This window comes from Chenopodium album, chromosome 9 (assembly GCF_948465745.1).
Source record: "Chenopodium album chromosome 9, dcCheAlbu1.1, whole genome shotgun sequence".
NCBI classification, from domain to species: domain Eukaryota; kingdom Viridiplantae; phylum Streptophyta; class Magnoliopsida; order Caryophyllales; family Amaranthaceae; genus Chenopodium; species Chenopodium album.
The window spans coordinates 10014698-10086786 of record NC_137842.1 but is presented as its reverse complement, the minus strand read 5'-3'; the positions used below and the strand labels follow the sequence as shown (position 1 = coordinate 10086786).

At 37.2% G+C, this 72089-nt stretch overlaps 1 protein-coding gene and 1 long non-coding RNA gene across 2 annotated transcripts; both read right to left on the bottom strand.

Moving 5' to 3' along the window:
• Positions 1-20843: 20843 nt before the first annotated feature.
• Positions 20844-34731, bottom strand: LOC145559539 (uncharacterized). Its single transcript, XR_014092754.1, has 2 exons — positions 34455-34731; positions 20844-21247 (listed from the first exon to the last, which is right to left on the bottom strand). It is a non-coding gene; the product is annotated as an uncharacterized LOC145559539 (long non-coding RNA).
• Positions 34732-57293: 22562 nt separating this feature from the next.
• Positions 57294-58034, bottom strand: LOC145558381 (large ribosomal subunit protein uL11z). The gene has a single exon (XM_081619607.1). The coding sequence runs from the start codon at positions 58023-58025 to the stop codon at positions 57525-57527; it is 501 nt and encodes a 166-aa protein (XP_081475733.1). The 5' UTR covers positions 58026-58034; the 3' UTR covers positions 57294-57524.
• Positions 58035-72089: the final 14055 nt, after the last annotated feature.

Here is a 72089-nt window from a genome sequence, read left to right as displayed (position 1 = left end):
GATGTTTTTGCGTTTGAAGTTAGTGAAATGCCAGGAATAATCCCTAACCTGGCCGTGATCAAGCTAGCTGTGAACCCAGCCATTAAACATGTCCGCCAGAAGAAGCGAACTCATGGAGAAGAGAGGAATTAGGTGGCCGCAGCTGAGCTAAAAAAGCTGCTGGACACCGGTTTCATTCGGGAATGTTATTACCCTGATTGGGTGGCTAACATGGTACTTGTAAAGAAGCCGAATGGAACTTGGAGAATGTGCATGGACTATACTGATTTGAACAAGGCGTGCCCTAAGGATAGCTTTCCCTTGCCAAAGATTGACCGTTTGGTTGATTCTACGGTCGGGCATGCCCTCATGAGCTTTATGGACGCATACTCCGGTTTCCATCATATTCCCCTATGGGAAGAAGATCAAGAGAAAACCGCATTTGTGACTGAGCAGGGGCTTTATTGCTACAAGGTAATGTCGTTCAGACTCAAAAATGCCCCTGCAACATTTCAGCAACTTATTAACACGGTCTTTAGAGATCAGCTCGGCCGAAACATGGAAGCGTACATTGACGACATGATTGTCAAGTCAAAGGAGCCGGCTGACCATCTAAAAGATCTACGAGAAACATTTACCGAACTTAGGCGGCACAAGAAGATGCTAAACCCGAAGAAATGTGTTTTCAGTGTTGAGTCCGGTAAATTTCTCGGATTTTTAATTGATCAGCGTGGAATTGAGGCCAACCCTGAAAAAATTCAAGTTGTCTTGGACATGAAGTCTCTAAGAACGATTAAAGAAGTACAAAGACTGACCGGCTGTTTGGCAGCACTCGGTCGGTTTTTGTCAAGATCAGGGGACAAGTGCCGATACTTTTTTCAAACCATAAAAAAGAAAGCTATGTTTGAGTGGATGGAGGAGGCAGAGGAGGCATTCGTACGGTTAAAAAGTCATCTACATAGTCCACTCAAGGATGAGAAGTTGTACATCTACCTTGCTATCTCAGAGCATTCTTTAAGTGTCGTCCTGCTTGTTGAAAGGGACGGCCACCTGATCCCATTCTACTTTATTAGCCATGTGCTACATAATGCCAAGCTAAGGTACCCCCCTATTGAAAAATTTAGACTGGCGCTGTACATGGCATCTAAAAAGCTGCGGCAGTATTTCCTAGCGCACTAGATAGTGATATACACTGATCAACCACTTAAAAAGCCGTTTGCAACCTTAGAAGCTAGTGCTGCATGCTTAAGTGGGCATTAGAGTTAAGGGGTTTGGACATTGCGTTCGAACTCAGAAAAGCCATAAAAAGGCAGGCCTTTGCTGATTTTTTGGCTGAGATGACTCGGCCGGATTTACACCCGGCCGGAGACCAGATCTGGAAGGTATTTGTAGATGGTAGTGCAACGGCAACTGGTTGTGGTGCTGGAGTCATTTGTCAATCACCCGAAGGGGATAAGTTTGAATATGCTTTGGTTTCAGTTCCAAGCCTCTAATAACGAGGCCGAGTATGAAGCTCTCCTGGCTGGCCTTAGAATGTGTAAGGCGGCAGGAGTAACAAAAGTGGATGTAAGCTCGGACTCCCTACTTGTAGTCGACCAGGTGAATTGAGATTTTGAGGCGAGGGATCCGGCTATGATGAAATACTTGAAGATTGTCAAAGAGGAGGCCAAGGGTATAGACCATTTTACTCTGTAACAAGTTCCTCGTTCGTCTAATCATCAGGCGGACGCCCTCTCTAAATTAGCATCCTCAGCATCATGTGATACTTCCAGATCGGTATTTTGGGAAGTGAACGAAAGAAGGATTATTGATGCCGAGCCAGTACAAATTATTGATAGAAGCTCCACTTGGATGGATGGGATCATTTCTTACTTAAGGGATGGATTACTTCCGGCCGATCCTAAAGAGAGCTGGCTGATGAAGAAGAGAGCGGTCTGGTCCGAAATGAAGCAGGGAGAGTTGTTCAAAAAGGCATTTGTGAAGCCGTACCTGAAATGTATTACCCTTGAGAAGGGGCACTATGTCTTGGACGACCTCCACCAGGGGAAGTGCGGCTTCCATATTGGAGGGCGACCCTTGGCTGAAAAGGCTACCCATCTGGGGTACTACTGGCCGAGCTTAAAGTCAGACGCCATGAAAATGGTGAAAACTGTGACAAGTGCCAGAGATTTGCAACCTTGATCCATCGCCCTGCTAACAGTTTATCGGCCATAAGTAGTCCGCACCCCTTTGCCAAATGGGGGATGGATATCTTAGGTCCGTACACGCCAGCATCTGGCCAGAGGCGTGTGTTTGTAGCAGTAGACTACTTCACCAAATAGGTAGAAGCCGAGGCTGTCCGGGGCATCAAGTGGACGGATGTTTCAGCCTTCATATGGAAGAGTATCATTACACGTTTTGGTGTACCTCAGTCTATGGTGTTCGACAATGGACCCCAGTTCGAAACACCTCAACTCAAGGAATGGTTGGGAGACTAGGGCATAGCTCATTGCTTTACTTCGGTCGGCCGACCACAAGCCAATGGCCAGGTAGAAGCATACAACAATTTGATCTCCAATGGTATCAAGCGCAAGCTTAAAAAGGCAGGCGGCCTATGGGCTGATGAGTTGGTCAATGTATTATGGTCCATACGAACAACGGCCAAGAGCTCCACAGGGGAAACCCAATTCTTTTTGGTCTACGGCGCTGAGGTTGTTCTCCCAACTGAGATGTATGAACCTACTCTTAGAGTGATGTTATATGATGAAGCGGCCAATTGGGAGGCCATGAAGACCACCCTAGACTTCCTTCCAGAAGCTAAGGGCAATGCGGCGCATAGGCACGAAATTTATCGCCTAAGGATGACAAGGGCATATAATCGCCGAGTGTCAAAGCGTCCGCTAATGGGAGATCTGGTCCTAAGGAAAATGGAGGTTGTAGGCCGGGCAAATGAAGATGGAAAGCTGACCCCAAACTGGGAGGGACCGTATAGAGTTAGTGAAGAAGTCCGAGATGGTACTTACCGTCTCGAAGCCATGAACGGATGTCCGATTCCGCGTACATGGAACACTGACAATCTGAGAAATATTATGTTTAAGTCTTCTCTTAGTACTTAGCCAAAAAGTTGTGTATACAGCTAGGTCCTTTGACCGAGCAATGTAATTAAAGTCGTACGGCCACAACAATGTAATTTTGACAAATTAATGAAAAGTCAAACATTGTTATATTATTTTTTCCATTCTACTTATGCTTATTTGCACTTTCATAGTCTAAGCTGAAATGCCGCGTGAAACCTGTAACTAGGTAGCTTGCAACACAGCAACCCGGTCGCAAAAAAAAAAAAAAAAAAAAAAAAAAAAAAAAAACTTGACTTTAAGTCACGGATATACGTCCGTCCCTCATTTGAACGGACGGTAGAAGCAAGGTATCCCAAGTTAGCCAAACGCAATTAACCCCTTTAATGGGGCAAGGGCATACCTAGGCATTCTAGCCCAGCCAAACTTAGAAATTTTAAGTTTAGATAATACTTGAACTTTATTGAGTATGTGCGAGCGATAGTTTCCACGGACAACTAGCATAAAGCCAATCAAACGCCCGTATAATCTGTTGATTCGGCGTATCACCTAGTCCAAGGGCAATCATTAATATGATTTGATTAACTTGCTAGTAGTCATACCCTTTAAGGTATAAACCCTACCAAGTCAATCAAACCATTCAAAATATGGACTAGGCAAACGCCGAATAAAGGGGCATACCCCTCATCGTACGAAGCGATAACGCGTACGAAAACGCAAAAACATGCAAAAAGTACGCATACGAAAATGCAAAAACATGCAAAAAGTATGTAAAATTTGCTAAGTACGAAATAAATGAAAAGAAGAGCTTGAATTAATTAAAAACCGCTCAAAGGGCGGCAAAATATCTTACAGAAACTGCTCAAAAAAGGCGGCACTTAAAGTAAAAAAGAAATTGTTCAATAAAGGCAGAAAAAACAAAAGGCCAAAAACAAGGAACGGTCGGGGCTCTAATTAGCTGGGTCATGGCCTTGGATGGGCTCTTCAGAGGCAGGAAGGGACGCGTCGTCGGCAGGCGTTTCTTTGCTCTCCTCCTCGCCTTCAACGCCGTCCGCCACCACTTCATTCCCCTCATCTTCTGAGGTAGGTGGCGTGATGTCCAGCTCAGGAGAAGGCTGCCCGGCCTTCTTAGCCTCTTCCCTGAGGCAAACAAAGTTAAGGCGTTTGGTGAAGCGCTCCTAATAAAAGGCGGCCTCACCCTCGTCCACCATGAGCTTGAACGCCTCGAAGAAGTGGCTCTTCAATCTATCCTTAGCATTTTGTTCAATGCGAATGACATCATCTGCGCTAGGGGCCCGAGCTCGAACGCCTCAACGAACTTCTTTAGAGTTTCCACCTCGGCCCGAAGAACGTCCGCCTCATCCAAGGCCTCTTTTAAGTGCTTTTTGCTAAGGCCACCTCGCTCTTAAGTTTTTCGGAGGCCTCAAATCCTTCCCTCCAGCGTTGGCCGTCCAGGATGGCTTGATCCCTTTCTTGTCTTATGGCGTCCCTAGCCACGGACTCTTGCTCAAGGGCTTGGCCTAGTTTCACCAGATCTTCAGCTTGCTGCGCTGCCTTATCGGACAACGCGTTGATTTGGGTTTCAAAGTATCGAGGTTGGACGGCCGTTTCCCCGGTAATGGCATCCTGGGTCTTTTGAATCTTATCCCAAGCATGCTTCAGTTTTTCGTTCTCCTTGTCCTTCCATTCAAGGAAGGCAGTCAACCGCAGGAAGAGCTGCGTACAAGAGAAAACAAGTTAGCAAAATAAGAGTGAAAAATTAACTAAGTGTGAACGTTGAAAAAACTACCTCAGCACTGCAATTGATCATTGGGCCGAGGAAACCCTCACAAATTCCCCGCAGCTTGTCTCGCTGCTCAGCGGGGACGGCCCTCGCCATGGCTTCCCTCATGGCCTTCCTATCCGCGCCAATAAGGGACTGGCCAGGCAACTTCATGTTTAGCTCCTCTGCAATATCTGCACGCGGGCGCGAAGAGTTTAGTTTTAGCTCAAGCGAACTTAAAAGGAAAAAGGGCAAAGTTACTTAAATTGACCGTCAAAGAAGCTTGGAGCATTAAGAGGATTGAAGCTAAATGAAGGAGGCGGTGCAGGCTCGTCACCTTCCTCACCCGTGCGGCCAGACTGGTCGCCGGCCGACTGAAAGGCCTCAAGCCAATCAGATTCTTGGACTCTTTGTACAAGCGGAGTCACTTCTGGCCTGGTCGGTTTTGCCGGGGTCGACTTACCCCTATCGTCCGATTTCTCGAACTTATCATAGACCGGCGTGGCGGCCGGATCCATGGACTTGGAGGCCCCACTATCACCCAGCCGGGGTTATTCTCCTTTGGACTGCTTGGAAACAGTCCGCGACGTAGTCTTTGCCGCAGAGGTGGAAGTGGTCTTAGATGTGACCATCTTCCTTTACTTGGACGTCTTCCCGTCCTTGTCCGTTTTAGAAGCAGGGGACGACTGCTTTCGTTTGGCTCTTGGGGTTGGAGTCGACAGCTGAAAAGAGGAAAAAGTTAGTGAAAAATAAGCAGAATAACACATTAGCGTCCGTGTTGAGCTGGGAAAGAGGTCCTTTCCATCATGCCAACACGGACGCAACGTTACGTCCGTGAGAACCCAAGAAGGAGGACCTTCCCAGCATTCCAACATGGACGAAAGGGAGAAATGGAGGAGGAAAGACGTTCTTACCCCCTTAGTTAGCTCGTACAACTTTTGACGAGCCTTGTAGCGGGCTTAGTCGATTTCCGACATGTTCACCTCCCCCTTTTGTTCTGAGTCCAACATCTTGAAAGCCTCGGCTGTAAAAGAAAAAGAAGAAAGTGTTAGAAAATTTTTCAATTTCAAAAAACCTATGTACGTATAAAAATTATATATATGTCCAAGCGTCCACCTTGGGGCAAGTTCTTGTACAGGCCGTAGGCCAATATGAACATAGGGTCTCGGAGCCAACTGGATAGAGGTACCCAGTTACTCGGAACGCGTTCAGTTTTGTCGTCCCTCTTCACCCTCTTAACTTTGAAGCATTCAAGCTGATGCTCTTAGCTGGGGTGGACAGGTGGCTTATCAGGCTAGAGATCCCCGCGTCCAAGCTGAATCGGCTCGGCGTTAAACCGATTCATCCGCAAATTGAACTCAACATCCTTAGTTTTGATGCGGTAGAATTGGTGCTTCCAATCACGCTATTTGGATACGCGGTCGACTACCACCATGTAGTCCCTGTTGGAACTCAGAACGAGCCAGCCGTCCGTGTCAGCATCCAGCTTGGTCAGCGAGTGCATCTCGCAGAAAACCGCAAAGTCTGGCTTGAAGCCTTTGCAGATGCACACCCAAATATTTTCAACCAACCGTTTGGCATCAGCTGGAAGAGAGCGATGTCATACTCGTCAAAAATAGTACGGACGAAAGGGTGGAGAGGGAAGCGTAGTCCAACGTCCAAACCTGCCCTATAGACGCTGAAGGCCCTTTGGCACGGCCTCTCAGCCTCCCTGGCGGTCATAGCATGTGACTTCCTTGGAGGCTGGATCTCGAATCCCTCCCCATGTTGGAGGAATGCCTTGTATGTTTCAAATTTGTCATTTAGGTAGCCCAAGGCCGTGCTACCTACCGTACAGGCGTACGGATCTTTGAAGTTATCAATATTGGCTACGACCTCCTCAGCCGCCGCCTCGCCCTCGGCCGTCTCACCCTTGGCCGCCTTCTCAACTTCTTCCTCTCCCTCTTGGTTAGGAGCACTCCCAAACTCAGAGGATAGCACTCTGTCCTGATCTGCTGCCTAGGCCGAGCTGCGGCTCCTAGAGCTACGGCCGCCTCTGGCGGAGGGAAAGACCTCAGGGATTAAGGGGCTCTTTCCCTTGTCTTTAGAAGTGGCCGCCTGATTTCTAGAAGGAGGGGTACCACGAGGAGGCAGGTCGGACGATTCATTAATCGCAACCCCAGTCCTTGGTGTGTCCGACCTGCTATATCGGAGATAGAGTTTAGAGGGAGTTGGGATGGACAGATCAACGTTCGGTTTGATAGAGCTTAAATCTTCCGGGCTAGCCGCATACATAGAACACGTACTATTGTGGAAAAATAGGTGACTGATAACTTGTTATTTGGTATGGTTTTAGGGTACTTTTGAAACTTGTTTTTGTGATTATTCGACATCAAAGTTCATTATTTATCCTATTTTTATACAAATTTTGCACCATCCATGCTTCACGGGTTTGTTTGTGTTTTTGATGTAATGTAGCTATTTTTAGCACTATATATGGACGTGATCAAGCATGAGTGAACAAGGAGAAGTGAAATCTTGGTTAAAGAGCAATGGAGGAAGAATGATGAGTGCCTTAAAGAGAAATGAAAAGCTTTTGAAAAGTTTTGGAAGGATTTTTGCACTAAGGTCAACTTCAACAGACCATAACTTTTGTTCCACTCAACATTTTGAAGTGATTCAAATTGGAGATTAAAGTTCATCTTAAGAGCTTTCCAACTACTGGTCACATGCCTTATTCCGATGAGTAATTAAGAAGTTATGACCTTCCGAAAATAAGTTGTTTCGCCAGAAAAGGTCTGCACGTCCGTGCCAATAAGTGGCACGTCCGTGCAAGTCACTGCACGTCCGTGCCAAATGAAGCACGTCCGTGCAAGGTCAGGAAGTAGCTATTGTTAGTATTTTAACAGGTCTGCACGTCCGTGCAACCTTTGGCACGTCCGTGCCGACCTGTAGACGAGCCCGACTCTTGTTTTATCAGTCCTTTTTATTTAGGGGGTCATATAAATACTCTTCTTAGCTCATTTTGTACGGTGGATCCAAGTTTTTAGTGCTTCCTCTTAGTTTGCAATTGTAGAAACACAAATATTCTCAAATCATTAGTTATATTATAATTATTAGCTTGGAAATTTCATTCTCAATCATTGTAGAAGACAAGTTCCACCCTTGATATTCAAGTTGAAGCTTCTAGTAACATTTTCGCACTCTTCTCTTCCATTTTAATTGCTTTGATTGTTAATTATCTTGCTTAATTCTTGTATGCTTAGATTGTTATTTAGCTTAATCTTTAGTTAATTCTTGTTCATGAGTTATTTGAAATCCTTAATTGCTTTAATCTCCATGGATTGTGAGTAGTCTAATTTTCTAGGGTTTGGGTAAAACCCTCAATGTAGTCACTAATTACTTGTTGCGTGTGTTAATTTGGTAATTGTTGGGTGTTAATTAGTTGAGATTAAGTGGTTTAATTGCTTAGTTCTTGTATATGGCCATTGCTAGAACTATTATCTAAGCTTTCTCAACGAAGGATCGAGAGATGAACTTGAGTTAGCTCCCTTATGCTTAATTGACTTGAAATGCCATGAGAATAGGAATTCCCAGTCAAGGGAATGTTTTTGTCATCGTGATTATGCTTTAATAATTGTTTTCTGCTTTGTAACCACGAGAGTAGGTTGTATTCATAATTCGAGTAATCCCTCTAGCTTGAGAGAGTAGTTGGGTGCTTTAGATGACTTCCCCTATATTATCCCCTCAAATTACCATTGTTTGCTGCTTGCTAATTGTGATTTGTGACAAAATTGAGTGGCATATCCCAAGCCTTAGAACTCTCTAAATATTGTTAATCTCCCCCTAGCTTTAGTTGACTTGAACTAGTACTTGTTACATAAAACCAAACCAATTTCGACTTCATTTAGCTTATTTATGCGGTAGTATTTCAGTGGTTGATTCAACGCCTCTCTTGGGTTCGACCCTTTCTTACCCTTGCTATTAGCTAGTGAGACCAAGATAGGACTTTATCTTTGGTAGGCTCGACGACGGCCTATCAAATTTTGGCGCCTTCTTCTTTTCAATCTAGGACCTTTTTTAGATCTTTTCATTTCTATTTTAGGAAACTTTTTAGATTAATGTATATCCTTTTCTTCTTCTTATTAAATTTTCTTCTTATTTTTTTGGTTTTAATTTATGAAATGTGTTCAAGTGCATATGATAAGCTCCTTAGGAGTTTGTGAAATTACTTACTAGCTAAGGTCTAGCCAAAGACCGAAAAGAAAGGTAAATTTTCTTCCCTTTTTTTATTTGTTTATTTTTGAATAATGATGTGCATGGATTTTAATTGTATGATGATTTGAACTACGAGCTTTATGAAAATGATTCTCAATTAGGTACTCTCTATGATCTCTCCACTCCAAATTACATCTCATAGTTTCAAATTCACAAGAATTTTGGAGTTTTTGCTATATTGGAAAGACACAACATACTCTACCAAGTTTTGAAAAATTTATGAAGAAATTTACATCAAATTGTGTAATATCTCTTTCTCTCTTCATCCCTTCTCAAGCTAATGATTTTATAATTATTTTTGCCATTCATTGGTTGCTTGTTAAAGAGTTTGGCTTGGGGCTAGATTTTATTTTATGTTGTGGTTTTTCGTTGTAGTTATGGATGTTGTATTAGATGTACTTGTTGAGATTGATTGTGTTCCCTTCCCTCCCTCCCCCTTGATTATCTCTTCAAAGCATTGAGGACAATACTTCGTCTAAGCTTGGGGGGGGGGGTAGTTTCACGCTTTCATGAAGGGGGATTGATTGTTAGTTTGATGCTTAAATTTGTTCATAGTTGTACAGTTGGATATTCATGCTTTTTATTTTTTATTTTTTTCCCTTTCTTTATTATAACTTATAAAAAATTGAAAAAATAAAAAAAAAATTGAAAAATGCCCTTGGATGAGACTCAAATGACAATGTTATATGTTTTGCTTGCTTGACTCTTTAGTGATGAATAAAAGTTCTTTTAGAAGGGTGTGTGCAAGAGTTGGGGTCATTTAGAGGCTTATTAATCTTTATTGCATTAAAGTGTATGAGATGAAAACCGATGAATGCTCAATTGCACGTCTAGCATAGGATATTGTCAAATTTGCCCAAAGTAGGATATGTTTGAATCGAATTGCGGTCCCTTGTGCCCTTGATGTTCCTCCCCTCCTCCCCAAAATGAAACTCTATTAGGGAATTGGTTCTATTTGTATCTTGTGTAATAAGTGGCATAATAAGCCAAATGTATCGAATAAAAGAACGAGTCGCTCACAGTTAAAAGAGGCGAGGGCAATGAATGTTTAAAAAAAAAAAAAAAAAAAAAAAAAAAAAAGAGAGAGAGAGAAATCATAAGAAAAAAAATATAGAAAAACAGGGAGATAAAAAACTCCTCCAAAATTCTCAAAATTTTCACTTTTTCTTATTTAAAGGTCAACTTGTGGACGCCTCCCACACATTGTCTATTTTGATGTTTCTTGTGTAAATTCCCGAGTTAGAGTGTAGTTAAAGGGGATTAGGAGTGCATTTTGGGAGGTGGACTTGCATTTTGAGATTTTATAACCGAAAGAGGGCTCGTTGCAACTTTGGAATATCTAGATGTGCTCTAATGAACTAGTAAAAGGTCTAAAGAAGTATCCTAGTGCAACCTTTCTTAGTTTTCCTCTTTACCCCCAACTCATGTGTACATTTGTATGATTGGTAATTCTTGAAAGTTGCTCACTTGTCTTGCTTGTGTCTCATATCCCGACGAGTTGGCTTGGGCGGACAAAAAAAAACATTGAAATTGTATGCATGATTTTTTTATGATGTGTTGTGGTTTGTGTGAGTTGTGGGTTAAGCTCAATGGAAACCCTCACGAGATAAAAACTCGTCCTCTTAGGCGACTTAGGGGTTTAAATTGCTTTTCACTTGTGCTAAAAGAGCTTATGGTTATTACCATGCGGATTTGTGTTTTTGTGTTTCCTCTTTATTACCACTCCTTGGTTTGATCATTAGCAAGTTATCTTCCATCTTGATTTGACATGTTTGTTTTGCTCGAGGACTAGAAAAAGCTTATCTTGGGGGGATTTGATAACTTGTTATTTGGTATGGTTTTAGGGTACTTTTGAACCTTGTTTTCGTAATTATTCGACATCAAAGTTCATTATTTATCCTATTTTTATACAAATTTTGCACCATCCATGCTTCACGGGTTGTTTGTGTTTTTGATGTAATGTAGCTATTTTTAGCACTATATATGGACGTGATCAAGCATGAGCGAACAAGGAGAAAGGAAAGCTTGGTTAAAGAGCAATGGAGGAAGAATGATGAGTGCCTTAAAGAGAAATGAAAAGCTTTTGAAAAGTTTTGGAAGGATTTTTACACTAAGGTCAACTTCAACTGACCATAACTTTTGTTCCACTCAACATTTTGAAGTGATTCAAATTGGAGATTAAAGTTCATTTCAAGAGCTTTCCAACTACTGGTCACATGCCTTATTCCGATGAGTAATGAAGAAGTTATGACCTTCCGAAAATAAGTGATTTCGCCATAAAAGGTCTGCACGTCCGTGCCAATAAGTGGCACGTCCGTGCAAGTCACTGCACGTCCGTGCCAAATGAAGCACGTCTGTGCAAGGTCAGGCAGTAGCTATTGTTCGTATTTTAACAGGTCTGCACGTCCGTGCAACCTTTGGCACGTCCGTGCCGACCTGTAGACGAGCCCGACTCATGTTTTCTCCGTCCTTTTTATTTGGAGGTCATATAAATACTCTTCTTAGCTCATTTTGTACGGTGGATCCAAGTTTTTAGTGCTTCCTCTTAGTTTGCAATTGTAGAAATACAAATATTCTCAAATCATTAGTTAGATTATAATTATTAGCTTAGAAATTTCATTCTCAATCATTGTAGAAGACAAGTTCCACCATTGATATTCAAGTTGAAGCTTCTAGTAACATTTTCTCACTCTTCTCTTCCATTTTAATTGCTTTGATTGTTAATTATCTTGCTTAATTCTTGTGTGCTTAGATTGTTATTTAGCTTAATCTTTAGTTAATTCTTGTTCATGAGTTATTTGAAATCCTTAATTGCTTTAATCTCCATGGATTGTGAATAGTCTAATTTTCTAAGGTTTGGGTAAAACCCTCAATGTAGTCACTAATTACTTGTTGCGTGTGTTAATTTGGTAATTGTTGGGTGTTAATTAGTTGAGATTAAGTGGTTTAATTGCTTAGTTCTTGTATATGACCATTGCTAGAACTATTATCTAAGCTTTCTCAACGAAGGATCGAGAGATGAACTTGAGTTAGCTCCCTTATGCTTAATTGACTTGAAATGCCATGAGAATAGGAATTTCCAGTCAAGGGAATGTTTTTGTCATCGTGATTATGCTTTAATACTTGTTTTATGCTTTTTAACCACGAGAGTAGGTTGTATTCATAATTCGAGTAATCCCTTTAGCTTGAGAGAGTAGTTGGGTGCTTTAGATGACTTCCCCTATATTATCCCCTCACATTACCATTGTTCGCTGCTTGCTAATTGTGATTTGTGACGAAATTGAGTGGTATATCCCAAGCCCTAGAACTCTCTAAATATTGTTAATCTCCCCCTAGCTTTAGTTGACTTGAACTAGTATTTGTTACATAAAACCAAACCAATTTCAACTTCATTTAGCTTATTTATGCGGTAGTATTTCGGTGGTTGATTCAACTCCTCTCTTGGGTTCGACCCTTTCTTACCCTTGCTATTAGCTAGTGAGACCAAAATAGATCTTTATCTTTGGTAGGCTCGACGACGGCCTATCAGTGACCTTAAATTGCATATTGTTTAGGGTAAAAATACCCCATATACGTGGACCAATCCCGTAGCGACACGTGGCCCTGTGAGAGGGTGACACGTGTCACTATGGGAAGGTGCCACGCATTCAAGATAAAAGCACTCAAGAGCACGGGCCAATCCTATAGCGACACGTGGACCAATGAGAGGGTGACACGTGTCACTACAGGAAGATGCCACATGTTTAGGGCATATAAAACCCCTTAAATCAGCACAAAAAGGGGCCTCATTACATCATGGCCCAAATCCCGAGAGATATCCCTAAAATCCGCAAAACGGCGCCCCCATGTTACACGTTGCATCGTATGATTGCGCAACCAATCACGTCACGTAATTTTAGGGTACAAACCCTAAAAACGGCACAAGTCCCCACCTCTATAAATACCCCAATCATTTATGATGGGAGGGGTTGATTACGACATTACCAGAAAAAGAGCATTAAATAGCTCCAACTTCTCTCTACTTTCTCTCTCTAGCCTTTCCCGTTTCCGATCACTAACTTGATCGTCGAAGGCGAATATTCCATTAAAGGAATATTCGTTGTTTTGTAGGTGTCTCAATCTCGTTGTCAGGAGAACGTGACCAGTATCCAAGGAAATCCAAAAAACACCCAACACACATATGCATATGTGACAATGCTAATTAAATCGCATAAATAAAATTCAAGAATCTTTCAAGTCCCATCCACTCATCTCAATTAAATATCGATCACTCAAATCGATAAATAACAAAAAATCCTCCCCAGTGGAGTTGCCAAATTGTAAGCGTCGTTTGAAGTGCACCTACGTTAACATGATGTGTGAATATTCTTGGCACTTTTAGGAAATGGGAATTAACATATACGACTAGGGACAAAGATTAGGGAAAAGGAAAGTAGGAAGCCGCCAACAAGTTTTAAGGAACTTGCAAACTGTTCAAGGATCATTTAAGGCAACCATGATAAGGGAGAACGAAAGGCAACAACAATTGACCCGTGAAGATTACACCCCATTCATAATCCATGAGATTACTAACTCCATAGGGTTTGGAACCACGAAAGGAGGATCGGGGATGATGGTACGAAGTGAGTCATGGAGTCACATTCGTACGTATTGGCCTCTACTCGATTCTTGTAGTGAAAGTGATTCCTGCGATCTTAAGGGCATGCAAACAAAGATTCAATTTTCTCCAAACTATTATTTGGCGAAATTGGTTGAGTATTAATGCAACATATAATTCTAAAATATCGTGATCACTTGACTAAATAGCAAGATATAAAAGGAACCTAAACTGGTCGTCCAAATTATCTTATTAGGTGTGATTTTCAATTGCATATTCCCTTTGAACATGCAATATAGTGATCAACAAATATAGTAAAAATAAACATTAATATTGGGAGAAATTCAAAAATAATATCGTTAGTCAAATCATATTATAATAAACCTAATCATGATACTAGCAACAAGAATAAAAATAATAGTAATTAAGTGATTAATTACTCACTTTTCGCTTTTCCTTGAATTACTACATCATGAATAAATTGTTAGTAACTGCAATAAATATATAAATCAAATTGAAACAATTAAATTAAATAAAAACTAGAGTTGATTTGGTCCAAACCCTTAGTTAATTATACCTTTCACGCCTTGGTTTAAATATAGAACTTCGGGTGTTGTATGGACTCCTTTGAGTGCTTAAGGGAAGTATTATGGAATAATAAGGAAGGTAGTGTTTAGGCTAAAGAGGGAGAAGAGAATGATTTTGTGATCAAGCTTGTTGATGATTGAAAAAGGGGTCATATGTCCTCTATTTATAATAAATAAAAAAAAAAAAAAAAAAAAAAAAAGGTCGAAGAATCAAGAAAAGATCGAATTCTAACGGAATAAAACTATTTCGATAGTTTGCCATTTTTGCAGTTTTTGTTTTTATCATATCTTTTGATCCAAAAATCGGAATAAGATAAATAATATGTCGTTGGAAAGCTCTTGAAATCAATTTTTTACCCAATTAAAATCAGATTAAAAAATTTTGTAGGATAAAAGATATGGCCTAAATAGTCAGACGGTGTCAATTTTGGATAGAGTTTGATATTTCATTCATATCTTTTTCGTTATAGCTCGGAATTAGTACTATAACATATCATTGGAAAGATAAATTCAAGAGATATCCAACCATCTAACATTTGGATAAAAACTACACAAATGTTTAATTTCGGTGGGATTACACTAATTTAATGAATGGCAGAAGCTTTAGAAAGCAATAACCGTCCAAATTAGTGTCTCACACGTGCGCATTTATTATTGCCAAAATAAAGAAAACAGTTTCTCTCTCTTCCTCATTCATTCACGACTTTCTCTCTCTTCGTTATTTCTGAATTGCGATTTCTCTCTCCATAACCGGCGATTTCGAGCTTTTTCTCTCTCTTCAATCGGCGATTTTCGAGCTTTTTCTCTCTTCTCTTTCACTTGGGAAGTTGTTATTTACTAAATTCAGGTTCGTTTACTTTTTTTTTTTTTTGAGATTTTTGTTAGTTTAAGTTATTTTGATTCTTTGATTTCAGGTTTTTGATTTTTTTTTTTCTTTTTGATTTCGTTTTTTGTAGAGGTTGATTATGCAATGGTGAAGAAGAGAATTCCAAAGAAGTCATCAGATGATGCTGAAGGTGTGTTTTCTTAATTTTTTTTTTTATTTTTTCAAAATTTTCAACTCAATTTTGAAAAATATACTATGTGCATGTTTTTTTCAGTGTTTGAACTTGTTTTTTTTGCTTATTTTTTGTGTATATTATGATAATTGGAATTGAATTTTTAGGTTCATGTGTTTAATTTAGTTTTAATTTTTTTGTACATTGTATTTAATTTGTTAAATATTGCTTATACTTTTGTTATTATCGTGTTTTATGTGTTAAACAACTTTTGCATGATATTTTTGCGAATTTGTGCTTAGATTTTTTGCTTTTTTTAAACGGAAATTATGATAATTTGATTTAATAATTGTATTTACTTGCTTAAATTTATAATATGTTGTTATATGTCCATTATCTAGTGCTTTTTTTTTCAGAATTTGCTTTTTGTGATTTTTCTATGCTTAGATTTTAGGTAGAGTGTGCTAATTGGAATTGATCTTGGTTTTAGGTAGTGTATGCTATTAGGCATATGTGCAATGTGTTTGTGCATTTGTGTTTGAGTAACAGGCATATGTGCGTTGTGTTTGTGCATTTGTGCATTGTGTTTAAGTAATAGGCATATGTGTCATTTATATGCACAACAAAGGTCACTTCATGCTGTTAAAAGGGTCACTTTATGCTTTTACAAGGGTCACTTTATGCAGTTTAAAGGGTCACTTTATGCATTTAAAAGTGTCATTATGCATATATCCTTAATTTTCCCATGAGAAATTTGTGAATTTGTAATTTATGGTTATTTCTCTATATTAATTAGTTATAGGTGGTTCTATAGGTGGATATCGTTATAAATTGTCTTCAAAGGGAAAAGCAATGCCTAAAGAGCCTACTAAGGCCAAAGCAGTACCTAAAAAGACCAAGACAGTTCCTGAGAAGGCCATAATATAGTTCCTAAGAAGGCCAAACCAGAGTTTGAGAAGGCCAAAACAGTTCTAAGAAGGCAAAAATTGTACCTAAGAAGGCTAAAACAGTTCCCAATTCTAAATTGGAATTGCTTTCTGATTCTATGACTTTAGTGTAAGCATACATGTTTTCTGAATTGCATTTTTTAATTATATTTTGTTTTTAGTTTATAGTGTTTAAGTTACTTTTTTTTATTATTATTATTATTTAGGGACAAAAGACGCTTGATTGCACGGTGTAGACCACATATGTTGGAAAGTTTTTTGCAAAAGTTTAGTTCTAACCAAAAACAAGTTGTTGAAGAAATTGGTTTTGGTGGTTTATTACATTTTAAATTGAAAAATCTTAATCCTCAAATGCTACCTTGGCTTGTTGAAAACTTCAATGGTGGTAGTTGCATGTTTACCATCGCTAGTTGTAAAGAATTTGTAGTTACTAGAAATGATATATGTGATGTGTTTTACTTACCTATGAGTGATATTGTTGTTCCTGAACATAAGAAAAATGTTGAAGATGGAAGTTTAGATAAATGTATCATTCAGGCATGGAGATCTGATTATGGCCTTTTTGATAAGCAAGGTCTTCATTTGTCAAAATTGGAGTCTCGGATGATTGATTTGGTTGATGGAGGGGATGAATTTAAGAGGTGTTTTGTTCTTCATCCTATGTGTAGCTTTTTAGCTCCTACAACAAATAGAACTGTTTCATTGAAGTTGCTAAAGGCTGTTGAAGAAGTTGATGAAATCAAAACTTTTGATTGGTGTTCATATGTTTTGAAGAAGTTAAAGAAGGTTGTTGATAAGTATAACAATGATGAGACTGTTCAAAATGTTAGTGGTTGTTTGCTGGCTTTGCAAATTCTGTATTTTCATCGTCTAAATTTTTAAGGAGAAAAGGAAAGTAGTACCCTTCCTTTGATTCAACATTGGACAGATGCTAAGAGTAAGAAGTAGGTTAATTTAGAGATCAAAGCCGGTGGTTATGGGCAGGGACCATTGGATACTTCTACATATCTTGTGTCACAACCTGATATTAGGAAAACTATTGTTAAGCAACCTCGTACTTTAGGATATGATCAGGGTGCTTCTACAAGTGATACAACAAGCCGCTTTGTTCAATTTGAGCTTCCGGAAGGTGTGATGACTAATGATGAAATAAAAGAAATTTCAACTTATGTAAGTGTTCTGTTTTTTTCTATGTTTAGTTATTATCCCTTTATGTTCACTAAATTTACCCTTTATGTACAATAAAGTTACACTAAATATTCAGTTAAGAGGGTCACTTTTTGCATTTAAAAGGGTCACTTTATTCATTTAAAAGGGTAACTTTATGCATTTAAAAGGGTCACTTTATGCATATATCCTGAATTTTCATTTTTTTTTTATTATTTTTATTTGTCACATTTGTTTATTTTCTTCTTTGTTAATATGTTTGTAAGAGGTTCATGAATCATTTCTTTTGCTTAAAAGAAATATGGATGTTTTATTATTGGTTCAGTCAAATGGCTTTAAAACCTTGAGTGATATGGTTTCTTCTGGAAGAACTATATCATTATCTTCTGATGATGATGTTGCAGTTTCTCAAACTCAGCAGCTACTTTTTGATCCTCATTACCTGAAGCTTTTAGATGGTTTAATTGATGAGTGTATTAAGATGAAGTATGTACCTGAGATGTTTCGTGGTTTTTATGAACCTGAACAAGGTTATAAAGAAGATGAACCTGGTCAAGGTTTCAATAAAGATATTACTATGGATGATGAAAATGGTAATGAAAAAGGTGTTAATGAAGATGTTCCAATTAATAATGACAATAAAGCTGCTGATGAAGGTGTTATTGGTGCTGGACCTTCTGGAATTATTCCTGGTCCTACTGGAAATGTTCCTACTGGACATACTGAAATTATTACTAGTCCTACTGAAAATGCTGTTGCATCTACTGAATTGTTCTTGGACGTATTATCAGAGCCGATAAATATGTATGCTTACTGGACTGTGGGTCAGAAGGTGAGGATGTGCCTTTTGTGACTCTTTTTTTAGGGGTAATGCTCGGATTTTCAGAAGTTTGCCTCAGTTACACTTGGAAGTTCTCAATTATTGTTTGCTGAAGGATTATTCTATGCATAGGAAGTTAAGTGTCTTTTTTTATGATGATTAATTTTTTATGTGTTTTTTCTTCCTTTCTTTTTTTTTTAATGCTGATGTTACTTTTTATTGTTGCAGTGAGAAACTTGTTACTTTTGGAATGAATTTTTTAATTCCAAGAGAAGATATGGTGTCACTTGCTACTCCACTTAGGATTCGTTGGTGTGTTATTGATTGGTATTCTCTGTATTTGAATGAGAAAGCATGTTTTGAGTCTTCTGGTCCTCGAAGATTCTTTTTTGGTGTGAGGAAAAGTGTAAGTAATTTGATTTATTTTATATATAAACACATTTACTTTATATTTATATATAAACACGATCTTATACTTTAATAGTTTGCATTGGTGTATGTTTATGATAACACTGGCAAAGGTGACATTTCTAGCGATGTTAAGGATTTGCACAATATATAGGAAGGTTAGGTGAGCTATGAGAATCTTGAATGTGATATAATGGATGTTGAGCTGGCAACTAATAGCATACCTTTGAAAGAGTTATGTTTGTGATATGCTCTGTCTAAATCATCTTTAATCTTGCTGTTTCAGATCTATATTCCTAATTTTGTTGAGAATCACTGCATTTTGTTTGTTGTTGATCATACAAAAGAGTTGGTATATTATCTTGACAACATTATCTAGCATGATTCTAGTCTTGACTATTTTAAAGATTTCTCTTCACAAATTATATGTTTCTGTTGATTTATTGATTCATTTTAACCTTTTTTTGTATTTAATGTATTCTAAACTTTTATATTTTATGTCAAATTGGGTGCTTTTCTTGGCAAAAAAATCATCCAAAGAGTTCTCAGCTCCCTTCTTATGAATTTCAAATTGTTCAGTTGGAATGGAGAAAAGATAAAGTTGACAACTTGGACTGTGGGGTGTTTTTCATGCATCACATGCTCCAATTTTTTGGCGAATCGTTCAAATAAAATGAACTCAAAACAGTAATTATTCATCTATTTTGTCTGTAGTTTTTCCCTTTCTAATTTTTTATTAATTACATATTGATAACTTTTTTTCTGTTGTGAGGTTGTTGGAAGAAAATTTCTATGAGAACAGATATGTACCACACTTGTACTGTGTGATTTGAATGAATCTAGGAATGATGTGTTGTCAAAATTAGCCAAGTTCAATGAGAAGAAGAAAGATGCTGCTTACGTCCAAGAAATTGAATTAAGAAGAAAGGATGTTATTGCTGAGAAGAAGAAGAAAGAAAATGATGAAAGAAGAAAAGCAGCAGAAGCAACAGCAAAGGCAGAGGCAGAAGCAGAAAAGCCCAAAGAAAAAAGGGCAAAAAAGCAGACAAAAAAGTACACTTCTTCTAAAGAGTGAAATGACTGTTGGTTATTAGGTCTAGGAGTATTTTTTGAACAATGAAAAAACTTAATGTATGTGCATATACATCGAGTTCAATGATGTAAATAAACTTATTGTATAGTTTTTGGTTGGTTTTTTGAAATACTGATGTATGTGCATAAATAAAGTAATTTGAAATGTTATTTTGTATGTTTTTTATGGGGTCACTTTTGTGCATAAAATGGTGAACTTTGTAGCATAAAAAGGGTTACTTTTGTGGGTAGAAAGAATAAGTTTATACACGAACCGGGATACTTTTGTTAGTAGATAGGGTAACTTTTATGCATGAAAAAGGTAACTTTTATTGATAGAAAGGGTAACTTTTATACATGAAAAGAATACATTTAGTGGGTAGAAAAGGTAACTTTATGTATGAAAAGGGTAACTTTTATGGATAGAAAGGGTAACTTGATGTATGAAAAGGGTAACTTTTATGCATGAAAAGGTTAACTTTTGTCCATAAAAAGGGTAACTTTTATGGATAATAAGTGTAACATAAGTTCATGTTTCCACAAATTAAACGTGTGCTAATAATAGTATCAATCAAATTTTAATCAAACTAGTCATAGGGTAAAAAAAATAGTATAACAATACAAAGTATATTAATTTTGAAAAAAAAAAATGTTCTAAAAAAGTTCCTAAAAGAGTTGCAAGTTAGATGTCTTAGATCCAAATTCTGAATGTGGAGGTGGTAGTGCTGGTTTTCTTTTTCTCTTGCTTTTTTCAAGACCTCCTTTTGCTCTCTTGCTTCTTCCTTTTGTTACAGCCCTTTTAGGATCAAGTATTGTTGGTACACTTGTGCTTGTACTCGATGCTGAAGAAACATCATTATTGCTTTGAGTGTTGTATGCCACATCAGGAATGTTAGAAGCAGCTTTTGCACTTTCTCTCTGAGCATCACTAGCAAGTAAGTCTTCTGCCATTTTAAGGCTGTATCTGAAGCTTTCTTCCATAAATGCTCTCGTTTCTTCATTTTATTGACTTTTTAAGATTAGATTGTAGTATTTCCTTATCATTGTTTGCCTCCATGGAATATATTGCTGTGTAGGATCCTGATTCTTCAACCTATCCCATGCCTCTGATTTTGCAAACTTAGTCTATCTTTTTGACACATACTTGTCTGGTATTCTTGTTACTAGATGCAAATGTAGAATTCTGATGCAATGGTATATCCTTTATATATCCTTTATTCCATTAAAAAAGTAATCTTATCAATGTTAAAAGGATCCTTTAGAAGGTCCAGATCTAGCTCGAGATTATAGCACCTAATTAAGTAACATAATAAAATCATACAAAAACTCATACATAAAGATATTCTAACTAAATACAGAAATTATAATCAAAATACAAACCCAAGTAGTAAGAACCTCTTAAACTGGTTTTATCATGGTCTTTCGGGTTCACAAAATCAGTCACACAAAAATTCTTGACGACAGGGCAGCTGCAGCAGCAACCTTGGCAGGACAGCAGAAGCTGCAACATTGCCAAGTTAGCTTCACTAGTCCCTCATTCCAAGTAGAATTCCATTATACAACCTACATTTGAAATTGAATGTAGAATTCCATTATGCAGCCTACATAACCAATCACAATCAAAACCAAGAAAATCATGAAAAAAGAGAGCTTAATAATGATTTAGGAAGACAAAAACAATAAAAATAATGACCTAAAAATTCGAATGATTCGTGTATATAAACTCAATGCAAAAAAAAAAAAAAAAAAAAAAAAAAAAAAAAAAAAGGGTATCACATACAAGCAATACAGATCCAAAATCAGCAAAAAGATTGAGTGAAATTCAGCTAGACATTTTATCGAACAATTAGAAGATATGCCTAAAAAAAACAGGGAAATACAAATAGCAGCCTGTACGTAATTGAATACATGTGTAAAAATTTACCTACTGATTTAGAATATATTGATGCATGTGTAAAAAATTTGCAAATTAAATTAATTAAATGCATGAGCCGAACCTGTGAGCATAATCAAAATCGAAATTAACCGTCTGCAACACAACCAATCCAAACAAATAAACAAAATTGAAATTAACCTTTGATATGTCTATTTTATATAGTATTTTACCCCCGTCCCTTGGTCATAATTAGTAGTGTTTTTGGCCCTATAGGGCCACTTTTATTACTAATATGTGTTTTCTAGTGTTTTCGTAGTTTTGGTTAAGTTTTGCAGGGAATTTCACCTTTGGAGCATTTTCCCGGGATTTTTATGAAGCGACTACGAGCATTGGAGGAACACGACCATTTTTAGAGCCCAAGGCCGGCTAGAGCCATCGAGTCGGTGATTAAGGGCTCGGTTATTTGGATCACGAGGTAATTGGACCACGTATTCGAGACCCGAGAGGAAATATGGATTGGGCCGAGAAATCTAGCCCAAATCGAAGTCCAAACCTTGAAGATGAAGCCGGGCCCGATCGGGCAAGCATACGCCCAATCGGGCGAGCTGCGCGCATGCCACCTATCAAGATGAAGGCGCGCCCGATCGGGTGAGCGTAGGCTCGATCGGGCGCAGCACTGAAGGATGGGCATAGGAAAAAAGGTGGGCCCGATCGGGCGCCCCCTTCGCCCGATCGGGCGCGTGTTTTGTTAGAACCTGATTAAGCTTTGTTTAATTCGTGTTTTAGGAGAGATATTTATATTCGTTTTGTACGGATAATTAATGACTTCCTTCTCTTAGATTTTCTCTCTCTACTTAGTATTTTTCTCCCTCTAGAATTCTCTATAAACTCTTGTTCTTAATTCCTTCATTAATTCCAGATTTGTTTTGGTACAATTTCTTCCCTCTTTAATTTCAGCTATTTTAATTATTTTCTTGTTATTTGATTAGATTAGTTATGATGATTAGTGAGTAGTTTAATTCTAGGGTTTATGGGGATCCATAATTAATATGAAGGGATAGTTTGTTATTATTGATTGTTGATATTGCATGATAATTTCCTATTGAATTGTTTTAATTCTTTGCAATTAGATTATGAATCGAGCAGATGTAATTTGATTGTGAATGTTTAGCAATATTGAATTGATGAATCGAGCAGATGTTGATTTAATATTAAAGGCTATTTTTAATAGGAACTTAGGTCTAATAAATTGCAAGAGCCTGTTAGATCCATGTTGGTTAATAAATTGCGAGAGCCTGTTAATCATGTTATTGATGCATTGTTAATTATTAATTGCTTCGTTCTATCCCGGAATATTAATTATTGGTGAACCTGTGACCCTAGGTTTCCTTATTATTGATTCTTTTCTCCCTAAACTCATCCTTCGTAGTATAGAATTCATATTTAAAATATTGGTTACTTAGATAATTTATATTATAACAATTAATTAGAATTAAAAAGACTTGTTTCCCTGTGGAGTTCGACCCTACTTCCCTATCTATTGTATTTAGTGATTTAGGTAATTATTTTTGATTAGGGGATACGACTTTACCCTGTCAAAATTTGGTGCCGTTGCCGGGGAAACGGTTTTATTTTTATTTTCTAATTATATTTTTGTAGTCTAGATTATCCCCTTTTTTTTGCCTCAGAGAACATTAGTTCTTTGAGGCAAATCTCATTTTTGTCTCTAGTTCTTTGTTTATGCCCAGGTGTTCTAGATCAGGTGATATCCCTTTTGATCTTGAGATCGAGCGTTCTTTTCATAGGCAAAGGAGACTCTATAGACAAATTCTGGCGGGTTCTGAGGAGGATAACGATCGAAGAGATTCTCCCCCTGATTCTAGTGATACAGATATTCCTTCAGATTCAGAATCAGAGATGACGGCCCAGAAGAAACTCAGTGATTATTCGCAACCGAAGCTCGCAGACTTCCCGCACCTTACTCCTACTCCGGCCCTAGATGGAGTTCAATTTGAGATCAAGCCCCAATTTATCACTATGATAGAGAGGAAGCAGTTCAGCGGAGCTAAGGGTGAAGATCCTAATCTTCACATCGCAGATTTCTGCCAATATTGTAACACCATTAGACAAGCCGGGGTTACGCAGGACCAAATCAGGGAGATTCTTTTTCCCTTTTCATTATGTGGCAAAGCAAAATTATGGTTTAATGGTTTGAATAGAATTGCACTTGGTATTACTGACTGGGAAACTCTCGCTTTGAATTTCTATAATAAATATTATCCTGCAGAGAGAACAGCGGTGCTAAGAAGTGCTATTCAGAACTTCGCTCAAGAGGCCGACGAATCATTATATGAGGCTTAGGAGAGGTTCAAGGATCTACAGAGAGAGTGCCCCCACCACAATCTAGCACAATGGCAATTGATCCAAGAATTCTATAATGGACTTGGAAATTCTTCTAGATCAGTACTAGATTCGGCAGCTAGTGGGAGGTTTATGAATTTAAATTGGATGATGCAGGACAGGTTATCGAAGACATGGTAATACACAATTCCCAATATGGGAATCCGAGGGGGTTTGCAACTAAGGGAAAACATAATGTCGATTCCGTATCCTTTTTGCAAGCTCAATTAACATCTATTTGCCAAAAATTAGATAATCTTACTGCTGCTCCTAACTCTGTAGCTAATGTTTTTGCTGTTGCTAACCACGAAGCTTTCTGTGAAAATTGTGGAATTGTAGGTCATTGGGAGCAAGATTGTAGGAGCTTTATGGAACAAGTTAATGCCTTCCAAACCTATAGGCAAAATAACCCCTATTCCAATTCCTACAATGCCGGTTATAAAAACCATCCTTATCTTTCATACCGGAGTACCAATGTACAAAACCCTCCACCTCCACAACAACCACAACAGCAACCCCCACCACAGCAAAAATATTATCATCCTAATGCCGGCCAGAAAAGCCAAGTATCACCCTCATCATCTTCCGACCCTGCCATGACAGAAATTAGAGCGATGCTAGCTAATATGCAAAAGCACATGGAGAGTAGGGATGCGCAAATTGATTCTATTCTAGCCCACAATAAAATCATGGACAATCAAATTGCACAACTTTCATCTACCCTACAATCCCGTCAGCAGGGAGCTCTACCGTCACAACCTATCCATCCTACTGATCATGCTAATGCAATCACTCTAAGGAGTGGTTCACATTATGATGGACCTCCTATGCCACAGGAAGATGGACCAATTTCTAATCTAGATTCCTCTATACCAAACGGTAATCCTGCTAGCCCTGCAGGGCTACAAAAAGATACTAACCCTACTAATGTTTCTGTGCAGGGTAACTTGCAGGATAAGGGAGGAGTTGTGCAGAGCCCAGTTATCAAGCTTCCATTCCCTAATAGACAACTGAAGAGTAAGCTTGATAAACAATTCGGTAAGTTTTTAGAGGTTGTGAAAAACCTGCAGGTAACAGTCCCCTTCACTGATTTAATCACTCAAGTACCTGCTTATGCTAAATTCATGAAAGACATTCTGACTAGGAAAAGGGCCTTTAATGAAGTAGAAACTATAGCTTTCACAGAGGAGTGTAGCGCTTATTTGCAAAATAAATCACCTCCTAAATTAAAGGATCCCGGTAGTTTTTCTATCCCTTGTCACATTGGGAATGTTTTTATTGATAAAGCTTTATGTGATCTGGGTGCTAGTGTCAGTGTCATGCCATCATCTATATGTGCTAAATTAAATATGGGGGAATTAAAAATTACTAATATAACTTTGCAAATGGCAGATCGTTCGGTAAAATACCCTTTAGGTATTTTAGAGGACGTACCTGTCAGAGTTGGTTAATTTTTTATTCCCGTCGATTTTGTTGTTTTAGATATGGCAGAGGACACACAAATACCCATTATATTAGGTAGGCCTTTCCTCCACACTGCAGGAGCTATTATTGATGTGAAAAATGGTAAACTGACCCTTTCTATAGGTGACGATAATGTTACTTTTAATTTAGGGAAGGTTTTAAAAGGGCCTATGTTGGAGGAAAATTGTTGTTATATTGATACAATTGATATAATGGACAATATTTGTGTTGATAGCTTGCCACAGGTTCGTGCGAAGGATCCCTTGGAGGAAGTTCTCTGCGGGAATTTATCTAACGATAATGCAAGCATTTGGGGTAATGAGGTCCAAAGTATTGAAAAAGCTCTTTCCTTAGAAGAGTTAAGCCCCAAGGAGACAATGAAGGTAGTAAATTTAGTTCAGGAATCAAAACCTGCAGAGGTCAAGAAACCTGAGCTAAAACCTCTCCCTTCTCATTTAAAATATGTTTTTCTAGATGAGCAGGAACTACACCCCGTGATCATCAGTACTGCACTCACTGACCTACAATCTTCCCAACTTCTAGGGGTCCTAAAAACCCATAAGAAGGCTATATGGTACAGTATTGATGATCTCAAGGGTATTAGCCTTGATTTTTGCATGCACAGGATTCATCTAGAGGAAAATTACAAGCCCTGCATTCAACCCCAAAGAAGATTAAATCCAAACATGCAGGAAGTAGTCAAGAAAGAGGTGATGAAATTACTTGATGCAGGTATCATCTATCCTATTTCTGACTCCAAGTGGGTAAGTCCTGTGCAGGTAGTACCGAAGAAGGGTGGGATGACTGTGATAACCAATGATAAAAATGAATTAATTCCCACCAGAACTGTAACAGGGTGGCGTATGTGCATAGACTATCGTAGACTAAATATCGCCACTAAAAAGGATCATTTCCCTCTCCCCTTTATTGATCAAATGCTTGAGAGGTTAGCTAATCACAAATTCTTTTGCTATTTGGACGGGTATTCGGGATTTTTCCAAATTCCGATTCACCCTGAACATCAGGAAAAGACCACCTTTACATGCCCTTACGGCACTTTTGCATATCGTAGAATGCCCTTTGGTTTATGTAATGCACCTGCTACTTTTCAACGTTGCATGATGAGCATTTTTTCTGATTTCATAGAGTCTATTATGGAGGTCTTTATGGATGATTTTAGCGTATATGGTTCTTCATTCGATTCATGCTTAATTAATCTCGCTAAAATTTTGAAAAGATGTGAGGAGTGCAACTTAGTACTCAACTGGGAGAAATGTCACTTTATGGTGACAGAGGGAGTAATCCTTGGTCACATTATATCTGATAAGGGCATACAAGTAGACAAAGCTAAAATATCAGTGATTGAGCAATTACCTCCCCCAGTTAATGTTAAGGGAGTTAGAAGCTTCTTGGGTCATGCGGGGTTTTATCGCCGCTTTATCAAAGATTTTTCTAAAATCGCTAAACCACTGACACAGCTTTTGCTCAAGGATGCCCCATTTATTTTTACTGACGAGTGTCTTGAGGCTTTTCACAGGATTAAGCAGGCTTTGATATCGGCACCCATCATATGTGCTCCCAATTGGAACCTCCCTTTTGAGATCATGTGCGATGCAAGTGACTTTGCACTAGGAGTCGTGCTCGGACAGAGGAAGGATAAGGTTTTGCATGTTATTTATTATGCCAGCAAAACCTTAGATGAAGCCCAAGTCAACTATGCCACCACAGAAAAGGAGTTTCTTGCTGTTATTTATGCTTTAGAAAAATTTAGATCATATCTAGTTGGTTCTAAAGTTATTGTTTTTACTGATCATGCAGCATTGAAATACTTGATAGCCAAGGCGGAATCAAAGCCAAGGCTACTCCGTTGGGTTCTCTTGCTCCAAGATTTCAACATTGAAATAAAAGATAAAAATGGAGCAGAGAACGTAGTGGCAGACCACTTGTCACGTATCAGGTATGATGAGGGTAAGGATTCTTTACCTATAGATGATTCTTTCCCTGATGATAACCTGTATGCAGTTGTAGAGCATCACCCTTGGTACGCCGATTTTTCTAATTATCTAGTGGGTGGTACTCTCCCTCCTGACTTGTCCTACCAACAGAAAAAGAAATTCCTCTATGATGTCAAACATTATTTTTGGGATGACCCTTTTTTGTTTCGTGAGTGTGCAGATGGATTATTTTGCAGGTGTGTTCCCGAATGGGAGATTCACGGCGTCCTTACCAGTTGTCATACTTCACCCTATGGTGGACATCATGGCCCCACTAAAACGGTGGCCAAGATTAATGAGTCGGGCTTCTTTTGGCCTACTATGTTTAAAGATGCTAACACTTTTGTGCAGGCTTGTGACTCTTGCCAGAGGACTGGCAACATTTCGCGGAGGCATGAGATGCCCCAAAATGGGATTCTAGAAGTTGAAATATTCGATGTTTGGGGTATCGATTATATAGGGCCGTTCCCATCTTCCAATGGGAATTGTTACATACTTGTAACCGTCGATTATGTGTCCAAGTGGGTTGAAGCCATAGCTTCACCAACGAATGATTCCAAGGTAGTCATTAAGCTCTTCAAGAAGATCATATTTCCCAGGTTTGGTGTTCCACGAGCTATTATTAGTGATGGGGGTACCCACTTCCATGAAAGACAATTGGATAACCTCCTCAAGAAGTATGGCGTATATCACAGAACAGGGCTTAGTTACCACCCTCAAACTAGTGGTCAAGTTGAGGTCTCTAATAGGGAAATCAAGGCGATCCTAGAAAAGGTAGTAGCCAAGTCAAGAAAAGATTGGAGCATGAAGCTTGATGACACACTTTGGGCATACCGGACTGCATTTAAAACACCGATCGGTACTTCACCTTATAGATTGGTTTATGGTAAGGCATGTCATCTTCCTGTAGAATTGGAGTACAAAGCTTTTTGGGCGATCAAAGAGCTTAATATGGATTCTAAGGCCGCGGGTAAGAAGAGACTCCTTCAACTCAATGAGTTGGATGAGTTTAGATTGTCGGCATATGATAGTGCGCGAATCTACAAGGAGAAGACCAAGAAGTGGCACGACAAGAGGATCCTACCAAGAGAGTTTGCACCGGGCGATAAGGTTCTTCTCTTTAATTCTAGATTGAAGATTTTCCCAGGAAAGTTGAAGTCTAGGTGGTCCGGTCCCTTCACTGTCACAAAGGTAAACAAATTTGGTTCGGTAGAGTTGGTGAATGACAAAGGTGAAGAATTCAAGGTGAATGGCCAAAGGTTGAAAGTGTATCATGAAGGTGCTACCATTAGAGATGTGGAGAAGACTCTCCTAACTCCACTTCCAACATGAGTTTCAAGGTGGTGAGAAGGTCGTGCGGGACCTAAATAAACTAGCGCTTTGCAGGAGGCAACCCGTATTTCATGCTTTATAGGCTAGTTTTCCTTTTCCTTAATTTTCCTTATTTTTTTTTATTTTTTTTATTTTTTTTTTTTTTTTGTTTTTTTTTAGAGAGGCGAGGAGAGTGATATTTCATCGGTTTTAAGTGTTGTTGTACAGGTACGAATTTGACAGGGTATAAAGACTTAGAGAAATTTTGAAGAAGAAACAAAATCGGAGGAAAAAGGCTCTCTCGGGCCCGATCGGGCGAGGCTCGCCCGATCGGGCGCGCAAGTGAGCCAGAATTCAGAGGTTATTTTCGCCCGATCGGGCGAAGCTTGCCCGATCGGGCAAAATTTTTGGAAAATCGAGTAAAAGAAAAAGAAATGTCGGGCGAAGCTCGCCCGATCGGGCGAGAAAAAGGGCGAAAAATCGTTCGCGTTCGCGCCCGATCGGGTGGAGCTCGCCCGATCGGGCGCGCAACTTGAGTTTTGGAGAATCGCACCTTCGCCCGATCGGGCGAGGCTTGCCCGATCGGGCGCGCCATTAGGCCGACCCCCCCTTTTATTTCTTTTCTCTTCTTTCTTTCCTCATTTCCTCCTTATTTCACCTTCTTCATTCACTTTCTCTCTCTAAAACCTCCATTTTCAACCCATAAACTCACACTTCAATCCAAGATCTTCTCCAGTTCCTCCATCCAAAATCAAAAATTTTTACATATTTCATCTCCCCTCACCTTCCTCTACACTCTATACTAATTTTCCCCAATTTTCTCTCAACTTTTCTCAAACCCTAAGAGAGAGAAACCTCAAATTTTCTACTATTTTCAAAGCTAATGGCCTCCAAGCGTTCAAGAAATCAAAGGGGTGAGAGCTCTAGTGCGCCACAACCAACAATCAACCCGGACCTTCAAATTCCGGGGTGGGAGGAAGTTGTAATCACTTCGGAGGAGCAACGGGTTCGGATGATCAACCTCATCGATCGTTAGGTAATTTCTACCCGTTTCATACATCATCCTACTTTAGCTAGGTTAGGTCTTGACAAATATGTAGAAAAATTGTTTAAGGGCATAGGCATGAGTGGTTTTTTTCAAATGTGCCACGATACTTATGATTATTTAACATTGGAATTTATATCAAGTTTTAATGTTATCAAAATGAATGCACTTATCACTCATGTCCAATTTCGATTGTTAAACAATAATGTGAGATTAACTTTAAAAGAATTTGGTAAATTGTTTGACTTGAAATCGGACAAGCCTATTGAACCTTCTCAAGACCACACCGCCGTGGTCTACAAGAGGTTAACAGGGGAGGATTTGGTGAACCTCCAACATGCCAAAGGGACGTGGATTCAACATCCCGTCCCCAAACTTTGGCAAAGATTTGCCGGCCTCACTATTTTTGGGAGGCATGAACCAGCAAATGTTCGGAGGGATGAATTGGAATTGTTGGCTTCCTATATAATTCCTAATGCTGAAAAATTAAATATACCCCATAGGATAGCCAACCATTTTCAAAGGGCGGCCAATGCGGCCGAAGCTAGTAGGTCTAGAGCGCCTATTTACTTTGGGGGGTTAGTGACCCATATAGCTAGGAAGCATTTAGGTTGGAACCCCGATGGCCATAGAAAAGTTGTGGGATCGAACCTAATGGACCTACCTTATTTTGGGAGTTTGAATTGGGTACAACCGGTGGGGAGTGATACTTGGTGGATTGTCCACCGACAATCGGGTAGGAGGGATCAAGCCTTTACCTTACCCAACCCCGCCTTGACCGAATTCGAGAGGGGGAAGCCCTCTTATACCTTCGAGTTAGATGTTCAAGGTGAGGTTCAACCACCTCACCCCTCACCACAACCTCACCAATCCCCCATTCACCATTCACCTCACTACACACCACCCCCACCTTTCACCTACGGCATGCCTACAATGCCTACTTCCTCGGTCGATTACAATGTCGACCCAAATGCCCCATATGACTTTTCAGCTTTTAGGAGCTGACTAGACCACATTGAGACGGGGCAAGGGAGGGTTGAGGGCATGATGCAAAACCTAGATTCTAGGTTAAGCACCCTAGATGGCCGGGTAGGTCTTATTGAGAGGAACCTAGGGAGGGGCCTTTACCCTATGTATGATGATTATGCCCGTCGGGGGGCTATTCCTCCCGATTCCCTTCCTCCCGATTGGTTCCAATACCCCCAAGGCGGGTATTCTCAACCCGGTGCTTATGGTACTTATGTGGACTACTCTTCGGTCCACGGATATGGGGGTATGGGTGGGAATGTAGACCCTAACTACTATGTCGGTGGTTCGGGGTATGGTGGTGGTGGCTCTAGCCATGGAGGGGCCGGCTCTAGCCACGGTGGGGGGTACTCTAGGATGGATGAGGATGAGGAGTAGGCTACTCTCCCAAGTCAATGAGGGCATTGCTTGATTTGGCTTGGGGGGGTGTTCTTTCACCTTGGAAATTCTCTTCCTTCTCTCTCTTTATTTGCTTTCTAGTATAGTTTTTAATTGCTTTCCTAGTGTAGTTTTTATTGCTTTCTTATACATGAAAAATACAAAAAAATTGAAAAAATAAAAATTCAAAAATACGTTCCAATGATTTGTAAATCATGCTTCCCTGTGCCCCATACTTGAGAAAATTGTTTTGATTCTTGGTATTTGATGATGAATATTGTGGATTTGTTGATCATGATTTGATGTTTGATTGCGAACCCTTAACATGCGTCAATTTTGCCCAACTACTTGTGAATATAGTGCTTGACTAGTTGATTTGGTTAGGAAATGTGTGATAGTTCCATAATTCCTGGTATGTCAATGAATTTGAGTATTGATTTGCAACTATGAGTAGTGTTTCATGACTTTATAATATGCACATGAGGAGGACGAAGGCGTTCATTCCTTAGGTAGCCTTCAGAGATATTTAGATACATTTGTTCCCTTCTTGTCACCCATGTTGTTGCTTGTGCCCTTTTATTGTTTATAGCCACATTACAAGCCTTAATTGCCCCATTGGTTACTAGTCCCAAGCTTGGCTTGGGGGAGCTATTAGTGAGTGAGGTGAGGGAGTTTGTAGTGTGCACTTTATTTGCACAATTTGGGTGGGTTTTGAGAAGTAATTTGTTCTTGATCATATTTTTGTTTTTATGAGTTTGAAAGTTGTATATATTTGAAAAAAATAAAAGTGTGATGAAAAAAAAGAAGTTCAAGAAAAAAAAAGAGAAATATGAAAAAAAAAGAAAGTGAACTTCTATAAAAAAAAAAAAAAAAGAGGAAAAATGTTTGATGTTCAAATGTTCTAAGTGAAGGTTAATCAAAAGAAAAGAAAAAAAAAAGTTGAGTTTCAATGTAAATATTTCAAGTTATGAGTTCAAAGTTTGTTATTCACTCTTGTTCTACATTATCATATTTTTTATGAGTGAATTTGTGAGTGTTGGGATTGTTTTATTGTTTGGAGTATATTTGGTTGATGTTGGAGTTGGTTATGTTGGAGATGTGTATGATCATTATTTTTTATCATGGTTTTACTAGGATTTGCTCCCTTAAGCATAGTTTTTCTCTCACTTGTTCCCAAATGATTCCTACCCTTTACCCTAGCCTTACATTACAAGCTTTAAAGACCTTCCGACCTTGTGCATAGAAGTTATGTAAATGTGAAAGTGTTGTTTTTCAATGCAAGTTATGACTTGACATATTTCGAGTCGACTAGTAGATTGAGCGTTCAATGTTTTTATACACACGAGAGTGTGAGTTGGGAGGGCATTGTTCACATTAAAAGGGGTTGGGTGGAGAGCGATAGAGTACATTCTTTACTCGCCACATAAATGAGAGTCGAGTGTGTGAGCACTAGTCTTGAATTCTATATGCTCTTGTGGTTTGCTCTACTTGACAATTGTTGGGGAGGAAGGGTGATTAGATGAATAAGATTGATTGACGTTGAAGCATGTTTGTTTAATTTTACCTTGAATCGTTGGCTTTTGATTTGTTAATTGGGGTGAAGTATGTTTTATATGTTCATTGATGAGCTCTTTGCTTAGGGACAAGCAAAGGTTTGGCTTGGGGGAGTTTGATATGTCTATTTTATATAGTATTTTACCCCCGTCCCTTGGTCATAATTAGTAGTGTTTTTTGCCCTTTAGGGCCACTTTTATTACTAATATGTGTTTTCTAGTGTTTTCGTAGTTTTGGTTAAGTTTTGCAGGGAATTTCACCTTTGGAGCATTTTCCCGGGATTTTTATGAAGCGACTACGAGCATTGGAGGAACACGACCATTTTTAGAGCCCAAGGCCGGCTAGAGCCATCGAGCCGGTGATTAAGGGCTCGGTTATTTGGATCACGAGGTAATTGGACCACGTATTCGAGACCCGAGAGGAAATATGGATTGGGCCGAGAAATCTAGCCCAAATCGAAGTCCAAACCTTGAATATGAAGCCGGGCCCGATCGGGCAAGCATACGCCCGATCGGGCGAGCTGCGCGCATGCCAGCTATCAAGATGAAGGCGCGCCCGATCGGGTGAGCGTAGGCTCGATCGGGCGCAGCACTGAAGGATGGGCATAGGAAAAAAGGCGGGCCCGATCGGGCGCCCCCTTCGCCCGATCGGGCGCGTGTTTTGTTAGAACCTGATTAAGCTTTGTTTAATTCGTGTTTTACGAGAGATATTTATATTCGTTTTGTACGGATAATTAATGACTTCCTTCTCTTAGACTTTCTCTCTCTACTTAGTATTTTTCTCCCTCTAGAATTCTCTCTAAACTCTTATTCTTAATTCCTTCATTAATTCCAGATTTGTTTTGGTACAATTTCTTCCCTCTTTAATTTCAGCTATTTTAATTATTTTCTTGTTTATGTTTTTAATTGTTTATTTGATTAGATTAGTTATGATGATTAGTGAGTAGTTTAATTCTAGGGTTTATGGGGATCCATAATTAATATGAAGGGATAGTTTGTTATTATTGATTGTTGATATTGCATGATAATTTCCTATTGGATTGTTTTAATTCTTTGCAATTAGATTATGAATCGAGCAGATGTAATTTGATTGTGAATGTTTAGCAATATTGAATTGATGAATCGAGCAGATGTTGATTTAATATTAAAGGCTATTTTTAATAGGAACTTAGGTCTAATAAATTGCGAGAGCCTGTTAGATCCATGTTGGTTAATAAATTGCGAGAGCCTGTTAATCATGTTATTGATGCATTGTTAATTATTAATTGCTTCGTTCTATCCCGGAATATTAATTATTGGTGAACCTGTGACCCTAGGTTTCCTTATTATTGATTCTTTTCTCCCTAAACTCATCCTTCGTAATATAGAATTCATATTTAAAATATTGGTTACTTAGATAATTTAGATTATAACAATTAATTAGAATTAAAAAGACTTGTTTCCCTGTGGAGTTCGACCCTACTTCCCTATCTATTGTAGTTAGTGATTTAGGTAATTATTTTTTATTAGGGGATACGACTTTACCCTGTCAACCTTTTTAAAACTTTTCTCAATTTGATTTGGAAATTTCTAGCTACTCATGAAACCAATAGATCGAAAATAGAAGAAATGAGAATGAAAATGAATGTAAACATCCAAAAAATTGAAGCGCTTTCATCAAACGTAAAACGAAATAAATGAGGTGAAACTCTAAAATTGAATTATAAGTTAATTATTACACATCAAAAAATGATGCAGAAAAATTGTCTAGAGATGACTTACATGCTTCTCCTAGTGTTCATAAGTGACCTCTAGTTCTCCTGCTTCAGTGGCAGCCCAAACCTGCATATTGAAAAGTGTACAGAATTGCTTAGAATGTAACGAAAAAAATAACTTAAAATGCTACAAGAACTGTCATATTTACATATTACTTTACTAAAACCTAAGAGCTAGAGTAAAGTATATCTACCTTAAATGTCTGGTTCAAAGAGCAGGAAAGCAGAAATTGCTCCCAACAAAGCACGGACATCACAACCTCAGAGTGCTTAGCAAGGGTGTGGAGGCATTGCATAGTCTCCAGGTCCAAACCTTTACTGTGTTATCCATTGAACCAGAATAAAGTCTTTTAGCCCCATAAATATATGAAACTACCGCCAAATTATTCTACTAGAATGACAACCATCAATAATCAAATCGGAGAGCAACATAAACACAAATAGCTAAATAAAATTTAAAAACCCTTTCATATCACCATTAAATTCAATCAAACTTTCAATTGTTCATCATTAATAAAAAAAAAGTAAATAAAAATCAAAACTCTAGATTCAAATCGACGAGCACATACCTCGTGAAGAGATCAACCACCATTGCAAAGATCAACCACCATGCCAGCTTGATTATGTGAAGAAATAGACCCTCCATTACGATGGTGCGAGAATCGTCACCACCGATAACATTCACCACCGACAACGAAGAAAGACAGTGAAAGAAAGAAAGATCTGAACGAAGAGGAAAAAGAGCGAGAAGGAAAGAGAAGAATAAAATAGAGAGTGATGCAGCGAGAGTGGTGTAGAGAAGAAAAAGAGAGGAAAGGGGGAGAAATAAGAGAATAGCTGAACGGAGAGGAGAGAGAGAGCGAGGAGGAAAGAGAGAAATAAGAGGGGCGAGTATTTTTATTAAAGCCACCGGTTTTGAACCGGTGGGATTAATATTTTCCCCACCGATTCGGTTTGAACTGGTGGCAATTTCCTTCCTTCTAAATCCCGCCCATTTTTCCCCATTTTTTTCCTACCGGAACAGGTGGCCAATCCTCGGTACCAATTATCATTTTTCTACTAGTGTAACATAACCATCCAGATGCTTCAAAATTTTTGCATGTACACTGTACACTTTGGCTCTCATGTATATAGTTTACTTGATGTGCAGACCATGGCTTGTCTTCTAGGGTTACTTGATAAAGTAAGCATTCTTCAGTTCTCCCTATCATTTGAATAGTTGTTGTCATATAGTATCCAAACTCTTCTTCAAAATCTTTACAGAGTGACAAAGTGAAAACCTGTTCACCAAAATCATGTAGCGAGCTACATTTAAACTACTATATATTATGTGTAATTTATGAAATTTTTAGTTAACTTTTTACCTGTGCAGCATGCTTTAGAATTCCGGACAGTGGCAATGAAGTAAATGTCATTAACTTGCTACAGGTAAACTCATCATATTTCCCTGTGCTTCTCCAACGATTGGTTATCTTCTTAAATATGGTATAAAATTCTGTCAATGTAGTTGCTTTACTTACTTTGAATCTTGCAGCATGATTAGTGCTTTCACTCCTTTGTGACGACAAGATTCTTGCTGAAAATAAATCTCTACTAAGGGCAGGACACCATTTCTCTTTCAACTCGTACACTCTTTTGTACCAAGAGTGTGTTGTCAAGTCATATTTTTGCATCATTGCCTGCCACTTTTCTTCAAATTCTTGTTCTGTCACACACAACTTTAAGCACTGGTTGAATGCATACTTGAATTCTTTGTCTTTTTTAAGAGCCCCAAATATGGTTATTGCATTTTGTTCAAATGCCAAATACAAAGTCTATGCCTTGTATTAGGAAGCACCTACATTGAAAATAAAAGGGCCTCTTTATGCAGTTAAAAGGGTCACTTCATGCATTAAAAAGGGCCACTTTATGCTATTAAAAGGGTTACTTTATACATTATTGTCCGAGCTTAAAATTTACAAGATGTCAATATAAATATTTTACCTGCTCAGTTGCATTTGCCATTGCTTGGTCCTGGTCAGTGAATATTGAAGTTGGTGTTCTATTCTCTGTAGCTTTCAAGAAGGTTTCTAGTAGCCACACAAATGATTCTGTTTTTTCATCCCTAATAAAAGCACATGCAAACATACAATTATGCCAGTTATTATTTATGCCAACAAATGGAGCACATATAAGATTATATCTATTGGTTCTGTATGTTGTATCAAAGACAAGCACATCTCCATGTATCCTCAGTAGCTTTCTGTGCTCGATAAAATTTTCCAGTTTCGCGCAGCATTATTTCGATCCTAGTTGTGAAAGATATTTCTCAAATTTTCTACGTGTAAAAATCCTATGTTTTAACTCATTACGGATGGTCTTTCCAATGAGATCTTTTTTATGCATATGACAATAATGTTAATCAACGCACATGAAATACTTAGAAATTTTCGAATTTCATCCACTCATTCTAAATCATTGTCGAAATATATTTCAGGAATTAAAATAGAAATCCTCCCCAGTGGAGTCGCCAAAAAACTGTAGGGAATATTTCAAGCATTATCCCTAGCTTGAACCCCACTGTGATCATACACTAAAGTACGGTGGCATCCAAAGGGAAAGAAGATAGAGCAAAAGAGTCGCCAACAAGTTTTAGGAACTTGTAAACCGTTCATGAGGTGAGCGTTACACCCCTTAACGATCCATGAGATCGTCAACTCCAATAGGTCTGGAACCATGACTGGTAGTTCGGGGATGAAGGTGCAAATCCAACCTAAAAGAGATTGAACCTGCCCTAATAATAGGCCTCTACTTTATTCTGATCGTATTCATGTGCGTTTTCTGACTAACACGCAATCAATAGGATTAACCCTAAACCTGTTTATCTATGTTGGTTGAATATTAATGCACAAATAAATCTATTATTGGCGATCACTTGAATCATAATCAAATTAACCCTAAACAAGAATATTAATTATCTTATTAAGCGTGATTACAAGTATAAATTCCCTTTAAGCATGCATAAAATGTGTGATCAAGCAATAACAATAAATAAGCATCAAGCAACATAATAATAACAAATCATCATAATAGTAATAACAATAACAATTATTATAACAATTATAAAAATAATCATGATCATGTTAAAGCATAATAATAGCAAGATCCTAGGCATGATACTAACAAGATTAATAACCAACCCTAGCATGTCACTAAACAATAAAAATCAAAGCTTTAGCCCTAACATGATACTAACAAAAATATTAGGAAAGAAAATAGGAAGCATCATAGAAATCATAATTTACATTATATTCTTTACCCTAAACATGATACTAGGAAGATCAAAACACCCTAACATAACAAAAGGAATCATAATAACAACCTAAGCATGATTTCTATATCATAATAACTATGTAAACAATTAAAGCACTTACTTGGATGCCTCGTACCTCTTTCTAATAACAAAATACACGCGTTAGTAACTTCAAGGAAAATAATAATCAAAGAATTAAATTAAATAATAATTGAAAGAGAGATTTGGGACCAAACCCTCCGAAATTAAAACCTTTCACGTCTAGGGCGAAGGCAACTTCGAATTATGCTAGGTGTATCTAGGTCTTGTGAATGCGGCATTTTGTGAAAGGGTGGTTTAGAAAGGAGAGAAAGAAAGCTTCTAGCTTTGAGAGAGAAAATCATTAGAGAACTAAGGAATTGATGATTGTAGATTTGTAGATGATTCAAAACAGAGTTTTTAGGAGGCTATTTATAGAGAAAATCAGCCAAAAAGATAGAAAATCGAACCAGAGTTCTGACGTGAAAAAACGGAGTTAGAGCCAGACCCTGACATTAGCGCCAGACGCTAACGCTAGCGCCAGGCGCCAAGCTTAGCGCCAGGCACTAATGCTGGCGTTAGGCGCTAATCAGTTTTTTGACGCGTTTTCTAAAATCGGATAGAATTTAACCGTACAGGAGGATAAAATTGTATTTTCCTCAAAAACACTCTTTTATTCTGATTAAAATTCCAGAAAGTCAACAAAAGTAAATTTATCAATGCTAATTGAATTAGGAATGAAAAGAACCTTCTAGAAGAATCTAGAAGACTAAAACCATTCCTAATTGCATTAGGAATGATAAATCCATATTAGGCCCTCCCCTAGATCATTGGGCCGCATATAAGACTCAAACGGGGCCTAGTTTAGTAATTTGGCCATAACTTCCTCAATATTCATCGGAATTGGGCTTATAATATATCGTTGGAAAGCTTTTTTGAAGCCTTATCCAACTACACTATTAATGGACCCATATCATAGACCAAACAAACTGGATTGGCTGTTTTCTTAAAATAGGTATTCAAAAACAGAGAGAAAAGAAAAGAAATTAAAACTATCCGCAACCACTAGACTTTCCACACTTTCAATTCATTCGATTATGATTCGACGTGAAATGTACTCATCACCGGGTTTGGTTTTGGGGAGACACAAATGGGTGTCTACAGGATCCTCTAATTGTTCTTGATTTAAAATGTTCACTAATGTTTGAGCATCTCTAGCCTCAACTTATTCATTCTTAACCTTGAGCAGAAATTCAGGTGATCTATAACACTATGACCTACATTCTGTTCTTACTCCAGCCTTTGTATCCATGTAATTGTAAGTGTCCATTGTAGTTAGACTTGAAGAATTCATTATTTTGATTTCTTCAGCTTTTTCTTCTGTAATTTTTCTTTCAGAACGATGTAAATAATGCTACTATGACCTTGTTAGATCGTGGTTATGCTGAATAACATGAGCCACCACCTCAAACTGTCCTTCTTTATTCACTTTTGCTCTTATGTATGCCTTGCAATTCGATCTTATAATGGTTACTTGTCTTGGCTTCCTTGTTTTTACATTTACATCCTCTTCATCAACCATTTCAACTAACTTTGTTTTCTTGTCACCTGAATTTCTCTTTCCTTCAACTGAACACACATAATTTTTCTCACTTACCATCTTGGTGTGTGTGATGTATCTAGTTGTATGCTTTCTTATTGAAAACCCTAGTATAGCAGCATGTTTTTCATATAATTCCAAAATTTCTTCAAATGTTTCTCTTACCACACCAACAAATGATCCTCTAAGATCTAAACTAGAAGCATCAATTGGATTTGCATCTGTGATTTAATACAGACATATGAGATAATAACCAGAGGCAGCATATCATTCAAATTGGAGGGGAGTAATACTATGTTTTATATGGGTCACTTTTATCCATAAAATGGGTAACATTTGTGCATACAAAGGGTTATGTTTTTGCATAAAAAGGGTAACATCTGTGCATACAAAAGGGTAACATCTGTGCGTACATAGGGTCACTTATGCATGAAAAGGGTAACATTTTTGCATTCAAAGGGTTACTTTTTGCATGAAATGTGAAGTTTCTCTAGACTAATTTACATTCATATCAATGTTGCATTCATATAAGTAGCATTCATATCAATGTAGCATTCATATAGTTCATATCAAAAATAACAATTCCAAAATTTCAAATGTAACATTGATATGAATGTAAAAAGGGTAACATCTGTGCATACAAAAGGGTAACATTTGTGCGTAGATAGGATCCCTTTTATGCATGAAAAGGGTAACATTTATGTATTCAAAGGGTTACTATTTGCATACAATTTGAATATTCTCTAGACTAATTTACATTCATATAAGTAACATTCATATCAATGTTGCATTCATATAGTTCATATTAAAAATAACAATTCCAAAATTTCTTCAAAAGTTTATAGAAATTACCTCCAGTTGCATTTGATTTGGTTGTTTGTTCTGAATTTGAATCAATTGATTTACGAGGAGCCACCTGATTTTCTGCATTGTCAATTGCTTCTTTTGCATTGTCAATTAATTCTTCTGCTTCGTTAATTTGAATACCTCTAGTGCGTGGATTGTTATTATCGTCAAAAATTGGAACAAATTCATCTCCAAAACTCTTAGTTTCTTCTTATTCTATAATTGATCGATTTGAATCGATTTCAAAATAAGAATTCGAGTTCTCAAGATCACCTAACAATGGAGTTTTAATTTGCCTCTGTTTTTGTAACAATTCGTGGATGAGGTTACTGCAATTTGAGGTATCCAAGTTCGATAATGAATTCTCCATTGATGATCGAATATTCAAGGTACTCTCTCTGTATTTTCTCTCTCCGTGTTCTCACTTTCTCTCTCCTCCATTGTTGTTCTACGATTTGTGACTTTGAGGTCTCACATTTCGCGTGTTTTGTTATGAAAAAAAAAGTTGTAAATTAAGTCGCACGTGCTCCGCCGCCAATTTACAATAATTTTATTGTAAACCAGGGGCATGCAAAAGGGATTGTAAAAACTATGAGGCACGAAAATAATATCTGACTAACTTTGAACATCTTTCAATTTAAACAGAATTAGGACTTTCAAAAAGAGGAGTTTTATTCAATTTCAAACTCTTTAACCTTATCTTTTCAAAAAGGATAATTAAGATCTTGTAGAAACTTATAGAAGCTTCTAAATAATCCTAATTGGTTTAGGAATGGGATTAAAGCTTTTGGACCCTCCACATGATCATTGGGTCGTAGGTAAGGTGGACTTAGGTTTGGTTTGGGCTCACTTTAGTATTTTGACAATAACTTATTCGTTATAACTCGGATTTGGGATTATAATATATCGTTGGAAAGATCTTTTCAAGCACTATCCAACTATTCAATCATTGGACCCATATTATGGACCAAAATAAACTGGTCTAAACGTTTCTATAAAAAAGATACGAAATGTATGATTTTAAGGGACACGAAATGAATTATTTTTGGTTTAAAGACACGAAAACAGGAAAATAAGTTATGGTTTGGGGAAATGGGCTAGGAATTGGGTTGGTTTATGAAATGTATTGGGATTGAATATGGATTTAAGTAGGGCTGAGCAAAACTACCTGAAAAATCGAAAAACCGAAAAACCGATCTGTAACCGTTCCGAAAATTAGGGTACCCGATCCGATAACCATAACGGTTCGGGTACCCGTTCCGATAATTTGTTATCGGGTATGGTTATGGGTATCATTTTAAAATTAACGGTTACCCGATCCGATCCGATAAACATTTTTTTTACTTTAGTTCCCTACTTAAATCTATTAATATAAATCTAAACTTTTACTTTACATCATAATCACTTTATAATACCAATGATTAGTAATATTATTAATAATTTGGTCAAGATTATATGGTATTGTTGTTAATTAATTGTAAATTATATCATAATAACTACATAATTAAGTTTAATTATCATTATTGGATATCTTATTGGGTACCCGATAACCGATCCGAAAATCCGGGTACCCGAAGTTCGGGTACCCAAACTTATCGGTTCCGGTTATGGGTATCACTTTTAGTGATTTTGGTTATTGGGTACCCGAACCGTTAGTACTAACGGTACGGGTACCCGTCCCATGCTCACCCCTAGATTTAAGCACTCTAATATTAAATACTCATCCCGACCAATAATGGCGGTGAAAGGTAGTTCATCATCGGGTTTGGTTTTGGGGAGACTTTTTAGGTGTCTACAGTAATGCAACATATAATTCTAAAATATTGTGATCACTTGATTAAACAACATGATTAAAAAGAAACCTAAATCGGTTGTCCACATCATCTTATTAGTCGTGATTTTCAATTACATATTCCCTTTAAACATGTATTACGGTGATTAATAATTACAATAGAATCAACAATAATATTGGAAGCAATTAAACCATAATAACGTTAGTCAAATCAAAACATAATAATAAACATAATCATGGTACTAGCAATAAGAATAAGAAAAAGAATAATTAAGTGAACTAATTACTCACGTTCCGCGTTTCTTAAAATTACTACATCATGAATAAATTGTTAGTATCTTCAATTAAAATATAAATCAAATTGAAATAATAAGATTAAATGAAAAATAGAGTTGATTTGGTCAAAATCCTCGGTTAATTATACCTTTGACGCCTTGGTTTAAGTAGGGAAATTCGGGTCAAATATGGACTCCTTGGAGTGCTTAGGGAAAGTATTGTGAGAGAATAGGGAGGCTAGTGTTTAGGCTAAAGAAGGAGAAGAGAATGATTATAGGTGCCCCGAAACTGAGGAAATCAACCTTGTATTTATAAAGAAAATATGAGGGGTGGGGCACGGAACCCTAGAAGTGAAAAGCGGCGCGGAAAAAGCACTAGAAAAATACCACGTCATGTGCCACACTAGCATTTGTCGTGACACGCTACAAAATTGCCGCGATTCTAGTTTTTATGCGTTTTTAGAACTATGATAACTTTTGATCCGTAACATGGCATAAGGCATATAATATATAGTTAGAAATCTTATCAAGTATACTTTCTAACCCAATTAAAATCAGGTCAAAATCTTTTGTAGATTTTAATATATGTCTATTTTAGTGCAAGGGTGTCGGTTTTGAGTCGAGTTTTAGTGTTTTGCTCATATCTTCTTTATTTTAAATCGGAATTGGGATTATGATATACCATTGGAAAGCTTATTTCAAGGCTTATCTAACCAAATAATATTTGGATCAAAATTATAGGTCCAAAAAATTAGTTAAGCTCAATTTTGTGATGTAGACACGAAAAGAGGAAAATAAGAACTAGTAGAAAAAATCAAAAAGGCACCCCCTAATTGCCACCGGTTCAGTCCAAACCGGTGGCAAAAATGGCTTTAAAAATTGGCGGCCTAATGAACCAGGACATATGGCACCGGTTTACTTCAAACCGGTGGCAAAAAAATAAAGCCCACCGGTTTGAACTGGCGCCTTTGTGAACCGGTGCCATTATTTAATAAAAAAAAACCCCGGCCCTTTATAACCCCCCAACCCTAACTCTCCTCTCACAGCCTTTTCTCTCTCCTCTCCTCCTCTTTCTCTCTCCTCTCCTTCTCTTTCCTTCTCGTTCTCAATCTCGTTCTCCTCCTTCTATTTCTCTTTCTCGATCTCCTTCTCCCTCATCTCCTTCTACCTCGTGTCCTCCTCCTTTCTTTCATTCGAAAACCACCAACATGCAACACTGTTCCCCCACCACCAAGACCGTTCTCCTTCGATTTCAATTTCTGATTTTTTTTTTCAAGTTCTGGTTTTGAAATTTGATTTTTTTTTTCGATTTCGATTTTTTATCCTTATAGAGTTAGCTATCATATCTCTTAATCGATTTTTTTTTCAATTTTGATTTTTTTTTCGATTTTGATTTTTTTTTTCGATTTCTGGTTTTTTTTATTCGAGTTTAATAGTTTTTTTTATTTTAGATTTCTGGGTTTATTTTTCGATTTCAATTTTGATTTTTTTTTTTTCGATTTTGATTTTTTTTTCGATTTCTGGGTTTTTTTTTCGATTTCAATTTTGATTGTTTTTTTTTCGATCTCTGGTTTTTTTTTATTCGATTTTAATAGATTTTTTTTCGATTTTGATTTTTTCTTTCGATTTCTGAGTTTTTTTTCGATTTCAGGGTTTTTTTTTCGATTTCAATTATTTTCTGGGTTTTTTCGATTTCTGGGTTTTTTTCAATTTCAATTTTTTTCTGGGTTTTTTCAATTTCAATTTTTTTTTCAAGGTTTGAATTTTTGGGATTGAATTTCTGGGTTTTTTTTTTCGAAGCTTAATTATATTAATCATTTTTTTTTTGTTTTAATTGGTGGAGGTATATTGATTTAGATCTTAAATCGAAGAATCAAGATGCAAGAATATTTATTTAGATGTGTATGGGGTTTTTTATTTATATTGTATTTTTTTTATTTATATTGTAATTTTTTATTTATTTATATGTTGTAATTGAACTATTTTATTGATCTATATTGTAAATTTTTTTGATTATATATTGTAAATTTTCGATTATATTGATTGATATTCGATTTATATTTTGATGTTCTTATTTATTTTAGTCGATTTAATTTTCAAGTGAAAAAAGAAAAAAATAATAATTTTTTGGGCACTTTTGGCACCAATTAACCGGTGCCAAAAACAATGAAATAATTTTTTTGGCCATTTTTTGCACCGGTGGCCAATAACCATTTTCGCCACCGGTTTGAACCGGTGGCTTTTCATGCAATCAATTGGCACCCCCCACATTGGCACCGGTTCAAAACCGGTGGCATTGAAGGGTTTTGAACCGGTACCAATTTCGTTTTTTCACCTAGTGAAGTTATGTTTTGGAGACATGGGCTAAGAATTGGGTTGATTTATGAAATGTATTAGATTGAATATAAATTTAAGCGCTCTTGAGATTAAATACTTTACCCGACCAATAATGGCGGCGAAAGGTTGTTCATCATCGGGTTTGGTTTTGGGGAGACATTTTTAGTTGTCTACAGGTAGGAAATGTAGGAAGAATTATGGTAAAAAGAATTAAGGAAATTACTTGGAAAGAGAGCTAAAGAATTATGGAAAGTTTAATATTAAGGTGACATGAATAATTAGTTTAAGGAAAGTGTTTTATCATGAAAAATAATATGGCAAAAGAGGTTTACTTGGGAAATAATCAAGGATGAATAAGGTAGGGAAATAAGATGATCAAATCTTTGTGAGATGGAAAATAGAAATTAAGGAAATAAGGAATTTGAGGAAGATAATTAAAATACAAAACTAACAAAATAATTAACCTAAAATTGGCATATGGTAGCCGAAAATATTGAGCATATCTATACTAATATTTTCGGACCTCCACTTATAGTTTTAGGGAAATATTCGCTAGATTTTAAGGATTAAAAATAATTATGTAAATAATATATTTTGTATAAAATAATTAATTAGGAAAATACCAATTATTCACTAATTAATTTCACTATGAAAATCAGATTTTCTTTACCAAGAAAATCCAAAAATCCCTAGTTAATTATTTAGGAAATTTGGCTCTTTTAATTAAATAATAATATATAATTTTACTTGATTAAAATATCCGAAATATAAATATATATAATTCGATTTTTAAAATAAAATATATGGATAATAAATCTTATTCAAAATCTAATAATAATAATTAAGTTTTAAAATACTTTTGGCGCCAAAATTCAAAAATTAAATAAATTACTTAAAATACCCTTTTTAGAAAATACTTATTAATTAATTAATTAAAAAAATACGAGGTATTACATTACCACTCTTCCGCTTATGTCTTCCTCGTTAAAGTTTCACATGGTTTCAAGGGATACCCATTGTGTTTTTGGCCCCAGCTTAAACTCCATTTGCAATTTGAAAATCACTGCCAACGGTGGTGGCACGCTATCTCTACATTGTATGCAAGGTTAGTTCAACAATCGAGGGCCAACTGAAAAAGAATCTACTACCTTCATAGTTATTTTTATTTCTTTTTTTAGATGGTTTGTGACTTATCTAAGGGGTCTAATTAGTCTCAATAGTTTAGGTTGCCTTATGTTTTATTTGGTTACCTGTTTTTAATTCAATGCATTCTGCTGTTGTAAAAAAAAAATTAAAAAAAAAAAAAAAAAAAACACACACACACACACACACTCCAATGATCGTTTATTAATATATGAATGACCGTATACAAATATAAATGAACACTTATCAAAACGAAAATGAATATGAAGTTTCATTAAATTGAAGGTGAACATTCGTCAAAAAGAATTTTCACTACGATAAAATTTACAATTCTATAATCCTACAAAATATGTCAAATTATCTAGAAAAATAGGATAATTACACTCTATTTTCATTTTATTTTATTTTTTGTCCAAAATTTTTGTAATCTAATAACACACCACAAATCGATTCAACAAGTATACCAAACATCATTCTACTACAATTATAAGAAAGCAATTTTATGAGGAAAAAGATAAGGTGTTTTTTTTTCAACCTGATAGTAGAGATGGCAATAATAAGTAAATATCTGCAAGCCCGCTCCATCCGCTTTAAATAAATGGACGAAACCCGAATTAAATGGATGAGAAGCGGGCGATGGATTGGATCGGATGTGGATGATACTTTTTTCACCCGCTAACTATCCACCACCCGTTTATTATATATTAAATTTTTAATCAAAGACTTTTAATAACAAAATATGAAATGTGCAAGAAAATTACTTGTTTTTTTGTTGCAAATTAATATTATTGTTTTCTTTTTTATTAATAAAATAAAAAAAAAATTGTATAAATAACCGAAAATTAGAGTTTGTGTGAGTTTTTTTTTCATTTTAATACTCATCCATTAGTCACCCGCTCCACCCATTTCATCCGCGAATGATGGACGGACGGATATGGATGATGGGTGAAGTAGATAACAAATGGATGTGGATGAAGCTATTAGAATAATGGATGGATGCGGGTGAAGCTCCACTCGATCCGAATCCGATCCATTATCATCTCTATCTGATAGTAGTTATTTGGAGAAGGGGGGTGTAGCCATGTAGGTGGTAGTACCTACAAGGGGGTGTAGGTGTTAGGTGTATCCTAGCTTATTGTATGGATTTTGAAAGCCCAATAGAGTTATAAGCATCTTCTTTATTAAAGTATGAACCATACCCAACAATATAAAGTCTTCGAGCCCAGCTAATCAAAAGAATAAAGCCCAAACCAGACAATCTGTATAAGACTATCAAAACTCTAGAAGCAAAGTTATTAGTGAAAAGAGCTGATAACTTTTTTTTTTTTTTTTTTTTTTGGACGGAGATTTCATAAGATAATTTGAAATACTATAACACTAATTGTTAGCAACAACATTAGAAGGATATTAGGCACAACAATAAGCCTCGATACAAGTTGTATAGCTTAAACATAGAGGCCACGGTTGTAAGCCTTGTTGCAATCCCATTGAGAACAATGCAATCATTATTAGAACTAAACTTGTCTGAACTTAATAGATCTTAAATAAGTGAAAATAAGGTGATGAACTAAACAAAACCTTGTAAGATTGAAAAACAATAATTCGAACAATTCTTTTTTGACTGCATTTACCCCTTTCTCCACAAATAACTATTTTATCCTTTGATTTATACTTCTTCTTTAATTTTCTATTTTCTCTCTTGGATGATCATAATCCCCTTAATTATTTATTTGCAATTCTAGCTAATATAAACTTTTATAGTTTAATCCCCAATATTGAAAATTATTCCTGCATTAAACATTTAAATATGTTTAATGTTTTACGTAAACCCCCAATTGCAAATTGAAACCCTGATTGTTTTTTTTTTTTTTTTTTTGGAAGGAAGGGTGGAAGATTAATTTAATTTAAATTAAAGTTCCAACAAGCTTAATTAATTATGGACTCAATTAGTGTGGAATGGGTGTAATTAACATACCTATAAGTGATTTACTAATTGGGAATTAAGTCTTGCTTGAAATTAACATTAGAGTTTGCATTGTTCAATTAATTGGATACAATAAGGGCAGAAGAATTATTAAGGCGTAATTCGCAAAAGTTTAGTTAAAGAAGAAAAAGTGTACGAATCTAGAAATGGAACTTATATCATGTTTACTTATAGGTAGTGGTTAAGGAAAAAAAAAAGATGAAGAAGACGAAGAAGTAATTCAAAAAAACAACAAACTAATTAAACAGTGCCGGCTGGCAATCCCTAACCCGACCCAAAGTTACTGAGAGAAACTCAAACCCGACCCGATTTGAAACCGAATAACCCAAAATCGATTCAATTTCACCCAAATATCATATTTCATAATAATATTAATTAAGTTTTACACTTTTTTTATCATTTCTAAGCATTACTCGAAATCGACTTAAAATCTGACCTCCGAACCCGACCCGCTGACTCTAATTGCCACCTATCTAGTGGTTCACAATATATCTTTTTTCTACAAAGTAATAGAATATATGTACATGTATGCACTAAAATTAGCAAGGTACTAAAGAGTACTCTTTGCATTTTTGTACTTCTAAAATATCTTTCCTCTAATTTTTTTATTCGTTATTAGTGCTTCGTAATGTAGTACCTTCTTACAAAATTTCATTACCCTTAACAACATATTCTACGTATAATTAAGGTATTAAAGTAATGAACCATTTGGTTGTTGGTGTAGTGGTGATTGAGACTGCACTTGGTAGGGAGGATTCGTGTTCGATCCCCCGCAACAACAATTGGGAGGGGATTGGAACCTAACCATTCATAACTGATCCCCGAATTCAGATTAGCCCAAAGGGTGAACCGGGTGGAACACAAAAACAAAAAGTATTATGGCTATGGAGTAATTACTATTATGACTACATATTTTCTTATTAGCTTAGCTTGATGGAAAACATAGCAATATTTACATGACATTCTCATATGGTAAAGAAGCCACATGCCACGTACTCTATTTTAACCTAATCCTTCACCATCAAATCTCCATATTTTTATAACATTTTCTAACATAGATATTTTATTAATAGCTAGGAAGAAAAAGAACTAGAAAAACAACCATTAGAAGAGCTCGACAATAATGCTTGTCTACGTCGTTTGCATTCACCATTATCATCGTTACACTTCATCTCCTCCCTCTCTTCTACAATCGTCTCCAAGTTGGGTGGTTTATAAGACTTGAGTGGGAACACAATGCGCGCCGGTGGAGTCTTAATCCACGGCTCTAACACCTTCACGGCACCCTCCTTCTTCCCTATTGCCATCTTTCTACTAAAATCACTTGAACTTGTTAAAAAATAAGTTATGCAATCTTATTTTTTATCTTTTATTTATTTATTTTTTATTTTTTTTTTTGCATGTGAAAAGTATAGAGAAAGTAAGTTTATATATAGTAGGTAGAAAGATAAAATAAAGAAAAAATATCTAAGAAAAGAAGGTAGATGGACGGTATAATGCACCTCCACGTGTAAAATATAACAAAAAGGGCCAAGTAATTAAATTTTGTATAGGTGCATGGCTTAATATGGTGCACCAATCATAATCAAAAATCACCTAGTCACCCTCACTAAGCCAAAATGAAGGGACTCTAATACCTTAATATGTGCTATATTATTTTTGAGCCGTTAATATATATTTCATCAAGCCAACGGTCAAAAATAAATTCTATAAACAAAAATATCTATTTTGAATAATCATCTACTGAGTATGGGAGTAGTCTAAAATTGAACATTTATTTCTTGTTTGGTGAAGTAGTGTTGTAAGCAGTTGAAAGAGTTAGCCTCTCCAAGAGGCAATTGGTAACTAGTTTCCACGTGCATGGGGGGTTTCGTTCATTATAGGCTTCAGTTGGTCCAGGTATGTTTGCATGAGGTGTGATTTCGGCGGTATTTTATTCGATAATTGGTATATACGAATCAGTGGTGGAGCCAAGATTTTGAAGACGGAGTGTTGATATTATGATTCTGGGTTTGTAAAAAGGATATTTAAGTAAGTCTTTATTTAGGGGGTGAGGGTTGACATCGGCACATCCCTAGTTGTCTCCGCCAATGCACATGCTACGAATGAAATCAAAATTGTGGGGTTTGGCATCAAACTTGTGGGATCAAAGATTCGTATCTAGTTATACATTTGGTCGAAAATATATAAACCTATATACTTGGAAAGAATAAACATTGGCAGTATAAGAGGATGTTAATCATGTTATTACCCTCATTTAGTTGGATTAGTTCAAAACCAATTGCACTAATACTCAATATTATCAAGTATGTACTATGTAGTACTATATTAGGCATAGGGTTGGTTATGCACATTGATTTGAGTTAGTTTAGTTAAACTGACTTGGTTGATAGAATAAAAGTCGTACTTGGGAACCTGTTAGTAAAATATACGCATCAAAAGATTAATTAGCCTTTTCAAAGATTAAAGCCATATTCATTAAAATATGATATGATCTCGCTTTCTCATAGTCTGCGTTAAAAATTAAAAAATAAAAAATAAAAATAATTAAGCATCGATCCAGAGGAAAAATTACCAGCTTTTTGTTACTAGTAGCACCATAATTTGGTATATTTATCGACATACAAATTTGATCATTTTTATTTTAATTTGCCTTATGAATTATATGAAGTTGATACATATTGAAACTATATGTTGAGATTATATTCTCTCAATTATTATGTTTCTAATACTATTGACATTTTTTAATGCACATTGGGAATTAGAGATGCGAAATAGGTTAGGCTAGCACAAAGGTCAGTTAGGCACGACGAGAAAATGGACCGAAGAGACACGAGCCCGTCATAAGTCTAGTACGGCATGAGAGGCACGATGATGGGCCATGGCCATGCACAGACTTCATTTTCAAAACTTGGCATGAATCTGGTATAAGTTTGACGAGTCGGCCGCATTTCAGACCGATGATATTTAACTAAGTTACCCTACTTATTTGACACAAAACTAAGTTACCCTTACATATGTACACTAATATATATAAACTAGTCCTTTGGCCCGTGCATTGCACGGGTTGTTCACAAAAAAGGGCATTGAGAGATGAGTGAGAAAATATCAATAGGTCATTATAAAGAAAATACAAGTTCATCTTCATGATAAACAGAAAAACGTTTATCTAGTGGCATTTTTGTAAATAAATTAAAAACTTTTGTCAAATGTGGACCCTGATAAGGATACTACTTACCTGATATTTATCCTATTAATATTGTTAAGTGTATATATCTTGTATAGCTCTAAGGATAAGTATCCTACTTAATAGCTTTTGTTAGTTGCCTAACCTAGTTTGTATTTAGCTATAAATACCTTTGAGTCTATTGAATAAAGTAACCTTTTCTCTCTAATTTCTATACTAAAAGCTTAAGTTGATGGTTGAGGCCCAGAAATATGTTTTATACTCTATCACTCCCCCTCACACGAGAGCCCGTTTGGGCTAGAAGTGTGGTTGCAGCATGGGTCCTCCTCATACCCAGCGCTTAATATTCCACTTGAAAGTGGGGGCGGATGAGATTCGAACCCGTGACCTTTGTGTCACGCTGGCTCTGATACCATCTTAGTGGACCATCTCAACCAAAAGCTTAAGCTGATGGTTGAGGCCCAGAAATATGTTTTATACTCTATCAGACCCTACTAATGTTGATTTATTTACAGAAATGTCATGATGATTGGGATTTGATATTGATTTATTTACGGAATTGTCACTGGATAAACGTTTTTTGTTTATCATGAAGATGAATTGGGGCTCCCTCGTCATTATAGGTATAATGTGTAATCGAAATATGATTTAAGAAATTAAATTGTTGGAATTTCAATTGAAAATGAGACTTAAATAAAGGAGGTGGAAGGGCTAAAATTAAAAAGAGAAAATGAAAATGTTGAATTGAAGAGGGGAGATGAAGATGAAGTGGGCATGGAAGATGAAGTATAAGTTTAATGAAAGAGTTAAAGAAAGAATTAAAACATTAAAAATGTAAGAAGACATGTGGCATTTGGATTAGAGAATAAGATAGAGAAGTGTAATAGGATGGGAACATGTGTCTTATGTGGTTAGAGTTTTTAATTAATACTAAAGTATAGATATAGATATAGACAGTGGCGGATCCAGGATTCCGGACTAGGGGTAGCACTAAACGCATACTAGAAAAATTAAAGGGACGAAATAACCAATATACACCTACGAACTTGAAACTCAAACTAAATTTAAGACGGTAATAACACATCAAGTTAAAGTTTTGCATAATTGTGATTCTGTATAAAATGTTACCATCAAATTTCAACCATCTATACATTTTGCTATGAGTTATTATCGCGGATAAAATTATGTACAACATACTAGCTATCAAAATATATACTTCGTATTACAATCAAATAAAATTAGTCAAATTAATCAGATATTACTAATTTTCTTCACGGAGGAATTATCTATATGTATTTATATACATTTCATACTATTATTGTTGTCGAACAAAATTTTATGGAAGTTATTTTTATTAATGTATTTTAAAATGAATGTCAAGTGAGTGGAAAGTAATTTGGAAAAGAATCAAATTTTGATGGAAGTCAATTTTATCTAATCTTTTTTTTTTTTTTTGACATATTTTAATATATAAATGTCAAGAAAGAGGGAAATTATTTGGGGTGGAAAAAAATAATAAAGCATTGATAGGGTTTTTTTAAAGAAAAAAACATATAGACTTATTATAAAAATAAACCAAAAAAAAGTGTATGGGGAGAGAATCGAACCTGGCCCTAGGCAATCAAAGGAAGCTTTATTCTCCTACTTTGTACCGCTGAAGCAAATTCAGTTAGCATGAAAAATATGCATTGTTTAATACTTATCAAGTATTTAGAAGGAAGGTTTTTTATAATTTTTTTTTTTCTTTCTTCCGGGGGTAGCACGTGCCCCCCCGGGTTCCAATGTAGATCCGTCAGTGGATATAGATATAGATATAGATTACTAGGTGGCGCATTGGTATGTCGTAGCACGTGGGTCAGGCTATGCATGGGTTTTATTTATGTAAAGAATGGCACAAGTCTAGTACTCCATAACTTGTGTCGTTCTTTAAGCACGGCCCGTTTGAGCACGAGACATGCTAGTATGAAACATGTACCTCCATGACCTGACTCTTGTCCACCTTTATTTGAAATCATATCTTAAATTACATAATCGTAGTTATATTAAATTTTTTTTACAGAGTATCATAAAATACTCGTTGGGATGAATCAAACAAACCTCTCATTTGAATAGGTTATTTTTTGTAAGTTTAGATAATTACAAGATTACAACTAGGAATAGCAAAAACTATAATGTGGAATGTAATACAAAATAATATTGCTTTTTTTTTTTTTTTTTTGACACAAAAAATAATATTGCTTATTACTTCGTGAATAAGAAAAATATATTGAAACTATAACTAAACTGAATAAAAATGGGAAGTTGGCTACTGTTCTTAGTAGCAGTAATTTCATCATTATAAATAGCCAAATAGGACAAACGCAACTCATTCTTATTGATTGAAGGACCAAATATATACTTTTCAACGAAAGATGAATGTAAAATGATATTGCTCACATAATTAGAAGAGTTAAACCTTAAACCCGTGTAACAGCAGGCCAAAGACAAGCCTTTTTATTGCGAAAAGATTGAGAGCCGTGCAAATATTTGGCCAACGACACGTGTTAATTTGTTGATTTTCTTCACTAAACGAAGTCGGCTCACTCGTCGTCCCCTTTGCTTTGCTTAAGCCCAATGTTTTTTTTTTTTTTTTTTTTTTTTTTTTTTTTTTTTTTTTTTTTTTTTTTTTTACAGCTGGGAAACAACTAGGAGGAGCATTACTCCTAACCCCCTTTTCTAGCCTTAAAGGCTAGATCATGAGCTCTAGAGGTAATGCTCCTAGTTACATTTGCTTAAGCCTAACGTTGGTGTTAATATTATGAGCTACATTTGCTTTTCGAAATGGCAAAACTTCAAAGAAATATTGGTAGTTTAAAATTTCAAGAATAAGTTCAAATGAAAGGTTAACAAATGTACTTTGTTTGTAAATTGATCTAACTTTTGATTAATCTTGATAATACAAACTATTATGCTAATTGTGGGGATATGTAGTTGAGATAGGTTTTAAATTAAATGGAAATATAAGTGTAATATCGCCGTAAAATATTAAAATAGCTAATGAAATAACTCTTCAAGGAGATTATTGAAAAATAGCTTATTTGATGAAATAAGCTTTTTAAATCAACTCTCCACCAAAGCTCCAAATCGGCTAATATAGTGGTCAATCAACTAATATCAGTCAAATAAGCTAAATTTGCCCCAATAGACTCTTTACCGAACACTTCCATTAATTTTATACTTGATACACTGTATAAACACGACAAACACCAATGGAGTTGGCAAACTAGTGGCAAAGTAGAGGGGGTCAAGCTGTGGCCATCAAAAAGTAGCTCAAAAAAATTAGATTTCGAACCCTTATGAGCCTGAACGAAAAATACTCCATTGTGGTCATCAAAAATTTGCTGGTAGCACTTAAAGGCCGGGAGACTAGTTATAGACCGATAAGAGTGGGCATGAGGAAAGATGGTAAAAGAGAGTGATGAATTGGGAGGAGGGAGTAAAATGAAACTAATCTGAGCATCAAGCCATGCTTGCTTGCTTGAACAACTAAATTATGTAAGTAGAATCGGCTATATAAACCAACACGAGGACTTCCCAGAAGGTCTACCATAGCCCTCCTTTATCCCATAAGTACCATAGCCCTCCTTTATCCCATAAGCAAATCAATCACCAGTCAATGTTTGCCTTAAACAACTCAACTCGTATTGTGACATTATAAGCTTGTATAGGAGTTTAGTGATCATCATTTGCAATTTGACAACCAGAGTAGGTAGTGTACAACTAAGAGACCTGGTGTTGCTAAAATTTCTCAATCAATGAAAGTGTCAACAGCAAACACTTGGAAGTAAAAGAGACTACCATCACAACTTCACAAGAGGCCTCATTATTCTCATTTCTTACAACACTATCTAGAGGACAGCAGACACCAAATCTAAATACGTAGTACGAGTAGTTCTTAATGTGGACTTTTATTGGATTTTTTTTTCCTAAATCCACTTTTAATAGTAGGAACAAATTTAATAGTGACAAAATTTGACAAATTCGTATCAAGAATATTGACTGTATTACCTCAAATGACAAAATTTGTAAGTAATCAAACCATGACAATAAGTAATCAAACCATGACAATAGGTCGTAATTTATTCCCACAACCAGCCATTCACTATTATAAATACTACTGATAATGCAATGTATAATACTGAAATCAGAACAAAGCATGCTGCTATAACATTGACCAGTAACAACATAAATTTGACCAGTAGGCATCAATTTTACAATGTAGGGTACAAAAATGTTACTTCAGAGTTCAGAGGATGGTGGACGCATATAAGAAGACAGGAACAAATCAATATTTACAAAGATCACAAGAAAGAATGTTCAACAAATAGTTCATCTCATGCATAAAATTTCAGGTAACTCAGTATCTTTAGTCTCTGTAATTTGATCCAATGAAAAAATGTTATAGAGCAAACAGGATGTATATTAAGGTTAGCTGCATTATGAGAGAGCTGATGGCAGGCCACTTAAAAAATGTTTTAATAAGACTTAGGTCATGTTCTCTTCGCCTTAAAAAAATAATAAAGTAAAAATACTTCTAGTTCAGTAAAAATAAGTTCAGTTCAGTAAAATTCAGTTTTCTTAAAGAAGAATTATAATAGAAAATCAGTAAAAATAATTTTAATTCAGTAAAAATAATTTCAGTTCAATAAAAATAATTTCAGTTGAGTAAAATTAAGTTCAGTTCATTAAAAATAAGTTCAGTTCAGTAAAAATAATTTCAGTTCAGCAAAATTAAGGTGAAGCAAACAAGGCCTTACAGGTAACACAAATTCAAATAAAAGTAAAAAAAAAAATAGCGAAGGCTACAAAGCTAAACCTTGAGTAAGATGAAGCTTAAATATACGGAGTATTAAACTAAGAAATTACATACACGATCAAACCACGAGACACTTACCCAAATAATGGAATCAACACAGGTCCCCAACTCTTATTACATCAGAAAGTTTGTCCATATATTATCCGCATTTATATGCAGAATGGCAAGTAATGCTAGATTGATTCAAAAGACACTGGTAGATTTCGGTAAATCAATCCTAAATTCAGAATTATTTTATGATCCTATCCCTAGCTCTATACCAGGAGAATAACAACCTACCAACACTCTCTCTCCATATGTTTATCCTTCAACCCCCTTACCTAGTATCAATAGCAACAGATTTAAAGCGGAAATAAGAAACTAAGACTTTGCAAATTTAGAAAACGCGGTTCAGTATTAAGATCCTCAGAAGTCTTCAATAACAGATTAAATAGTAGCTAACTATTTGTTCCACACTGGAAACTTCCAAACAAGGGTAACAACAAACGATAGCCATAAACACCATCAATTTAACTGCAAATCAGCACACTAGAAAAGAACACAAGTAAATGCTGCCCTCTCTAATATCATCTTGGGTAAATATATGATAACATTACCAAATACCACAGCACTATCCAACCCCAATGGTAAACTCGGACCAACAGAAATTAAAGACTAACAATGAAAAAGGATGAAATTTCTTTTGTTTTAAGCCAAAGGTGCAATATATCTTCCCCATCCTCTCATTATATTATCACACAACCCCCACTCTATCACTCCCATAATAAGTTCTGCAGTGGCAGTATACCCTCTAATTACATTACCAAATACCATAGTCCATAGCATTATCTAACATCAATAGTAAACTCGGACTAAGAGACATTAAAGACAAACAATGAATGGGGATGGAATCTAAAATTTTGTTGCAAGCCAAAGGTGCAACATGTTTTTCCCACCCTCACAATCATATTATCACACAACCCCCAAATCCCCAATCTATTCCTCCCGTCATTTTTACGCTGCCGGTATACCTCGAAAAAGTATCCCCTCTAGAACTTTAGTCTCAAGTAAGTGAACAAAACATACAAAATCCTATCCCATAGAACACAAAAACCATTGAAGAACCCACCTAATTAAATTGAGCATTTCTCAATTGCACAGAGTCCAATGAAAACTGATATAAAGCTCCTTATACATGAAGAGTATAGCACATACACCGCAAATTTAATAATCTTTAACCAATACAGCGAAACCCGAGAGTACAGCATATATACACAGCAACTAGATTATCACAATACCCAACAACAAGCATGAATACCAAATAATGATTACAGTACTCACCTAAACAATCTCACAAATGCGCAGCAATATCAATGAACTAATCAAACCTTTCCCAATTACTAACACTAACAAAAAAGAATATTTTGTATCGTATTATCCTAGCATTGCCACATTTCGAAGGTAATCATATCAAATGAATCACACAAGCACAATCATACCAAATAATCAATCAAACAAAAACAATCAACAATATAAAATCGCATGGAAAACTAAGTGATTTCCTCATTGATAAAGCATAAACTATGTCTAAAACAAAAATCCCATAATCCCAATCCAGAAATTCAAACGTCAAAACCAAAAATAAACATCATCATCATAAGAACAAACACACAAAATGTGGTTCATTCATCATGGATAACATGAGGGATTATAATAATTTTTCAACCAAAAAAAAAGAAAAACAATTAAAACTAAGATTATAATATAATTTAATTCTCAGGAATCTCAACCTCATCATCAGCAATCTCCTGCTGCAAGTCCTTAGGATCCTTGCCATCAACAGTACAGCCAACAGAAACACAAGTACCCAGAATTTCCTTAACAGTACCCTTCAATTCCTTAGCCATAGATCTGGGCTTCATAATCTTAGCAATCTCAATAACATCATCAAGAGAAATGTTACCAGTATGCTTAATGTTCTTGACCTTCTTCCTGTCTCTCTCAGGCTCCTTCAAAGCCTTGATGACAAGAGCAGCAGCAGAGGGTACGACGGTGACTTTAGCTTGACGGTTTTGGACGGTAAGTTTGACGGTCACTCGGAGACCCTTCCAGTCTTTGGCGGTTTCTTTGGCGATGTCTTCTCCGATCTTCTTGGGGGAGAGACCGAGGGGTCCGATCTTCGGTGCGAGGGAGGAGGCGGCGCCGACCTCTCCTCCGGTCACTCGGACGAAGACGTCGACTACTTGGGAGGGGTCGAGCTTCGGCGGCATTGTTGCAGGTAAAGTGAGATGGGTGTGAACCGTGAAGGAGGAGAGAGAAAGTGAGATGGGTGTGAACCGTAAAGGAGGAGAGAGAAAGTGAGATGGGTGTGAGGAAAGGGAGGAGGCGAGTGAGGGAAATGGTAATATTGGGAGGATTATAAACTAGGGTTTTTCAGAGGTTGGACGAGAGAAGAAATTTCAATGTGTTTTTTGGGCTTTTTTTTGGTGTGTGTTTGTTGTAATTCTTGGGCTAAACAATTTTGTCTGAATTAGTGGATTTAGGGGTTCACGTTGTAAAGGCTTGTTTCTTCGTTGTACAATGATTTAGGCCCTAACCGTTTGAACTATTCTGCTGTACTTCGTTGAAATCTGCTCTGATATGCTCAGTAGACAGTAGTGTTGGAAACTCTACTCTGCTCTGTTGAAATCTGGTCTACTCTGTTAACCCTTGCTCTACTGCCCAGAACCTCAAAAGAACAAGGCATTAATGCGACTGTGTAAAGCATGAGTCAAATCTAAAGTAGACTTGATCTGTTAGCTTAAATTGACGCCTCTTGTTGCATTCTTTGTAGAGGTGATCAAACAATCGAGTGGGGTCGGGCCTTTACATTATATCTCGTGTTCAAACCCATAAGAAAGTAGTGGACTTTTCGGGCTGGGTTTGTGTTTTGAACTAAAAATGTGTATTTAATTTTGCTCAAACACGCTCTATTTTCATGTTGGACCGATGTTGATCACTTCTAATTTTTTGTGGAACAATGTTGTTATGTGCTATATATGATAGACATTTTACGTTAGGTTAAATCAACTTATATTAAGATGAAACCTATTTACGGTACATTTTTCAGTAAATAAAATTTGTCTTATTTCCTAGTATATGAGCTAGTTGATAAAATTTGTACTACGAGTGTCATCATTTAAACTAATTAACATATATATTATCGTTTGAACATGGTTTTCATTGTCTTTGTATCATTGTATTTGAGTTACAAAGTGTTTAAATAATATTAAATGTAACAAGAATATCGTATGGTATAAAAATTGAGCATATATAGGCCTAGTTTGACAAATAAGAAATTAGGCAATTAGTTATTTAGTTGTTAGTATGAACTAGATTGACTAACTAATTGTATGAGTTGGTTTGATTAACTGCTTGTATTCGATGTATAAGCAAAACTGTGTGGTAAGTTGTTGGTAAATGTAGCTACTTTATTGTTTTATAACAACCGATAAGAATATACGTAGTATCTATAATTAATTATATGTTGCAACATAGTGTCTTTTCAATATCACTTGGTTGTTACTTTTGTATTTCATTGGATGATTAATGATAAGACAGTTTAATAATATTTTACATTTTCTCTACATTCTCTCCCTTCCCTCTAATCTATTTTTCATTCCTTCTCTAAGTTATTTTAATAATATCATAGACTACTATTAGAACATCTCCAATGGTTCAATTATAAGGATTTGCTTGCAATTTAATTAAAGTTCCTAGCTACATGCTTACCATTGGAAAACAAAAAATTGAGCAACATGCAAGCAAGTGTAGCCCAAACAAGCTACATGCTTGATTGAAAAAGAGACAAATAAACTCCACTCATATTGTAATATGTGTACAATTATTTATTTATTTATTTTAATTTTATATTTTGCAAACGACAATATGTTGTGGCTTACCATTGGAACAATTTGTTGCTTAAAAGTGTTGTAGCTTAGAAATTAATGTGGAAAAGCAAGCTACAAATAAAATATTGTAACTTGTCATTGGAGATGCTCTTGGTTTTTTGCAAGCTTGGTAAATGGAAATGCAGGCATGGGTAGTATATGTGACCAATTTTAACTACGACTCTTTATTTGGGGTATTTAATACCCCCAAGTGGACCAGTAAGAGGGTGACACGTGTCATTCTGAGAGGCGTCCAAATGGACTCTCTAGATGGACGACACGTGTCATTCAGATATGCCCCCTGGAAATGGCGGCCTTCAAGGCCCAAATTCCAAGGGGCGCCGCAAAACGGCGCTGCCCTAAATCCCTAGGTCATCAAACCCTAATTTAGGGCACGTTTTCCTAGGACCCTATAAATAGGGAAATTACCCCAATTATTGGGGGGGCTTACACTTTTTGGAACTTACGTCTTAATCATTAAGGCATTTATTGCTCTCTTAAACAGAGAACACCCGAGCTTGGAATCCATGCAGATAACTCATTTTCCGCACGTTTTACTCCGATTTCGTACTAACTTAATCTTCGGAGGCGAACCTCCGACCATTCGAAGCTCCCTTTGTTTTGCAGGTACAGGCGTCCTTGTCGAATCCAGTCTTCGAGTTGTAACTCCTCCAAGGGACATAAAAACACCCGAAACAACTCTCACCCAAAACTCTTATCACTTCGACTATAACTTTTTTAAAGTTAGCCATTTGGAATAAATCCTCAATCTCTTAATCAAACAATAAATAACTTGATGCAAACCTCTGCAAACCAAACACTCCAGGCAATAACCTCAATGTGTACATACTTGAAATGAAATTGTACATGATTTTAAACTTATATATCATATAAAAAAGACAAGTAGTATTTACATGAATGATAATTGATAAGTCTTAATTATAAAATAACCAGTATATCTCTATTACATATATGAAGGGACCTTATTGTTGTTTATGTAGGAGTTTATAGGTACTATAATGCAGAAAAGCATGAATCATATTTATAAAACACCTAATCCCAATATCGCATGCATAACACACAAGACACATTGAAAGGAATTGTGTCCTTCGAACAAGTGTACTATTCCGTTAGTGGGTTCAGAATTATTAGAAAGCTAATATATTCAGTGAGGTCAAGTGATCGGAATGCCTGGATGGAGGCCGTTTCCGATTAGTAATATTAATGAATAATTAATATTACAGCTTAATCTTGACTGAACCCTTTGGGTCACACCCAAGCATTCAACAAACCGAACCGACGAATTAATTCGGAAGGAATTAATGAGTCGACCGAGTAATATTTATTTAGACGTCGGAAATTCGAGCTTAGAGCGTCGAAACCGAGCGTCGGAAGTTGAGTCGAAAATAGTGAAAGACGAGACGAGAAATAGTAATAAATCAACAAAAGACCAAAATACCCCTAGCATCGGAATGCCCAAGCAAACCGAGTGCTAAGGGCGTATGGCCTAGCATGGTGGCTAGCATCGCAAGGCTAGGCGCTGCCTAGTGCGTGCTAGCATGCTAGGCGCAGCCTTGTGCGCGCAATGGCTAGCAAGCCATGCCGCAACAAGCTGCAGCAGCTAGCACGCTAGGCGCGCCAGCTCGCCACAGCTAGCAGCAGCATGGCTAGGCCATTGCTTGCTGCCTAGCAGCGCTGGCCAAGGCACAAGGCCAGCAGCAGCCCGCACAAGCATGCTGGGCTTGCTGGCCAGCAGCGCCTGGCAGCCCGCATGCGAGTGCTGGGCCTGCTGGGCTTGCTGGGCGTGGCTGCCACGGACAGCAGCACATGGCAGCCCACCTTGGCTGCCTTGGTGCCCAAGGGTGGGTGCCATGTGGCTAGTGGTCCTTGAATGTGTGTGGAGTGAGGTGGCCAGTTATGGGAGAGGGAGTGGGGAGCAAGTTTGGCCCCCCTTCTCCAAGTGGTCCTCACCTAACCACTCACATGAGCTTGCCACTTGTTGATTTATTACTAGCTTGATTATTAATTTTATTTTAGCTTTAAAATAAAATGGAAAAATCATACTATCCCACATTGATGGGAGAGTAAATGATACTCCCATCATTTCCTATAAATACCCAAGTATGGGCATTGGGAATGATGCTTAAGTAAGAGTTGAAAAAGGCATCACAATTAGTGAAAACCTTTGAACTCAATATAATTACTCGGGTTTTATTGGTCGAGTCTTGCTAACCCCAAGACATTGGACCTAGTCGGTTTTGTTGGTGCGGGTGGACTTCGTTGGAGGTCTCCGTGTGAGCAGGACTTGAAGCTTTCAAGTAAGAGCTCATTTTGGAGCAAAGCACGCGTCAAAGGTAATTAGGTTATCTTAATCTTGTGATTAATTTAATTATGTTTATGGTTTTATTTATTGCGAGTGCGGTCTTGTTTTTGGGTTTGTTTCCGCGGTGAGTCAGACTCACCAAACCCCAACAGCGGTATCGGAGCCTCGCTCGTTTATTTTTAAAATCATAATATTTTCAAGGTGTTTTTATGGCTTAATTTTTCTGGTTTTAAGTTGCTAATTAGATTAGTAACTCGTTTTTCCAATTTTACCTCGTATTAGAGCTGTCTTCAGCTCCCGAACCCAGATTTCGACCCAAAAATAGTGAATTTTGGGTGGAAAAGGTGTTTTGGAAATGGTTTTGGCCTTTAAGGAATCAGTTTTTAGCCAAAAAACGACCAGAAATGCATTTTTCGAGGGATTTTTCGTTTTGACGAAAAATTTTAAGTCTTTCTAACCTTGAAAATTGATTGCATATTTATGGTGGTTATGAATTTGGTTCTTTCCTTTATTTATATGCAATTTTAGACCACTTTAAGCATGATTACTTGGTAGTAATTGGTGCTTGAAAGTTTGGTTTTATTTTTTCACATAATTGCAAATTAATTGCATTAAGTGTGAAATTGTTGTTCTTTGTTGCTTCCAAGTACTAAAGATTCAATCTTTATTTATGATAAGTGATTGAAACTTTGAGTCACTAAATTCCATGAATTTTGGTTAAACTTTGTTGATTTAATCATTTTTTAGTTGATTGGAATCATAAAGTTTAAAACTTGTGATTGAAATTGGTTTATCTTCATATTGGAAGATATAATTTTTTCATGGAGTCACAAGTATTAAAGTTGGAGTCTTTATTGAACTTATGTTCATTTTTCCAACTCCCTTTTATTTTGTCAAAATCTCAAGATTAATTTAAAGTGATTAAATTAATAGTGAAAATTGCCCTAATTTATTTTATTACACCAAGTTAAACCAATTTTATTAAAGAATGGTTCTTGGAAATAAATTTGGTTAATTGCATTTGGATGAATTATTTAAGTTGGACTTGTTATTTTTCATTTTTCCTCAAAATTGATTCTAAAATTAATTTAGAATTGATTTATAATGTCACACACAAAAATCGATAATTTTCGAAGCATTAGCACGCAACACGAGGCCTAAGAGCCCCGAGCTAGCTCTCGGCCAGCTGGGCTGCTCACGCAACCCATATGTGGCTGCCGAGGCTGCTGGGCACTTCGTTCTTAGGTGCTTGGTGTTGTGCGTGTGTGTGTGCGAGGAAGGGCGTGGGCTGCTGCTCGCTGCCAGCAGCATAGCGCGCCAGCCAGCAGCAAGCAGCAGCATGGCGCAGCAGCAGCATAAGGCAGTGCGCGCTGTGCGTGCTGCTACGCTTGGCTGGGTTGGGCGTGGCGCATGCGAGCACAAGCAGCCCACATGCATTGGTGTTGCGGGGGTGCGCATGGGCATACTACGTGCGTGTTGTACGGTACGTACAATCCCATAATTGGCACAATAACCCCGGGTTATTAAGGCGATGCTATTTTAAAGTTAATTTTAGTGTTGCTTAATATGTAAATAAGGGTATTTTTGGACTCCAAGTCTTAGTGCTAGGCACTTAGACATTGTGGAATACGTAATTTTGCTTAAATTGTCGTTTTAATTATTTTGTTTATTTAATTAAAATTTTTGGAGGCTAGGCCTCGGGTTTTGAGCGACATTTGCAAAATTAATTTTGGCAAATATTTGGGTTCACCGACTTAATTAATTGGATTAGTTAAGTTGGATGCGGAATTTAGTGGGAGCGTCTCTTAGTTATTTCCATAACCAGTTAAAACAACTTTGACTAGTTTAATTAGGCGTGTTAATTGGATTAACCACCTAGATTAGTTACTAGTTCTCGCGCGTTTTATGCATTGTTACTTGTTTATCGTTGCAAAATGCATGGGCCATTCACAGATAGTGAATGGATGAATGGAATGTAAATTCTCTCACAGGTCTTATGAAATGGCAACTAGTGGGGCCCGATTAGGATAGAAAATACGGACTGTGATCCGTGATGTATTTTTGTAAATCTAAATACGGTCTGCGAACCGTTGAGTATTTTTGTACCTTAATATTTAGATTAGTCCTAATCGTAGATACTAGCAATTGTAATTTTTTGGTCAAGTCTTGAAGACGGGGTTCTTAGAAGACAAAGCCATGAAGTTGCAAATGAAGACCTTTTGAAGACTTGAAGATCTCAAGGGGTCATGCTAGTTGCCAAATGCATCTCTATTTATGTTTTCGATATATATTTATGTTTATATATATATGAATTATATGTTAGATGCATGTTTAGGATTTCGAATGTTGAGATGATTAATTAAGTTCACTTAAATAAACCAATATAGAAACCCTAAGCTAGGTCCCTAAAATATTGAGCAAAACTTGCCATTCCAAAACACACTTACCAACCGAACGAGGGTAGTGGTGGGCTACGCCAAAGCGAGGCATCACTACTTCTCCAAGGAACGTAAGGCATACCGGGTATGCAAGGTGGTTTTGGTTATACTCAACGATATGAGTGATGGAGTCCTAACATATCGTGGCAAAGTGAATAAATTGTTTAGAGAGCATTGGATGCGACGATTTATTCAACCAAGAGTGGCTTGGAGCCATTAGCAAAGCGTTGCTTACCTTAGGAGATTGAGTGTTAAGACAAGCCAAAGCATGCTTAACCACTCTTTGTTTCTTTGGATCTTGGAATCGACTTATTCTCACCTAAAATGGGGACAATCTTTAATGTGTGAATAAGACGTTTTAAATAAGTTTGATTAAAATGCATGATTTCAATCTTATTTAAGTATAATGAATGGTTTTTTATTTCAAATTCTTTCAATTGTAGAATCATGTCTTCAACTAATGTCAACGACCTTATGCTCCCGGAATTGCCCGAAAAGTTGTCAATTTCTCTAAACTTGGTAAACTTTAAGGAATGGGAAGAGGAACTCCGAAAGACCCTCCGAAATTGCTACCTAGAGCACATTCTGGACACTCAAATCCCGAGTTTCTACTCAAAGGGGATTATGAGTGATGAGGCACATGAGGTATGGAGTGTGGATTGTAAAAGAGTTTCCAGACTCATGGCAAACTCCATCCCGGTACAATGGAAGGGGAAGTTCTCCAACTATTTTCCGGACATGATGCTCAAAGCTCTAGAAGATGTAGTCAATTTGAGAGTCACCAAAAGTACCAGAGGAAACTATGATGGACTTGTGGAAGATGTGACTAGGTCACTCTCGAACATGAGGATCAAGCCACCGCAAGATGGGTGTCTCACGAAAGAGAGACAAGAAGTATGGGCTAAGGTCTATAATGCAAGACTTAGACCCGGGATGCCACTTCAAGCTCATGTGCTCAACATGACAAGGCTATTCACCCATCTGGAGCTAATTGGCAAACCAGTGGATGATGAGCAAGCGGCTCTCATGCTACTAAGCTCACTCCATTCGGGGTATGTTGCATTAAAGATGCGACTTACGGCCAAGCGGAACAAACTGTCCTTGATGGAAGTTGTTCAAGAGCTCCAGAAAACCTATTCTTGCAAGAAGGCTAAGGTTGCTCTGAGACCAAAGAAGAAGGAGTTCAAGAACAAAGCTAAGATGCGCTGCTTCTATTGTAGTAGACCCGGACACTACAAAAGAGAATGTAGCATGTATCTAGAAGATGAGGCGAAAAGAAAAGTAACCTCAATCTCAGGTATCATCTTTACACTTGAACATAAGCCATTTATAAGGTATTAGAATACCGGAAAATTAGCTCACTATATGCTCCTGTTTCAGGAACAAAGTGAGCGGTTCTTTTCAAGTGGATATGAGTACACAAGTGGAAGAAGAAGATAATCTTTCAAAGAAAGCTTGTAATCTCATATTTTGTCTAGATTTAAAACTTGTTTAGTTTTATCTACCATATTTTGATCTTGTGGCGTTGGACGTCATTTTGAACTTGATCACAAGACATATCATCTTGTTTATATTTATGGAATGACACGTTTGTGTCTTTGGACAAATTGTTTATAATGATACCAAAAGAGCTAAGACCATAGAGTCAAATCAGACTTACTTGTGGCATTGTCGTCTTGGCCACATCAACATTAAACGCATCAAGAAACTTCTACAAGAAGGTGTTCTTGACTCTTTCAATTTAGAATCGTTTGAGAATTGCGAGGGATGTCTATTAGGCAAGATGATTAAACAGCCATTCTCCAAGTTGGGAGAAAGGGCAAGTGACTTATTAGGTCTTATACATACCGATGTATGTGGACCAATGAGCTCAACCACAAGAAATGGACATCGATATTTCATCACTTTCACAGACGACTATAGTAGATATGGCTATGTCTACCTCATGTCGCATAAATATGAATCATTTGAAAAGTTCAAAGAATTTCAGAGTGAAGTTGAAAATCAACTTGGCAAGAAAATCAAATCCCTTCGATCGGATCGAGGTGGTGAATACTTGAGCCAAGAATTCGATGACCATCTGAAAGAAAAGGGTATACTTTCAGAATTGACACCTCCCGGAACTCCACAATGGAACGGAGTATCCGAAAGGAGAAATCGAACCTTGTTAGACATGGTACGATCAACAATGGGTCTTAGTGATCTTCCTATCGTTTTCTGGGGACACGCACTTCTAACTGCGGCACACACTGAACCGTGCTCCATCAAAAGCTATAGAAAAGACTAAAGATATGGGGATGCGAAGCATATGTCAAGAAATTGATTTCTGACAAACTTCATCCCAAATCTGACAAGGTTTACTTTGTGGGCTACCCAAAAGAAACCAAAGGGTATTACTTCTACAACAAATCGGAGAACAAAGTGTTTGTTGCTCGCGATGGTGTCTTAAATCCGTTCGGATCCTCCTAGAGATTGCTGCATATTACAATTATGAAATATGGCAGATGGACGTCAAAACCGCCTTCCTTAATGGTTATTTGGAAGAAACTGTGTATATGACATAGCCTGAAGGTTTTGTCGACCAAAACAATGCTAGGAAAGTTTGTAAGCTTAAGAAGTCCATTTATGGACTAAAGCAAGCAAGCAGAAGTTGGAATCTGCGATTCGATGAAGCCATCAGTAAGTTTGGTTTTATCAAGAATCCAGATGAATCTTGTGTTTACAAGAAGGTTAGTGGGAGTGACATCGCCTTCCTAGTCTTATATGTCGATGACATATTGCTCATTGGAAACAGCATTCCGTTGTTAGAGTCTGTAAAGGCCTGGCTTGGAAAGTGCTTCTCAATGAAAGACTTGGGAGAGGCTCAGTACATACTAGGCATCAAGATCTATAGGGATAGATCGAAAAGGATGATTGGATTGAGTCAGAGTACTTATATTGATAAGGTACTTGCTCGATTTGGCATGGAGGAGGCCAAGAGAGGTCACCTGCCAATGTCACATGGCATAACCCTAAGCAAGAAGCAGTGTCCACAGACACTTGATGAACGGGCAAGAATGAATCAGATTCCATATGCTTCGCTTATTGGATCGATCATGTATGCCATGATATGTACTAGGCTAGATGTATCGTATGCCTTGAGTGCTACGAGCCGTTACCAATCAGACCCAGGAGAGGCGCATTGGACTGCGGCCAAAAATATCCTAAAGTACCTAAAAAGGAACAAGGATAAATTCCTGGTGTATGGTGGTGCAGAGGATTTAGTTGTGGAAGGTTATACCGACGCAAGCTTCCAGACAGACAGAGACGATTTCAAATCGCAATCTGGATATGTGTTCTGTCTAAATGGAGGGGCGTTTAGTTGGAAGAGCGCAAAGCAGAGTACAACTGCAGATTCTACAACTGAAGCCGAATACTTAGCAGCTGCTGAAGCAGCTAAGGAGGCTGTTTGGATTCGTAAGTTCGTTGGTGAACTTGATGTTGTACCCTCTATAAAGGGTCCAATAGCCCTCTATTGTGACAACAATGGAGCTATTTCTTAGGCCAGCGAGCCTAGGGAACACCAGAAGGTCAAACATGTCAAGCGGCGATTTCACATGATTTGAGAATGGAAATCAGAGGGTGAAATCAGAATTTGCAAAGTTGGAACGGATGACAATGTAGCCGATCCACTTACTAAACCTTTGCCTCAAGTGAAGCACAACAAGCACGTTGAGGCAATGGGAATCAAGCATGTAGGAGACTGGCTTTGATTTCCTTGTTTAGTGTTTTAGTTAATTTTGAGAAAAATTAATGTAAGACGCTAAGGAAAACCATTCAAGTTTTGGAGTAATATAAAATTTCATGCAATATTTTATTACTCCGTTATGCTATTTAATTGTGGTTTAGGATTAAATAATGAGTCCATTCGATTATGAGAATATTCAAAATAGGGTATCAAGACCAGTCTTGGTAAGGAAACACCTATTAAGTGAACATTCAATATTATAATCGAAAATTATCCCTAATCAAGGTCATTTAATTTAAACGATGGACGATTAATGACCGATTGAGATTAGTGTGTAGTTTGATTTATACCACCGTTTCATGTGCTACAAGGACATGATTGTCATAAATCATTTGCACAGGTATTGGTTTAGAACCATACTGGATCGACCTATGAGAATACTTTAAGAAATTAAATTTTTTTTGTCATAAGTATACTTCTCATTATGGCTATCGGAACCTATTTCCTCGACCATGAGTATTGTGAGTTCTCTTGTTTGAGTACTAGTTCGCTTTGATGTTGTCAAACGTCTGCCGTAATAGGGGATTATAACGGCAACACTCGGGCGACTAGGTCCTCTCAGTAAGAGGAGCTACATTACAAGACTGGGAATGTCCCCCTACTAAAATAGGGAAGATGTCTTTGTTGTATACAAGGCCTCTCGTAGAGCGAGACTGTAAAATGCATGGCCGTGCTCGGATGGATTTTAGAAATCATCTGTTTATTGACAGTCGGACTCGGAATCGGGAAACACTTTTGGACGTAATAAGGATGACAAAACAAATCTTACTTTATAGTTCATGAAGAGACATTAAGCGACATAGGAAAAAGGCTGTACACAAAATGCGCACTTGTCCGGAAGGACAAGTGGGAGATTGAAAGGAATGGTGTCCTTCGAACAAGTGTACTATTCCGTTAGTGGGTTCAGAATTATTAGAAAGCTAATATATTCAGTGAGGTCAAGTGATCGGAATGCCTGGGTGGAGGCCGCTTCCGATCAGTAATATTAATGAATAATTAATATTACAGCTTAATCTTGACTGAACCCTTCGGGTCACACCCAAGCATTCAACAAACCGAACCGACGAATTAATTCGGAAGGAATTAATGAGTCGACCGAGTAATATTTATTTAGACGTCGGAAATTCGAGCTTAGAGCGTCGAAACCGAGCGTCGGAAGTCGAGTCGAAAATAGTGAAAGACGAGACAAGAAATAGTAATAAATCAACAAAAGACCAAAATACCCCTAGCATCGGAATGCCCAATCAAACCGAGTGCTAAAGGCGTATGGCCTAGCATGGTGGCTAGCATGCGCACCAAGCCGAGCCTAGGATGGCTGGTGCGTGCTAGCGCACCCATGCTAGCATCGCAAGGCTAGGCGCTTCCTAGTGCGTGCTAGCATGCTAGGCGCAGCCTTGTGCGCGCAATGGCTAGCAAGCCATGCCGCAACAAGCTGCAGCAGCTAGCACGCTAGGCGCGCCAGCTTGTCACAGCTAGCAGCAGCATGGCTAGGCCATTGCTTGCTGCCTAGCAGCGCTGGCCAAGGCACAAGGCCAGCAGCAGCCCGCACAAGCATCCGGGCTTGCTGGCCACGCATGCGAGTGCTGGGCTTGCTGGGCGTGGCTGCCACGGACAGCAGCACATGGCAGCCCACCTTGGCTGCCTTGGTGCCCAAGGGTGGGTGCCATGTGGCTAGTGGTCCTTGAGCGTGTGTGGAGTGAGGTGGCCGGTTATGGGAGAGGGAGTGGGGAGCAAGTTTGGTCCCCCCCTTCTCCAAGTGGTCCTCACCTAACCACTCACATGAGCTTGCCACTTGTTGATTTATTACTAGCTTGATTATTAATTTTATTTTAGCTTTAAAATAAAATGGAAAAATCATACTATCCCACATTGATGGGAGAGTAAATGATACTCCCATCATTTCCTATAAATACCCAAGTATGGGCATTGGGAATGATGCTTGAGTAAGAGTTGAAAAAGGCATCACAATTAGTGAAAACCTTTGAACTCAATATAATTACTCGGGTTTTATTGGTCGAGTCTTGCTAACCCCAAGACATTGGACCTAGTCGGTTTTGTTGGTGTGGGTGGACTTCGTTGGAGGTCTCCGTGTGAGCGGGACTTGAAGCTTTCAAGTAAGAGCTCATTTTGGAGCGAAGCACGCGTCAAAGGTAATTAGCTTATCTTAATCTTGTGATTAATTTAATTATGTTTATGGTTTTATTTATTGCGAGTGCGATCTTGTTTTTGGGTTTGTTTCCGCGGTGAGTCGGACTCACCAAACCCCAACACACATAATCATACATTTGAAGCGTGAATTCCACGTAGTAATTTGACAGACAAATCAAGGAGGGAATAGATCCTCAAGCTTTGCTCCTCTACTTAGTCCACGAGCTTCGAACGAGCCGTCCACCAATACTAGATTGGTCGAGTGAAAGGGAAAACCGCGATCACAACCTTTAATGGACTAACCGACCACCACGAACCACCACCACCGCGAATCACCACAACCGGCGCAAGAGAGGAGGAAAGAGCAGTGAGATAGAGAGAGATTTGAGAGGGCTTAGTCTCGTGTTTGCTAACTCGGGTTTTGATCTTACTGATCAATTGAATTCTTATGTCATACAAACCCTAGGCACCAAGTCTATTTATAATCGTATTATAATTAGACTAGGTTAGGAAGCCCAAAACCCTTCAATCCTCTCCATATGGCCGGCCATACTAGGGGATGAGGCCCATTATGGGCCTCGTCCTCTCGTGCTCGATCTAGACCCTTTGTGTAACCTTATATGATCCGTCCAATTGAGATTTGTCTTATTTTACTAGTCCAAAGATCGTTAGTATCTCTAGCTATGATAAAACGACGACCCAAAAGTCCAAACTTAATTATTTTCATGATTTGATCCATTTATATATCTAGTAATTGCACACGACGAAGACATAAATCCTTCAATCTCCCACTTGTCTGAGACAAGTGTGCAATATTCAAATTCCTTAAGTCAATATGTGTCTATTTGATAATATGATTGCATCACATGTCGAGATCATATTAATCTACAAATCGTTTCTTGAAATTTGAGTTAGAATTACAAAACCAAATGATTTATTTGAACAGAGACACATATTTTATGAATTCTCCCTCTTCAAACGGCCATGACACATTTCCTAATTTAATAGGTAGACTCAATCCAATCTTGTGGCAACAAGGCTCCCACTCAACTTTTGAAATAACCAGAAAACACCCTTTATAATCTTCAGTTACGGGTAGGCGTTTGAGTGTACCACAGTTATAACATTCATCGAATGAAATCAATGTTCCACTCATATCAAAGGAATCCACTAATATATCCGGAAGCTCTATATTTGAACTTCAAAGTAGGTCATTAGTTCGATCATGCATCACACTACTAAAATTTGGCCAAATTGCGACCGCCTTTAACAGTCGCTAAAAATAGCAAAAACGAATGTTAAAAATAATTGCGACCGTCAACGGTCGTAACGTGGTGGTCGTTATTCACGTGATCGCAAAAATACATTATTACGATTGTTTGACGATTGCAGATTATTTGCGATCGTCAATATTATTTTCAACGACCATTTGGAAAATGGTCGCAAATATTAATAATTGCGACCGTTTTGAGAAGCGGTCACAAATTTGGAAATTAACGATGACGGTCGCTAAAAGTTTAAAAAAAAGAAAAAACCACACCTATTTCTTGTATTTCACATCATCCCCGCCACCACTGCCTACTCTAAAACACCACATGCCAACCCAAATACACCATATCCACTCCAAGTGATCACTAAAATAATTATAGGCGGAAACAAATGAAACCAAACAATCATCAAAACCCATAAATCAAACCAGACCTCAACCC

Bases quoted from the DNA above. Each gene is read 5' to 3' on its own strand.
- LOC145558381 (XM_081619607.1), bottom strand. From the start codon at position 58,025: ATGCCGCCGAAGCTCGACCCCTCCCAAGTAGTCGACGTCTTCGTCCGA.